General features: G+C 48.8%; 2 protein-coding genes across 2 annotated transcripts; both read left to right on the forward strand.

Moving 5' to 3' along the window:
- Positions 1 to 11,708: 11,708 nt before the first annotated feature.
- MCHR1 (melanin-concentrating hormone receptor 1) lies at positions 11,709 to 16,268 on the forward strand. Its single transcript, XM_010579317.1, has 2 exons — positions 11,709 to 11,766; positions 15,220 to 16,268. The coding sequence occupies exons 1-2, from the start codon at positions 11,709 to 11,711 to the stop codon at positions 16,266 to 16,268; spliced, it is 1,107 nt and encodes a 368-aa protein (XP_010577619.1).
- A 33,034-nt stretch (positions 16,269 to 49,302) lies between these two features.
- TSEN54 (TSEN54 tRNA splicing endonuclease subunit) lies at positions 49,303 to 59,927 on the forward strand. Its single transcript, XM_010579475.1, has 11 exons — positions 49,303 to 49,331; positions 49,457 to 49,615; positions 50,947 to 51,010; positions 51,155 to 51,238; positions 53,742 to 53,840; positions 54,143 to 54,195; positions 54,548 to 54,646; positions 55,744 to 56,378; positions 56,945 to 57,005; positions 57,743 to 57,859; positions 58,944 to 59,927. The coding sequence occupies exons 1-11, from the start codon at positions 49,303 to 49,305 to the stop codon at positions 59,092 to 59,094; spliced, it is 1,551 nt and encodes a 516-aa protein (XP_010577777.1). The 3' UTR covers positions 59,095 to 59,927.
- The last annotated feature ends 2,089 nt before the right edge of the window (positions 59,928 to 62,016 follow it).

The following is a 62,016-nucleotide window of genomic DNA, read 5'->3' on the forward strand; positions in this document are numbered from 1 at the left end:
CAGAGAGACCCCTTTAACATTTTGCTACCTCTCTGCACCGGGGCAAGATGTTTGCAGACTAGGGCGTTTTCGGGGTGCAGGCACCCTTGGGTGGCCGGACCTGTCCTCAGCCCCTGTAGAAAGGTGCCCAAGGCAGCACCAATTCGTGTTCCTCACTTTGGGTGCGGGACCTGGGGGCTCCCACCCAGGCCAGGCTGCTCGGGTTCGGCGGGGCCCCTGCTCCTGCTTTCAGCTCTTCAGGTCGATGTTGCCATCTAGAGGCCCCTGCTACAACAATCGTCTCCTTGCAAAGTATTGTGAAGGAGTTAGTTTGGGGTTTTAAATTCAATGCAACATTTCAAAGCGGCTTTTTTGGGTTAGAGGCTGAAGGGGAGGAACAGATTAGTTGCTCCTAGATGTGCTGTGGTTTTGACTTAAAATGTCACTCCACAACACTTTGCCAGCTCTCCCCAGCCCATGTCTTGGATGGCTGATCGATGGCCACAGCTCATCCGAGCTCGTTTTGCAGCCCCAGCAGCTGTGCATACCCCTCCTGTCTACTCTGAGACTATTTTGAGGACGGGGTAAAAACTCAAAGTGATGCACATGCTGCCAGGGAGGGAAGCATCCCCACTGGCAGAAGCAATGCACACAGCAACATCCACAGCAGCTCCACTGCCAGCACTAGCTCCAGGTGAGGCCGTGACAGACACGGCTTCAAGATTTGAGAGTGCAAGACTCCTACTCCCAAGCCTCACCCGTGAAAGCCAAACTTGGAAAGTCACGGCTGTCTCATCCCCAAGCGGGTAGGAGGTCTGCAAAGGCCCATACCAGATATCCAAAACATGTTAAGTATGTAATGAACCAGCTGGATAGAGGTATTTTTCTCTTCTCTCAGCTGTGGCTCAGGCTCCTCCTTTCACTGCTGTTTAAAACCGCAGGAAACACGCCCAGCTCAACGCAAAGACTTGCTGCTGCAACCCCAAGGCTGCCTCTTGCACCCAGGCAGGGGAGGTTCAGACTAACATGGGAGTGAAGGCAACTGTGCAGGCAGGGAAGGATTCCCATAGGCAGACAGGGTGCCTTTCCCTGGGTGGCTGTGCAGACACCGAGGCCCAGACAGTCCTAGTTCAGGGTCAGAGTGGGGCTGGAGACTGGTACCTGCACACCCACGAAGGCAACCCCACTACGGCACAGGCTGTGGCACCCCATGTTGGCACCACAGCATCTGTCCTGCAGGGAGGAAAGTGCAGGTTGAGGATGAAGCAGGGTGAGGAAGAGCCTCTCCTGAACTGAATCAGGTCACAGCAGAAAGCAGGTTATTGCCCACATTCAAAGCTCCTGACATTCATTCCCACAGCACCTGGGTTACTTAGCACCAGAAGGCAATGTATGCCCCACTGCTGGGCTTTGGTCCTGCCCATAAGCAGCCCAGCAAGTCTCAGTCTCATTCCCCATGGTCAGCAGTTACACCCCATCCCCAGGGACCCTTTCCTGTGCAGGCATCCATCCGCTCCCACGTTAAGTCCAGGACAGGCATTTCCCACCTGGCTCAGCACTCTACCTCACTGGCTGCAGTGTCAAGGGCAAAGCTGGAGAAGGATGGGGGATCCAGACACACAAGGTGTTTATGTATGCATTCACTCCATCGCCTTTTCTAAAGCTTCCTGGCAATAGCTTCTACTGGAAGAAGTCCAAGGAGAAAAATTAGGGTGTTTGATCAAGAGGGAGACGCACTGCCCACAAGGAGGAGGAGGATGCTGTGCTCCCAGGGACCAGGCTCTGGCAGAGAATTGTTTAGGCTGGTTTGGCCTCAGACACCTCCTGCCCCCACACACGTGCAGCACAGCTGCTGCCTGCAGCCTCTGGCTGGCCACCACCACCAGGAGGGCTTCAACACCAGGACACAGCCCAGCCCCAGGCCAGAACCTCGACACAGCTCCATGTGCACGTGCCCCACGAAGCCAAACATCAGCCGTAGTGTGAAAAGCAGCAGTGACTGCCCTTAGCAGAGCTGATGGTACCTGCTGCTGGCAGACAACAACATAAACCACACCTAGAGTAAGGTCTCCAGCAGGTAACAGAGCTTTGGGGGTGATTTAGGAATCTCTGCTCAGCTACAGTCTTCTACAGCAAAGAAATCCGCCCCCCACGTGCAACCTCAAGTAACCAGCCCTCTGTTACATCATTTCACTGGAGTCCAGCTCCGAGCTCCCTCAAAAAGCAACTCCACAGCCTCAGCTCATACAGGAGCTGGGAGTTACAGCCAGCACCTGCCGCTGCCCTGGCACCGCAAACCCTATGCACAATCCCTTCCCCTGCATCCAGTGGGAACTTGGGCAGGTGCCAGCATGGGCTCCCAGCAGGAGCAGCCTTCCCTCATGCCAGCGCTCAGCTCCTGCCAGACTCACCTCTCCAGGCACACGTGTGCTGCTGCTCACACTATCCTCCCCGTCCGCCCGCTTTCCTCCTCCTCCACAAGCCTCCCTGTGCTGACAGTCACTTCTTTCTGGTCCTGTGCCTTTTTTTTTCTCTCCGTCTCCCTTGCTTAGTCCCTCACTCAGGAAATTAAAGATAATCCTCCCTCTTTTTGCCGCCGGATTCCCTGTTTAACATTCGCTGCATGTGCTTCCACTGATTCAAAACAGGATTAGACTTTCTGTTGCTTTGATGTCAGTTGGGCTTTGCACTTAAGGCGGGGGGGGGAAAGAAAATGTCTGTTAACAAACCTCTTGTGTTCTGCTCATCCTCTTGCACCCATCCTGGAAATGAAGGTCATGCACATTTACCTGCAGAAACTGGGTCTCCTTCCAGGATCAACCTGGGGGGAATAGACCAACCTGCAACCCCAGCACTGCAGTCCCTGTGCTGGGCGTTATTCTCTGGAAACTCCCAGTTTTCATCCTGACTCCGTTATCATCCAAGAGCATGGAGGCTGAATGACTCCTGTGAGGAGGGAGGTGTCATTAATCATCGGAAAACCACAACTCGTTGGCTGTCAGTGAATATCGCAACCTCCAGCTGCTGTGCAGCAGGGAGCATGTGGGCCACCGGCATCGCTTCAATAGAGATCAGGGCTCAGGGCTCCCTGCCGGGAATACCCCGAGCTGCTCATTTCTAAGGGAGAAGCAGGTGCTACAGAATGGCTAAGATGGAAATCCATACCCTGCTCCCTGTGGTGTGACACTTGCACTACAGCACAGTCCATGAATCGGGCATTTCCCTCTGCTTCCTCAGGCCTGAGCTTCTCCCTTTGGAGGACAAGGACTTGGGGTTATTTTCACTGGCCGGTACCTCCAATGACAGTCCAAAGCAGACGAAGAGCATTTTTCTCATAGTATCTGCGACAGTCTTGCTTTGACTCTGAGACACTGCTCCTCAAGTCTACAATGTCCAAAGTAGCCCACAGCACAGTTTGGAGCTACCCTGCACTGATCTCACACCAAAAGAAAAGAACCTTTTACATGGGCTTCTACAGAGCCATGACCAGGGCTGGGATCTGACAGCGGGTCCTATTCCTGCTCATCCAGGACAGCCCTTTCCCGGAGTGTCTAGGGGCTCACAGGTGGTTTCTGCTACCTGGTGCTCCAGCTCCATTCCCATCTAAGCTTTCACCACACAGGCAGCCAGGTCTCCTCTGGGTAACAAGCAGACCTTGGGACTCCAGAACTGGAGATGTTCAGATGGACCTGGAACCATCCCAGCAACTTCTGCAGGTTATTTGGGAAAGTGGTTTCGCGACTGAGCTCAGTCCAGCCGTGGCCAGGACCCACCTCCCAGCCTGGTCCCCAGAGAAAGGCACAGCCAGCACCTGCAGAGCAGAAGAGGGGACACAGGGAAGCGCTCCCCAGGATCTAGCAGCTGTAATCCCTCTGTCACCCATGCCATGACACTGCACTGCAGCCCCGGCTGGCACCGGTACTACATCAGGCATCCTCCAGGATTGCCCAGGGACTGGGGGAGCACCTCTGCCAACAGCATAGCATCTAATCCATTTTGCCCGGTGCACGCACACAGACTTGATTAATGCCTGCAATGAGCTCCATCCATCATCGGGGAGTAAAGGAGATTAACTCCGCAGCACGCCTGCCTCACGCTGATCCCATTCTCCAGGCCTCCTGATTAATGGCGAGGCCGCCTTATCTGTCAGGCCAGGAAACATGAATATCCGGGTTGACTGGGGATGAAAGGAAGCTGTGGGTGCTTGGGCTGCAGACAGGGTGCTGCTGGCCTGGCCACAGCACGATCCGCCATCGGGGCCGTGGCAATGCACCCCTGTCCCCAACGCTGCCAGCCCTGCTCCCCGTTCCTGTTGCTCCCTGCCTTTCTGCCCGCTCCGCTCCTTCCTTTCAGTCCTTCCCTGCCACGGTCGCAGGGCTGGCTGGAGGGAAAGCAGCAACTGGAGCAGTGATGCATCCCTGCAGGAATGCAGTGCCAAAACCTAAAGTCTGCGACTCCATTCCCCCTTGACGCTCAGCAAGGAAGATGTCACTCCCTATCCATGGAGGGAATTTGGATGAGCCAATTTGGACGCCTGGAGTAACCCAGCCAAATCCCCTCTCGGGGCTGCGGATGAGGCTGTGACTGACCAGCGCTGCGGAGGGCGGCCGCTCGGCTGGGCTCTTCCCTGAGAGGACACGCGTGTAAAGTGAACGCAAGGAATTAGCAGTGCCATCTGGACAGGCTCCAGCTCCTGCCTCTGGCTTGCTGCTGATGCTTCATTAACAGCTCCCTCCTTTCAGCGCCCGTCTCCTTGGCTTCTGCCACCATCAGCTGGGCTGGAGTTTTGTTGTCTTGGGCTTTTTCCAAGTGGAAATTATTTCTCATTTCTTTTAACAATCAGGACACAGAGAAAGAGACAGGAGAGGAAGGAATTTTCAGGAGATGAAAGGGCAGGATTAAGGACACGGCTTTCGCTTTGTTATCCCCCTAGTGTGGCTAAGAAATTCCTTTCAGGAGGTGGCTTTAATTAACTATGTTTTTCTGATGGGAAAGAAACCTGGACCTAGAGATAGGTCTGGTTTTCTAGGTCTGCTGACAACCCCAGCTGCAACCTCAACAGCCCAGATTCATACACGCATACATACAAAACTTAGCACAGTGCGTTTCAATTTGCTTTACAAAGGCACTGACTGTCACCCCAGTCTCGAAAATAAGGCATAAAGGAAAAAAAAAAGCAGGCATGAGCAAGACTACTGTGCGCAGTGCCAGTGGGAAGAGGATCTGACTGCACTGAACCACAGGGCTACAGTGGCTCAAGATGTGGGAAGGGGCCTTTGCGTAAAGGAATAACCCAGGGCAGGAGGCAGTAGAAATATCTCCATTGCCTTCTAGACCAACAGCCCCTCTCACACAGCAGGAAAAATCAGGGAGGGAAGAGAGAAAGAGGCCCAGTGGCAAACAGGGACATTTAGAAAGCATCGCACTGATGTATCTGGATCCTGTACTGCCACAAAACCCTCCAGGAACTGAGTCAATCAAAAATAACATTTGGGGCTGATTTTTATCCAGATGAACTCTCTCCAAATATTTTAAGGCAACCAGCAAAATGGCTAACTTCTGGCTTGTTTAACCCTTCTCCTGAAACCCGCATCGAGTCTGAAAACAAGCACCATCTCAGAAAACATCTTGTTCTGTGAGCTTGACCTGCAAAACTGGATGTGGTACTGGGTCTGCCCATCCCCAGCACCACCCCAGTCACCTCCCTGCACCCCAACTCTTCCATGACCTGCTTTGTCTTTCTGCAGCTCAACTTTCTATGTAGACCTGGACACGAAAGACCAAAAATCCACACAGGTTTTCAGAGGAAGCCTCACCCCTGCCTTATGCGATAACAGTAACTCCTGCCAGGGAAACAGCTCACCTGGTCCCTCTGAGAATCACATTTGCCTTTTTTTGAGCCATGTTAAACAAGGAGCTCACACCAAACCCACGTCTTGCTCCTCTCCCGTCTTTCCAACTAATGAAGTCCCAGCTGATAACAAATGCTGATTGCTGTTGCCGAAACGTCTGTCTCTGCTTTTGGCATTTAACAGCCCAAGGGGCTAAGTGGTTTACCAATTATTATTTTCATAAGTGAGCATCATTTTACTCCTTTATCATTTTAAAAGGTTCCCACCTCTTCCAGTGCCCTCAGCCACTGCCTTCAACCCCAGCAGACATCTCCGTGCCCAGCAGTGGCACAGGGCACATATGGCTCATTTGCAGGGAGGAAACAGAGAGGAAAGAAACATCTGACTGCTCCAGCAACCTGACTGCCAAAGTGAGCAGAACTTTTCCTGGGGCCTGCAGGTCCACATCAGCAGGGTTTCCCATTCCATGTTACCACCGCTAACAGCCCCGGTCTCAACACAAGAGTTCAGTCTCACTTGTGATTTACTTATTTATTTTACAGATTTTGTGCTTCTCCACATCTTCTGCAACCTAAGAATTTCCTGGGAGTTGCTCTATCAAACGCTTTACTGGGCTTTGGGCAGAATCAATGTACCGCAGCTCAAAATTCAAGTATTTCTACTTTCCTCCCTGCTGCCCCTGCTCAGAATCAGGCAGCAGGATTGCCGTCTCTCGTTATAAAACACTTTTTTTTTTTTAAATTTTTTTTTTTATTAGCTCTGTCATAAATCCTCGCACTTGGATTTGCAATTTCATGTGACAGCTCTTTCCAGGCACTGACTGGAGTTTATCTTGTCTCCCTGACTTGAGCCTCTCAGGATTTTTAGTTTTGCTTCATCTCGGATGTGTAATTTCCATTTCCAAGTTCAACACCATCATTCTCACTGAAAAGGGTGGCAGAGCGCTCATTTTGGGTTGGGCAGGCATCTGTTCTTGGTCATCATCCCCCCTGCATCAATCCTCCTGCTCTGCCTCATCTTGAGCCCTATGCACAGTTATGCACGAGCTACAGATCTGAGCCAAAACTTTCCCTCCCCCTGTTCAGACTCAGGAGGAATTCAGGTTACAGCTGCTGCCTCCTTGTGCTAATGCCTGTTCTTGTAAAAGAGAAGCACAGTAACTAACACCTTATACCCTACAGCAGGATTTGCCTCCCTTGGGGCTCCTGGCTGTTTCTGTCCAACAGAGAGCTACCAGCAGCTTCTTATCTCTGATGACGGGATCTGCCCATTTCACCGAGTGCACATCCGCATCCCTGACCTCAGCTCATCGGTCGCAGACAGCCATGGAGCCCTCCAGCCTCTCGGCTTCCCTGTCACAGGGCAAGATCTACTTGGCCCCTTCTTGTTATTTTTGGCTGCGCTTTTGTCTCCGGGATCCTCTAACCTTTAGCAGTGAAAAAAAAAACCACAGAAGGCTGCTGCCCTGGCCTTTGGCTTGCTGCGAGCAACCAGGATGGGCAGAGGCTGAAAGCTAAAACCTCAGATTAACAGCGTGAGACTGGAATGAGCCAGGACTGATCAGGCAGCTCGGACCTGTCATTTCAAGGGCAGGAGGCCTGCAGGGAGAGAAGAGGTGGTCATCTGGTTTCAGATAAATGCCCACTTTGTGTTAATTAATTAGAAATCCAGTGTGGATAACAAGAGTGTTTAGATGATTGTTTAGCTAAGTATTCCTCTAAAGCCATGTATGACTATTGAGCAGCTGAGAAAGGGGATTGACTCTGCTCTATTCCTTATACACACACACACATAAGAGAAAGCAGAGTCTGGGAGTTGGGAAATGGGGGGTTTGCTCAGAGCTTAGTCTCAGGCCATGGCTCCATGTTCATTAATACCAGCCCAGGGCAGTACCAGATCGCACAGTAGCACTGATCTGAATCGAATCAGGCATCAGGACATGACAACAACTTCTTGCCAATCAGCCAGACCATATACGCAGTGCACATCTAGATCGATGACAGCAACACCTGAGTCACCATCAAGTTGCCTTGACGAAGCTACTCCTTCAAACCTTTGGGTTTTCTGTTTGGTTTTTTTATTTGGTCAAATGATTACATTCAGCACACATGCTTCTGTGGGGATACAAACAGTTGTGCTGGGATAATCATTGCAGGAAGATGGATAAGATGCTGCCTAAGCCAGTGCTGTTGTAGAGAGAATTGCTGTCAATTTTTGACCTCAAGCTCAGCATGTAGCTTTAGGGAAATTATTTAACTTTGCCACGTGACATTTTCCTTCTCCGTAGATGAGAAGTAATAGCAAAGACTCACTTTCCAAAAATCAAGGGAGGCAAAATGGATCAGTAGTTAGAAACTACTTTACCAATCTTGCCTGAAAAGGGGTGGGACTGATGTGCAGCTATCGGACAGAGACAGTAATATTCAAGTACTCAGCCAGTATGGAGGGTTGATGCACCACGTCTAACACATCCTGAATGAAATTGTCCCTAGCCCTAAGACCACTGCAAGGGCAAAACTTCACCCATTAGGCTATTTGATCAATATAAACAAAGACAAAGAGCTAAGCAATAAAAATGCAGAGGCCCATTCTATAAGTCTGGAGTTGTGAATAAGGAGACCAGTGAGTTAGAGGGGAGAATTTGCAACTTGGCTCTTAAGTGAAGGCTCCTCTCTCCACAGTGCAAACCAGAGTAGTAGCTAGGTGCTAAATAAATATTTAGCAAATGAGAAAGTCTCCATTTAATGAGAAATTATTTGGTGAAACAAGCTGGGGAAATGCTTTCAGTAGCACAGTAACAGAAGCCGGCGCTGCATTCTGCCCCACGGGATGCTGTGGTTCTACTTGTGTTGCGTAAGACAGGATCTCCAGCTGGGACAGACGCAGGAAATATAACTCATTACTGAAATGCAAGAGCCTTTCAGCATTAAACCACTGTTAGACCAGCCAGATTCACTCCCTAGTCACAGAATTTGCCTAGAAGCAGCTTTGGAAGATTCCTATCTTTCTTCATAACAGTGATGTTGCAGACAGGATGGTCTAAGGGTAGTGGTGATGCCAAGTTTGTAGGAAGAAGTAACTTTTTTTCTTTTATGTTCAAGGGCTGAGCTCCATTTCCACACCTTTATCTACATCATTAGGCTGTCAAGATGGCAGTTCCCTGCTTAAATGTTAATTACTATATCTCTCTTTTAAGATGTGTTTTCAAGGGGTTAGTGCCTCAATCTTCCTTGTAATTACATAGAGTGGTTAGTACCATTCCTCGGCTATATCCCAAGGTCCCTTGAGAGCTCATCCCTCCTGCAATTTCCAGTAGATGAGCACTCACAGAACTAGTCCTTCAGAGAGCTGCTGTCTTCAAGTGTTCAGCCAGATAATGAGCCGATTACTGTGCCTGCTCCTTCTGGCAATGGCGAACTCTATGCACAGACAGGCTATGCATCACCAATTGCTGCAGTTAATATTCCTCTCCTTCTCTCCAGCCTTTCAGCTTGGTGGGGCTGGTTCTACAGAGACCAGCCTGTCTTTGGGGCAAGAACTTCCATAAATTATTGACATAGCAAAAAGGGAGAACCAAACCTTGTCAAAGTCTGAATATAAAAGCCCAATAATAAAACAGTCACATCACCATTCTGGTGAAGTGAATATCATATGCTGAGCACAGTTTTGTCATTGCAGCTGTGACACACATGCATCAGGGATGGAGCGGCTGTGGTTTATTATGCCCCTACGGCTGAGAAGAAGGAATTACAACTTCCTCAAACACAAGGTGGTTTCTAAGTGAACAGCAATATTTGAGCTTGCAAATTAAAAATAATGCTGTGCTTTGGAAACTGCTAAATTTAAATGTCAGGTTCTTTCTTTGAAAGCTATAAGATAGCTCATTCCTCTCCAGGGAAAGTGAGTAGGAGCTTGTCTTTGCAGGGAAAATGTTTGGAATAGCAACTGCCCACCGGTTTCCCATGCAAACACTCATACTCTGTACTTCAAGACTGGATTAAGCAAAATTACATGAAGGCACTCACTGCAGAGGACAGCACCCTGTTCACAATAGCTCTCTTGCCTTAGTTCTGTCATCCCAGTACACAAACTGTAGCTTGCTTTGCAGTAGTAACCCCATAGAGAGGAACATTAACGTTTGCCCAAGATGTGAGGAAAAAAGTTTTTTTTTAAAGAAAATATTAAGTGACTGAGAAACAGCACTTTTCTGCAAGCTCTGCAGGTTCAAAACTGTCTTATATACCATGGATATCTGCCAGGCAAAAACCTCCTGGGCAAATCACCAACTGAGGCAGCTCCAGAGACTCAGCAAAAACCTCACAGCATAGCAGACAAATTGGCCCCAGCCTGTCTCTAATTCCTAAGAGCTACAATGCCTGGGTGAAGCATGCTCCAGATTTTTGTCTGCTGCTGGTCCACTAGAGGACAACCTAATAATGATGAACTCCTTTGGCTTACATAGTAAAAGGCCCATACTGAAAATGCTGCTGCCAAGTCTGGCTTACAACCCATGCTGGCATTGTTGCTGGTATGTGCGTTGGACCTCATTTTTAATGGTACAGATTACTTCTAGTCCTGACTGATACAGCCTTATGAAGCTCCAAAAAATGGCCCCTACAGCTGATGGCAGCCTTTGCAACTACAGAGAAAGAGACAGAAGCAAGGCAGATTTCCAGACAGACAGATGTAGTTTTTATAAAGCAAACCCAATCCCCTACACTGCACTCTACCACAGAGGAAAAGCTGCCTGTTGCTGCTGGATTTCTTGCAGACTTCTGACAAGATATCATGCTTTTTCTGTGCAGGAAATGCTCAGAGGTACAGATGGTACAGAATGATCCTTTCACCCTGGTAACATGTGATTTATCAAACCATAATGGAGGAACCAAATTCATGTATAAACAGTGAGCAGGAAGCACAACAAAATCATCAGCTGAAAGCCACAGAAAAGAGCAAGCTACTGCTCTGGCAAGGCACAGAAAAAGAGCAAAGCAGTTTCTCAAAGCCTAAGGGAGCTCTTGCCTAGTATTTTTAAGGCCAAAATAATAGAATACAAATAAAACCTGAGCTAGCAATAAAGCTAATTTCTGGAGCTAGGAAGCAAATGAGCTGTGGCAAGAAGTGGAACAGTAGAAAACAGCAGAGAATTAATTACAAGTGAAGTGTCTCAGGTCGGAATTGGAGTTAGAGGGGTCAGAGGGTCAAAGCAACGGAGTTTTCAGTGAGTAATTTGGTGCCTTGACATCCCCCAACCCCACTAGTGGTGATGTGCCTGTGACTCAGGGATGAGAAGTGCCTATGTCTCTGCAAGAGAGAAAGATACACACTGACGGCAGGAGATCAGAGCTACTTAAAATACAAAATCTGCTATTCCTCTCCCACTGACGATAGCAAGAGCTGGCTGGCTGTAACTGGGAGGACGCAGATCCTAGCCATCCCTTCGGGGGCGGCGTGTGATGCAAAGGGGCTCTCGCCGCAGCCCTACCGAGGCACTGCCCAACCTCCGGCCGGGAGTCGGCCCCCTCCCACTCGAGGAGGGAGGCTCCCCCCGAGCCCAGCTCGGCACCGGCATTCCCTCCCACCCGACGGCGGTGGAGGGATGCTCTCAGACGACGTGGCTGGCGGAGTCAGCTGCTCTTTGATGTCAGTACCTGCTCCGGGTTCGGCGGGGCGGGAGTGGGCGGGCGGAGCGCAGCGTAGCCGAGCCGCAGACCCTGCTCGCCAGCTGCAGGAGGGCTTCTGCCTCCCACACTCCGCCCGGCCCCGGTCCGCCCCGACGGGGAAAGGGCGGGGGCGGGGGGGCACCCCATCGCCGCCGCGGATCCACTGAGGAAACTTGCCCAACTTTCTCCATCCCTGGCACCGGTACTCGCTGCCATGGCCCCCGCCAACTCCTCCCGCAACTTCTCCGCGCCGGAGGCTCGAAACGGCTCAGGTGAGCAGGGGCTGCGCGGGGCGGAGGCGCACCTCCCCGGCGAGGCGGCCGCGCTGGGGCCGGCGCGGGGGCGCGAAGAGCTTTGCAGGGGAAAGTCCTCCTGCACATCCCTCTTGTGCTGCTCTGCAGCGTTGACCCCGGCGCTGCTCGTGCTCAGCGGGGCCGGCCGGCACCCCATAAAGTGGGAGAGGCTGAACGCAGGGATACGGTCGTAGTCGACCCACCTCCCCGCCAGCACCCCACCGCCGGGGCTGCCGGCAGGGGCGAGCCGCCTTCAGCACCCGAGGGCGGACAGCTCCGGGCCCCGAGGGGGGGGCACACGGCGGGCGGGACGGGGCTGACCCCCTCCCTGGGGCTGGAGAGCGGCCCGGGTCCCAGCCCTCCCTCCCGGGACACCACAGCACCAAAATAAAGCTCGACCACCACCGTTGGCCCTAGTGGCTTGAAGCAATTCACTACCTTTTGGCTGTGAGACAGTAATAACTCCAGCAGCCCGTTGGTCTTAGTTGCGGAGATGAACCAGCGCAGCTAGACAGGGAGGGGAACAAGGCCTAGAGAACATGAGACATCTCTGGAGAGGGAAGCAGAGATCCTCATCAGTCTCCTGTTTTCTCTGTGCTACCACTGTTCCCAAATCAATAGTTTAGGGTTGTTCATGACAATTCTCAGTGGTGCAAGTTGGTGAAACTCTTCAACAGAAGGGGTTTTATGTGTGGTCTTTGACTCCCTGTGCACCAGCTTGTCCTTTATAAACTGAAAGTGTGCCTTAGGTGCTTCCTTCTGAAATGCAGTAAAGATGTAGTTTCTTATGTATCTGGGCATGGCTGAGGACAACAATCACCTTAGAGAAAAAAAATTTAGGCCAGTCCTCATTCAGTTCACATAGTGCCATCCCCTTTGGGACTTTTTAAAAGAGTAACAGGGCAGCCACAGATCTACAAGCAAGGAGAAATCAATGCCTGAAGTAGCTGTTTCAGTAAACAAAGTACAGCCAAGCCACTTGTATGTGCACAGCAGCAGCCCTGAAAATTCAGGTTCAGTGATATCTCAAGATGAAAGAGGCTTTAGAAAAAAAAGATAACTTTTGAGTATTTGATAGTCATGCACTTCTGACTCCAGCCCATAATACAGACAGGAGCTATAGCTTCACACTAGCTTTCAGCTAAAACCACTTGAAAGTCCTGCTTGTACAAATACCAATAGCAGGAAAGATGCTACAGCTCTACAGACTACCTTTCACACAAAGCCTTCAGGCTTGCACACATTCTGCTTTAAGATCAGCTGAGCTTGTTCCAAACATTACAGGATCAGCATGAGCACTGTATTGATTATACTGCAGGAAAAGGACATTTTGTCCCAATTTCCAGCTAACCAAGTGGCCTTATGTTTCACTCATACAATCCATGCCTACCACATTCATAACAAAGTTTGCGACTAAAAGAGAGGAGAGCAGAACTCATAACAGCTATGTGCAGAACAGCAGGACCAGAGTAATCTTCCAATTTCTAGTCTGCCATGTTCAAGTATTAAGGAGCTGTTTGGATGTTCAGGGGATGCACAGGCTGGATGCTGAAGAGCAAGTATCAGGTCTCAATAGGGTGCTGATGACAGTATGTTACCTGTCAGAAGCCATGTAACATGGGGCATTTTTTTGCATTGAGCAGCCAGGAAGAACAGGGACCATTCAAACCCCCACAAGTGGCCCAGACCAGGCTTTTTTGTCTTGCCAACCAAGCCTGGCTTTCACCTTCAGGCCCCTGCCAGTTCTCCTGTGCCTCACTGGCTGCTTTCCGTCATCTGCATAGAAGCTTTCTGCTAAAATGGTGCAGCAACCACTCTACTGGATTCTGACCTTGGCCTTGCTTATGCCTAAGCTGGCTGCTTTCTAGTGCTAGAACTGAGGCAGTGGCTGCTCATCATGTCCCACTTCTGAGAGCACTGAAATATTACATACCGTTGATACGGCACACACTTTTCCAGCCACAGGCCACCAGTGTAGCTTCAGTTATCTTGCCAATTCAAGCTTCTCTGTCGCACCAAAGTAAATCTGGAGAAGTTAGTACTCAAGAATTCTAGAGGTCAAAATCAGCAAATATGACCTCAGCAAACAGACACCGCTTCGGCAGAGACAACACCTTATGAGAATCTGTTATTTCACTTAATCTCATTTTCAAGATTTCCCTAGGTTCTGTTGGAGGAGACTTCCCCACTTCTCCTACAGGTGTAGGCTGCTAAGGAGATGGAATAGTACAGTGACTGAAAGCATTTCCAATTAACACCACACTGATTCATCTGTAATTCAATGAAAGACACATGCAGTCTAAGCTTAGGGGCTGTCATGCATGTCCTTGTAAAAGCCACACAAATAACTCACACAAAGCGTTCCCCTAGAAAAAAACCTCAACAGGTCCCATAGGAGAGGAGTAATGAGATTTGCCTCAGCTGAGGGTGATTTCAGGCTCCATCACACACTGCACATGGCAGTCCTGCAGAACAGAGAGCACCACGATCAATGCCTTACACACCACCTTCTGTGCCCAAGAGCAGAAATCCCTGTTAATTGGGACTGAGGGCTTGTGGCTTCACAATGTGATTTTAAACCTGGGTTAGGGACAAGGCAAATGTGAATTAGATTATGTTTGGGCCTCCTAGCCCAAAGAGCAACAGTCAAGCATCAGTGCTGATAAGCTAAATGTTATCAGGCAAGAATTTTGCCTTGGAAATCCACCTGCATCCAGAACTCAGAGACAGCAGCTTTAAGCCATGTTTTTCTCCTTGTAGAGCTAGGGCACTCCCTGTTGAAGGGCCACTCTGAAACATACTCCCCAAATCCCTGTCTGGCCACACACCTGGAATTCTTTCAAGAAAAGAAACTAGAGAAAGGGAGAGGGGCAGGGAAGGAAGATGGAATGGAGTGCATGCTCTGGCCCAACCCTGACAACAGAGCTATCTCATACTGTACAACAGATAAACCGCCCAACAGACAAGCTAAAGCTTTCTGACAACAGCTTGAGCATTGGCTATATCCAGATTTTGGCACTCATACAGAGGCTTTACTTCTCCAGTGTGCAAAGCACCAGCTGCCTCACCCACTCCCCTCAGAAATGGCTGGACACTCAGCACTCCCTGGAAGAGTGAAGTGCAGAGGCACACCAGCTTGATGTTAGTCTCCCAAAAAAGAGCCAGGGAATTTCAGAGCAGGACAGAAGTACATCAGGAGAGCTAAGGAAAGATGCCTACACATGGCCAGATTTGGGTGTTCTGCTGCATGTACTGAGTGGCAGAGAAGGAAGTGTCAAATCCCCAGCTAAGACCCTCCATACTGCAGAGGATCTTAAGCGCTGTTCCAAGCTATATCTTTGAGGGAGATCTAGCTGCAGGACTGGGCAAGCATACAGAGATGTAAAGAGGTTGCCTCTGGGTTGTGCTCACTGCTTTGGTTTGTCTTGACAGTAGCAGAGAAGCCAGCACCATACACCAATGTGATAATGCCCAGTCTCTTCAGCATCATCTGTTTCCTGGGCATTGTGGGGAACCTCATTGTCATCTACACTATTGTTAAGAAGAAGAAGCTGAGATGCAAACAGACTGTGCCTGACATTTTCATCTTCAACCTCTCCATTGTGGACCTCCTCTTCCTCTTGGGCATGCCATTCCTCATCCATCAGCTCCTAGGCAATGGCTCATGGTACTTTGGAGCTCCCCTGTGCACCATTATCACTGCCCTGGACACAAACAGCCAGATCACCAGCACCAACATCCTTACAGTGATGACATTGGACCGTTACCTAGCAACTGTCTACCCTCTAAAATCTACCTATGTCCGGACCCCATGTGTTGCAGCTCTAGTTATCTGCTTGGTGTGGCTCCTCTCCTTCCTGACCATCATTCCCGTATGGATGTATGCAGGTCTTATGCCTCTGGAAGATGGGACCGTCCGCTGTGCTCTCTTGCTTCCCAACCCAGAGACTGATATCTACTGGTTCACCCTCTATCAGTTCATGCTAGCATTTGCTGTGCCATTGATTGTGATCTGCGTGGTCTATTTTAAGATCCTCCAGCACATGGCCACCACTGTGGTCCCATTGCCCCAAAGGAGCCTCCGGGTACGTACCAAGAAAGTCACCCGTATGGCAGTTGCCATCTGCTCTGCCTTTTTTATTTGTTGGGCTCCCTTCTACATCCTCCAGCTGGTTCACCTCGGCATTGACACACCATCCATGGCCTTCTTTTATGCCTACAACTTTGCCATTAGCTTGGGCTATGCCAACAGCTGCCTCAACCCCTTCCTCTACATTGCTCTCAGCGAGACCTTCAAGCGCCAGTTCTTAGTGGCCATCCGCCCTGCAAAAGAGCCATGTCGCAACAGCAGCTCTGTCAACAACAACAGCATGACAGAGGCTAGTGTATGTCTGAAACTGGCACCAGAATCCACCCAGCAGACTCAGTTTCTGGAGGACTTTTCCCCACGTTCACTGCCTGTGACTGTGGCTGTTCACTAGGGTGCTCGGAAGTGACCACAGCAGAAAGCCTTCAGATCTATAAGTTGGTAGAGAAGCAGCAGGTTCAAGCAATTCCTGGTGAAGCATATGAACTACAAGCTTCCACCTCCAAGAGTCCAGGCGCCTCCCTTTTTCATTGCAGGGCTCTGCTCCTACACAGCCCTTGGCCTATGAGATGCTGCATACTGCTGCTTCTTTCCACTCCTGCATGGGAGGACTATATCACACAAGACACTGGGCCCCCAAAGAGGACGAATGGAAAAGAGAGGCAGGACAGAAAGAGGATTTCAAGGGGGAATGTTCACCTTGGAAGAGTAAAACCTTTATCAACAACACTGCCCAATGATTCCTCGTCTCTCGGCCTGACCGGGGTTCCTAAGCAGCATGTCAATATAGAGCTTCTTCATTCAAAACTTGAACCTTTGAAACACAAGGTCATATATTTATTCTTGATAAGAAATCTGACCTGGAAACTTTGACATCTGTGCTCATATCCTAGAAGCAAACAGCAGAGAGAGATCTTGGGGCCAGAAGTCTCACCTAGGTCTGTCACTTGGCCTTTTGGTCCAGCCCCGTCTGCCTCCAGTGGGCTGTATTGTTTGGCAACAAAGACATTTTCAAGAACTGGCTAATTTTGATGCTAATCCTAAATATTTCAAGCAAAATCAGGCAGATAACAATTGCACTGCTTCAAGGGACTGCAAACAATTCTCAGAACTACCGCTGCTAACACCAGCTTTGTGGCTTTTCATGCCAATGAGCAGATTTTCACACTGCTCGTTCCTCATGCTGTCTTGTGCCTCACAGTCTGCATGGCCATCGGGGAACCCCAGGCAGAGGGTTTTAAACATGACTGAAAAACACAATGTGCAGAGATCTGTGGAGCAAAAAGCTGTAAAAAGGCAGCTCAGAGGAAGCAGAGTTGCTTATGCAGCTTCCTCAAAATAACAAATGCTTTACAGAGTTAAAAGAGGAAAAATTAAATGTCTGTGTTTTGTGTATGTGTCTTTAACAGTCAGAGGCTAGCAAATAACTTTGCTTATTACAAAGACTAGAGAAAAGACAGCACACATCAGCTAAATGTGGGGGATTACACTGATAGCCTGCACAGGGTTCCCAGGGGACCGTGCAGGCATTGTTCAACACTTTGTCAAACATGGAAGAACTGGTTACTGTAGATGAATTTAGTAAAAAGAAGAATTAAAAACATCATACAGCACAAAAGAATTTGTTACCATGCTTACGGTTTCATGCCACCAGCCACCCACAATATACCCAGAACAGAAATTCACCCCTACATACCAAAACTGTGTCACCTGCACAAGACTTTCTAAGCCACACGCACACTTATGGGTCCGCCTAATGCACACATGCCACACGTACAGGTGTTTAAGTACAGCCAATAATTCAGTCTACACCCTGTAGAGAACACAGCCATTCACTTGCATCTGGTGATCAAAGCAGGCTGGTGTGCAACACCAGCACTTTTGACATCATCAGGTGCATCATGTTGCTTTTTAAGCCATTGAACAAACCTCTTAACAGGGCCTCTCTGTATTTTCATTCCATGCTCTGTCAACCTGCACCCACCGCAGCAGCACATCCACACAACTGTATGGTGTCTTGCAAGTTTTTCACCCCCGCTTCCCTGAGCAATAAACCCAGCCAGACACATAGAGAGCTTTCAAGCTTTATGACTTTAAAATCTTTGCCCCATTTTAACTGCCAGGAATTTTCACCTGCTGGTTTTCATGGATCTGCTTTGCTCTTTGGTCAGTACTCTCCCCAGAGGGCGCAGGAGCGAAGGTCAAGGAAGATGCGTGCTGTGCCAAGCCAGACTCGCTCTCAGGACAAGGGAAGCTATTGTGTTACCTTTCTCCCATAAGGAAGTTAAGGTGAGAACTGGCACACTTATCTGTGAAAGGAGGTGGTAGTGGTTGGGTGGGTTTTTTTCCTCCTTTAATAATAGCAATGAGGAAAGTATGAGAGAAGCGAAAACAGACTGAATTGTCAAGGCTCTCAGAAAGCAGCACGCTGAAGATACTATCTTGCTTACGCAGTAAAGGGGTGTTTATGGTTGAACTAGTCTGTTCCTGCCTGAAGTGAGTCAGTCTGACCCAGTGTGGCCAAGCCACGTGCTAAAAACCATGGCGGCACTGTGGGCTAACCAAGAGAGACCAGCACCACCTAGTGCAACACTTGAAAGGGTCTTTGTGGAGTAGACCTTCTCCAGATCTCATCACACTGAAGTCAAGGCACAGTACACAGGCACCTTCCCAGGCTGAAGTCCTTTTAGACCTCATCTATGTGAAGTGAAAGCCATGCTAGAGAGACCTGGTCCCAACACCAAGGAGAAGGCTTCCCATTTAGCCGGTGTCCCAGCAGAGGCACCTGCCCCTTCCCACTACCCTGACAAAGGCTCATAGTTGTCATTCCCTCATGCCTGTCCCCAAGGGGTTTCCTAGTCCAGATGCCTAAATACTGGCTGTGGGGTCCCTTCCTTTCCACGTACATCCATAAAAGCTGTGGCAAATGCACCTTAGGAAGACAAGGATGTAGATACCTGTGGATGCACTGGGAGGCTGGGAAGAGAGGTACAGACAAGCAAGCAAAGCAGCAAAGAACACAGACAGCACATAGCTTTTTGCCATCTTCCCTAAATCACCCCAAAGCACAGGGGAAGATGAACAAGAACCTCTCCTTTGAAGACAAACCCTTCGATCAAAGGCCTTCAGAGGTGTCCCCCTACCTAGGGGGTAAGGCAAGGCCTTCCAGTATCTGAACAGTCTCTGTGCACCTTGGTGTGACCTACTCCAAACACCCTACCCCTTTTGCCTATTTTTCAGAGCTGGCTTTGTTAAGTCAGAGAGTCTGTTGACGTTCCAGTTTGCATTCAGCTTTACCACTTTGTCTGTTCTGCTCTTTGTATTTATTATGTGATCCCCCCATCTCAGTGCCTCGGTTACTAATGGCAGAGCTTGAATAAAAGGCATCACTAAGTAGAAAAGGACACAGCTACTTGTGCAGAGATAGGCAGCCTGAAGTGCTGTGAGGTCCATCTGAAAGGCATGGTGAGAAGGGCACAGAGATATTGCAGCATGTTTCCCTGCAGTCCTGCCTCCCATACACAGCCAAGAGAGTGTCTCTCTCGCTTGAGAGAAACTAAGGGAAATCCAGCTAAATAACTAGGGCGAAAAGCACCCCCTAAACCAAAGGGTGATAGAAAGAAACTATTCAATCTAGTTGTTCAGATCAACAGCCTGCTACACTGGATGAGACAAATTTCCTCAGCTCTTTTTGCCAGCACTTCTGTGTGTTTGCGAGCTGCATCGTCAGACAGCAGGAAGACAGATGGGTTCACTTTCCACTCCCTCTTCTTCCTTCTCCTTGTCCTTAGAGGTGCAACTGAAGCCACATGTCACAGCTCTGCTCTTGAGAAACTCCCACAAGAGGCAGATGGCCCAGTTACTTCTACTCCTACTTTCCCAGCTAGTGACAGAGCCCTCCTTGGCTGGTTGCTGCAGGATTCAGTCCCCAGCTCACCCTTCTCAGTTACCTCTTTTCCACTGTATATCCCTGTGTCCACACCAGCCGGTGCCATATACTCCTGCCTTCCCCACAGCCACAGCTCTGCCAAGTCAGCACTAAGGACAAGCTGGAGCTGAGGTCCCCAAAGCCCTGCTAGGCAGCAGGCTGGTGACATCCTTCTCCAGACACCTTTCTCCACCTGAAGTCTCTGCACAGTTAAACCTGCTCAGGAGCAAACTGCAGCCGTGATGGAGAGCGAGCGCAATGCTGGCGGCTGCTGGGTGAGGAGGAGGGAAAGGTGGGGTGACTCACTGGCCCCTGGGACACAGCCAGAACCTGACAAATCATGTTTCATCAATCCTCCTGGGCTGCTAATTGGATGCATTTCATTCAACAGACTCACTGGTGGGAGAGGAGCCACGTGGCAGGTACGGATACATTCCCAGCCCACTCGCATTAGTCCTCCTGCCAGACACAGGGACCATACAGCAATGCCCTTTCTCGCTCACCTTCCATTAGCAAAGCAACACAGCTAAACCCTCGCATTCCCCTGCAGCTCTTCCACTTGCTCAATCACTGCTGTGGGCCTGGGGAGGGGACAGCACACAGGAAAGTCTCACCAGCAGTAGAGAAATAAAGGGGGAGAGATTTCTCATCTACAGCCCCCATCCATCTCCCACTGGAGGGCTCCTCCAGCTGACGGGGGCCCTTCAGTGCCTCCAAGCAACAGAAGACGTATTTTGAAGCTGTATTTACAGGACAGCATTTGAACAGGGAACTAACTCACTGCACCACTGGAGGGAAAACCTTTGTTAAGAGACATAGACCCCAAGTGCAGGAGGGCACAAGAGATGATCCCTGCTTTTAGAGCCTTCGTGCCCTACCCATATCCCATTTGGGAAACAGCTCCCACAATCGTATCGGACCCAATAGTTGTTTCTCTCACAGCACCTTTCTACCAGTTCGGTTGTGTTAGCTATGGAAATAGTCACTCCTGATCTCCCAGTCTGGCTCATGGGAGAACAGTGGCACTGGCTTCTTCTGAAAGGTAGAGCTGGGCTTCAACAACTGCAAAGTTACACTTGAGAATTGGCTTATTTCAGTATGAGATGTGATGGTGCACAGAGTGGTGCTTTCATAAGCACTTCTGGATGTGTTGAGGACAAGCACATTAGAAAAGCCTCCAGGATTGTCAGCTCAGTACCTTTCACCACCTCTAAATGCTGCAGCCTGATGCTGGAGTAATGTCAATGCTCCCTGGGGTCAAACCTTTGTATGAAGGATTCCTTCTCCAAAGCAAAGGCAGACTACATACACCAGCATTGCCCTCCTCAAGCACAGAAGCTGAGCAACACAAGCACCACTGAAGGCTCAAGGCCCAGTCTTGCACGTCCATACAGGGTTAGTCCCCTGGAAATGAGAGCCAAGTTCTGCTGCCTGTCACACCAGGGTGAGTTTGAGTTTACACCACAGCAGTCGGTGGGTTTTTAACACAACAGGGAACAGACTCTACCCCAGGTACTGAGTGCATCATCATCTGGCACCACATGAGGAAAGGAGATCTGCAGGGTCTGGCTCCATAGAAACACCTTCAGGGCAGTGACTTCTCCAAGCTCCAGTTACAGTGACACACACAGGTTTTGGCTTAGGCCTTAAACCTTATTTCTTCCACTTAAAACTAAGTTAACAGATGAATCAGCCCTTCCCACCAACCTGCACTTTTCTGTTCCCTGCAGGTTTCCACTCGCAGGGTAGGCAGGCTGAGAGTCAGTGACATAATTTTAATTATTCTGGTGTTTGGTTATTATTAAATTGCCTTTGCTAAGTCTGAAGGAGCTCTTGCAATTATCTTCCTACACATGCTGCTGGAAGCACAGCAGTTTGGTGACACCAGGCTGCCATGCCCTGCTCCACCAGACACTTCAGAGGAGAAAGCAGAGCTCTCCTTAAGCAGCCACAGCAAGGAGAAAACTCCTATCTCATCCAGGAGCAGTGCTGCTTCTCACACCCACATCCCGCTGCAGACTCAGGGATGCAGTTGGGTACCTTTTCTCCCATGGGGCCTGACCTCAGAAAGCCAAACACTAACATTTTGGCATAGAGGACTCGATAAAGATAAACATGGTGGTGGAAATGGTGGGTGAAGTCGGCACTGGTAAGAGCTGCATAAAGCTCTCATTGAGTTATTCCATTAGGAGGTTGGTTCTTGGAGGTACACCTTCTCCAGCAGCCAGGTCCCTCCCACCAAGAAATGGAAGCAGGTTTTGAAAGGAACAGACTGTTCATGTCAGGACTCCCTGTCCTCCTTCCTGCCTGCTCATAAATTAAGACTTTGGATTTCAACTTGCCAAAGCATTTTAGGGATTTAATTTTTGCCTCCTTCCCCCCCTCTTTTTTTTTAAAGGTCGAGTCATTATAACCTCCTAGATCATAATCCCCACCTTAGACCTCCAAGTGCTCTGGAAACATAAATTTGTTGTGTTATCAATGGGGAAACCCCCTTCAGAATGGGAAAAAGAGTAAAATGTCACCTCTCAGAGTGAGAGCAAGTTGCCTGTCCTTTGCTTTTATTCAAGTCCAGATACTTTTCCCCAGCCAACCGCAGCCACTGAAGAAAGCACATAAACATTTGCTCCTGGGCTGAGATGCACTGTACCAAGCCACAGCCAGCCCCCAGCCAGTACTGACCCGATCTCTAGGTTTAAGAACACAAACACTAGCAGCTCAATGAGAAGGGACCCATTTGCTGGAATTAATATTCAGTCTTTCTGCAGCATGGGAAACATCAATTGTTCAGTGTGAAATAAATTATGTGTCTTTCCTGGGGGGATTTTAATGAGACCTCCCCCCTTTTTTCCTGACAGTCTGAGACTCAGTGTAAAAGAAAAAAGCAAAATAACATTCCAGCATCTCTCTATCAACCTTGCATCATAATGGCCCAATCAGGGTAATTAGGATGTCTCCTGTGTGCTCTGGGAGGCTTTACCAAGCAAATCCAGCCCACTGTTCATTATATTGCCACAGCATAGCTAATTACACCTTGTTTTAGAGAGAAGGGGAGCAGAGCAGCTTTGCATGCAGTTGGGAAAAGGGTTACACTGAGCACAGTCAGGTTTTGGCTTGACCTCTGGTCCTATTAGAAGATCTCCTAGTACGCCAAAGGCTACAGGATGCAAGAAGCTGGTCTGGGTGGTTAGCTCTTAAATGGACCAGCATAAGGACTTATGTGCCCCAGACACTTCTTTATCTTCACAATCCTTTGGAGCAGAAGGGCAGCCAGGCATCTTCCCTGCGGCACCAGTGCCAATGTGAGAGCAAAGAAACATGCATGCAGAAGACTGAGATGACCCCCCTGCAGAGACGCCGGGCAACCCTTTGGGGCAGGAAAGCATCACACACTGCCATGGTATGCAAATGAGAGCCTTTCCCAAGGCTTCTGGGAGCTGGATGCGCACTTCATCTCCCTCGCCTTTCTACACTATATCCCATGGCGCAGCCATGATCCCCCAGGTATGCAGCCATGTTCAGGCTGGCAGACCCTATGGGTCAGGTTATGGGGCCCAATGGGGATCCCATCACTTGGAAAAGTGCTCTGGGAGCATCTGTAGCCCACCTCCTGGCCACTGGCTAACTCATAAGCCACTCACAGCCCACATCTCCACACCAGTGGCCTGATTTATCATCTTCCCTGTCCACATGGCATCATGTCCAAGCTCAGGCTTGCTAGGAGTGGATTAGAGCTCCACCGTTAATATTCTGCTATTTTCTCATCTCCAGATTTGGCTAAAGCACATAGATGAAGTGTTGGTGTACAGATGTGAGATGAGGGAGGACACCACTGTGGTCTCAATCAAGGCTGCACTGAGCTGGCCACATAGCTGCATATTGAGACTTGGCTCAGTTTACATCAGTGTCTGCTTATTTCTTTACAACAGTTTCCAGCCAGGTCTGGCAGGTAGACTCAGGCCCATGTTTCATGGCTGTCTGCCCTTTTCCTTCCTGGTGCCTTAGTTTCCTCAAGTCTAAAGAAGTTTCTTCAGCAGCAATAATTCCCAACTCACACATTAGTGAAACTTCACGAGTTATCATCTGTGCTTGGAGAAGAAAAGCTTGAAAGAGTGAATGGGGAGGAGGTTATAAACCAAGATCTAAATGCAGAAGCTGTGACATACACCGCTGGGGGGGGGGGTGGGGACGGGGGCAGACATGGGATGGCTGTGGACCAGGCACCAAGCGCTCTGCTGTGCTTCCATATCATAGCTCCCTTCCACACATCCATATTCTAACTCACTCCTAGAACAACAGTTAACCAGGGAACCTGCCCTGAACAGCCAAACATGCCCTGGGACCAAACTGACCCTCCAAGGGGTGTGAGTACCATCCAGCCTCAGCAGCTGCATTCAGAGAGGTATTTAATCCTTTCCAAGATGGGACAGCACCCTACACATCACACACACACATCCAAGAGGTTAATGCTCATTGGGCAATCGCAGGCACTGAACAGTCCATGATCGCACAAGGAAACAGGCCAGTTGCACAGGCAGTCTCAGACCCCCTTTACTGCTCGACCACAGGAGGAAATCCAGAGTCTGCTCTCACTCACACCACTGCCTCCACTGAAATTAATGACATGGGATTAGAGAAAAGCCAAGCAAAACAAGGTCTGAGTCACGCCAAAAGCTTCTTCTGTGGCTGCCCAAGAGTGGAGTTTGACATCTCGGGGCTCTGATTTCACCACCAAAATGAGCTGCCAAGAAGGAAAGCTAACATGTTACTGTGGTCTAGTTCCTCAAGTCTAATAATTTCAAATGCTTTACAAGTATTAATGACCAAACCTCAGATGATGGCTGGAAACAGGAGAATAATGATGACCATTTTATCCTTGGAAAATGTAGGCTGTCATCTCAGATAAAATCTACAGGACTGCTGAGAAAAGCAACTGCTTATCTTGACTCTGTCCTTTAGCACACAAAAGGAAACCAGAAAAGAGTAGTGGGTGATTCAAGACAAAGTTACCAGAAACACTTGTCTGCAGCATTACAAGTGTCAGATAAAAGCTGCAGCACTGACAAGCCTGCCAGCTTCAGGGATCAGGCAGATCAGCTGAGCCTTGATGTATTAAAGACAGGACATAACCTCTGTTTCTTTAATCTCCCCAAATCACCTCATTGTACTAATTCTTTAAAATGTGCTTATTCCAATAGCTGCAAAGATATCAGATACATCTCATGGGCTGTGAGAGATGACCCAGCAGTGAGGGTATTGCTTTAGATGAGTATGAGATTGACTAAGTGACATGCAGCTGGCTTACATAATTACTAGCAGAAAACAAGCTTCTGCAACCAGTAACAAGCTGCAATACATTAGATCTGTCAGGAGCATTTTTCAGGAATGTTTAATCTCTTCTTTAAAGAGGAAACATCAATACTAATGAACTGCAATTGTGACAGCTTAGTGCAGAAGCCCAAATTTTAAATTCTGTATTTGACTGTTCATGTGGTAAAGGGACTCAAATAATGCTGCAGGAGCACCAGATCTTTGTAGAAATTCTTTGACTCTTTTGCTGCTGTGTTAGATGTTACAAGTGTGATGGAAGGCCTCAAAGACAATACAGGCAGTTCACAAAGTTACTATCTAAGCAGCAGTTCATATTTTGGAACGTATTTTCCATAAAAAACTCTGCAGAAACTAATTTATCTGCACACACATTCCCCAGAACACAGCCACCTCAGAACAGAAAGCAGCAGGATACAATCCAGCTACTGCAGGCTCTGGAAAAATGGGATTTTTCAATAGAAACCCTTCACTGCAGCTCCCAAGGAAAGAGCTATAGCATTAATCATATCAGGATACCTCACCAACATTCAGAGCCACAAGCAGAAAATCCACATCACATTTCTCCCCTTGCAAGAAGTTGTTGGGTGATGTCCATCAACTCATTTGCAAAGGAAGCTTTGAAGACGTGTCTCATTTTGGAAGAAGTAACAATCCCAGATGGCAGCTGGAGAAAAGCTGCTCTATCTTACCCTCCCATCAACTAGAATGGGATAACTCCTGAGGATATCAATCAAGTTTTAAGCAAATTCTGCAGTTCCTTTACTCTGCTCCTTCCTCACCTTGATGATGAGCTAGAAAAGGGCAGTATTATCCAGACTGGGTTTGACTTGTAAAGCACCACACAGAGGGAAGAATTGGGATGGCAGTGGTGGTGGTGAAGGGACAAGAGCTGGCTCCTGCAGAACAGGGCATCAGGAAACAAAATTCAGCTTACCATTAGTCTTTCAATCAAACATGCCTGACTCCTGAAAGCTGATATATCTCAGGGTAAAGGAAGCTTTGAGAAATATGGAGTATAAAGGACAATGGGAAGACTACAGAAATTTTAAGCAAATGAAAGAATAAAGAAACAGAAAAAAAGGAAAGGCTAAAACAAGATTTGGTCCTTGTGAAATCCAAATAGGAACTTTTATGACTCGATGCTTTTATTAACTCCCAAAATAAAAACTGCTGTCTAAAAGCAAGAGTCATTCAGTGACCTGCGAGACATCTGCCTGCACTTGGACAGTGTCACACATAACGAGGACACAGCTGGCAGCAGTGGCTCTGCAAGTGGCTTATATTACCCTATTTTGCTGCTTCACATCACATCTGATATTTTTGTGTCAGTGGCTGTATTTCAGGATGCATTAGTGTGAACAGCAAACACCTCGAGGGGGAAAAAAAATTAGCCTTGAGTTGTAGCTGGTTGGGAGAAGAGGGAGTGGGAATGAGTATTGATTAGCAGATGCTATACTATTTTTGAAGCTTGCAAAATTGTCTTAGGTGACATTTCTGCAACATGGACTAGAGTGTGTTATGACCATTAATAACTCCATGCCCATAACTTGCAGAAGGAGCAGAAATTAATTTATCCCCATTTCTACAGTTGGAGAAACTGGTGCTTACAGTGGTGGTGATATATTCCAGTAAGACACATCAGATCCTGACTGTTGCCCTGTGATTTGCTCACCCTGGAGCATTTACATCTTTGCTCCACAGACTGCAAGAGGAAGCAGCAACCTCTCCAGCAGTCTGTCTAACACACTCTGGCTTAAAATGAGATGAGCTGATGGCACTTCAGAGGCTTTGCCCTGGGAGATAACACAAGGTAAAAACATCCCAATAGTTTGGCATAAATTTCTTTCCTCTTTTTGACCCCTGACCTGACTTTTTCCCCTTGGGCTTCTACTTAAAGGTTTCCCTTTAGGTTCCCAGGAAAGGTTTTCACCAGCCTCCAAGGTCAGGACACCACAATGACGTGTGTGTCAACTGGACAAAGTTGGACAGTTTTCATCAAATACGTAGAAGCAAGACATCTTTAATCAAAAAGATCCATGGCCAAGGGTGATGATACAGGCACTGGCCAGGGACAGAGATGCAAGGAAGCTCTAAGGTCTTGGGAAAGAGACCAGTCAGTACCATTTGTGCCACTCTGGAAGAGGAAACAGTCAAGAGAAACCAGTAGTACCCCTGGGGGGCTTGTTTTAAGCTCCAGAAGGAGCAATGGGCACTGGAGACTCAGAGAGCCAGACAATTTCAGCACTGAGGGAAGAGTAGCCAAAGGGAAACAATCTTCTTGTTGTTTTATGAAAGAAAAAAATTGTGGGTTTGGTCCTTTTTAAATAGACCACCTCCAGAAGTTAGTTTCTGCTACTCTCTCCTAGGGAGGAAAACAAAGAAAAAAGAAAAATCAAAGTCAATTCTGAGTCTTTCAAGCAGACTTTGAAAATAGAATTATTGAGCTAATTAAAACCAGAGGTGAGTTTTACCAAAATCTATTACAGACTTATTTGCCTTGTTAGTAGCTCTGTCCAGACAGTTGATTTTGGCTTCTTGTGAGACTGCTGCTTATAATACTGCTGTTTAGCTGGCGTAGGGACTTCAGGATCTCTGTTCAGCACCTGTTCAGGCTCCCCTCCCGGGGCGTGCCCTGGCCATGCTGTTTGCTGAAACACTCCATACGGCAAACTAAATAAAACCACCAAAGCACAAAGCAGCATTCAGTGTCAGCAAGGGGATGCTGGCGACATAACCATCTAACATAACAATGAAAGGTCCTTCCTGAGCCCAAAAGAGCTTCTGGTCTGCACATTTCCATCTTAATTTGCTCCCCGATAGACAAAAATATTTTAACTGGTCAGAACAAACCTGGTGCTCAGAACACCTCTGTTGAGATATTCCAGAAGTTGGGCGATTGAACTGAGCTAAGACTTAATTCTCAATCCTGGATTTAGGAAAGGTCACTGCCCTCATACCCATCTACCTGAAAGCAACTGCCAAACTTTGTTGGGCTGAGCCTGAGCCCATCCCAGCAGCCTGCTGAGCAGATCTGCATCTGAGAAAGGGGCAGCAGCACCCCCTGAGCTTTCATCACAGGCACAGCCACCAGGGCTGGCCCACACCCAGCTGTGCCTCCAGGTTCCCACAGCTTTGTTTCCATAACCATCTTCCAGGGTCAAACAGGGACACTTTTTCAGCAAAACTTCCCCTTCTTCTGGGAATTTTTTTATTGATGTTACTATGGTTCCCATCCTCAGCTCAGGCCTTAGAAGTAAGGACTATTGCTGTGTGCAAATTGAGGGAATTTTCCAATCACAAACTCGTAGCGCAAAGGGACACCGGCTCTTTTTGTATCTTGTTTTTATTTATTACATTTGTGCAGAGGGACAAGCTCTCATTGTGCTACACAGCCCTCAAATCAGCAGCACTTAAAGCACAGCTAGTCAATAGACCTTTTTTAATTTAAAAGCTGAATGAATTTCAGCTGATTGAATGACTTGCACAGCTTTTCTTCCTTATTGTACAATTAGTTTTAAAAGTCAAGCCCCACATTTGATTTTCTGTGAAGTCAGAAACAGCCTTCAGTCTGTACTGTTGTACAGTAACAGATCCAGAATCTAGTGAATCAATACCTTCTGAATGGATTTCCCTGCAGCTGTGCTCACACCTTTATTTACTTCCTGCAAAATTCTGGGTGAATTTACTTTACTTGGATAAGCCAAAGCCTGAGCTTATTCTTCTAGGTGTGTGTGTAAGAACTATCCCTGCTGTTCATGCACAGTTGAGTCAATATAACAGAAGGATTAAACATCATGTTTTATTATGAGCACAACTGTGCACACACGGGCCTGTTGCATACTGGCATACAGTATTTAACAAACCAGAAATGCACGCTAAACTGCTATAAATGCAGTGATTATTCAGATAGTCACAGATAGGGCGTCCACACAGGGGAGGCAGATCTGAATAGCTACAGCACAATTATAACCCTGCCATTACACTGGATAATTTCCTAGCAGACACGCCAGACTCCCCCAGCACACAACACAGCCTTTGAGCCAAAGATCCATAAGCCAATTTACATGGAAAATTAGGAGGTGTCAGAAGAGGCAGAACTAGACAGGTCTCAAGGATATTAATTCCTGCTCCCTTAGCCTTGAGCTTTCAACATATCATTAATTTAAGATCATTGATGTTAGGCTTTCGTCAATGCCGTGAAAAGAGGGAATACTTCACTTATGTTGTACTTGTGCTGGGTGAAGATAAACCAGCCAAAGAACCAGCCTGCACGTGCAGGTTAAAACACTTCAAGCCCAGCCACACCAAGACCCTTGCTCCAACAGCGGACAGACCACAGCTCACTCTCAGCTCTGCCCTGCCTACAGGGCTCACCCCAACCTGCAGCATCTCTCTGCATCACAGACCCCAGCTGCCACAGAAGACAAATGACACTAAGCTACTTCCATAAAGAGCTGTTAACTTTAAAGGTTACCCAGCACCATCCTCTTCCTATTTTCACCCCCTCCCAAGCTCCCTAACCAAGGCTGTAGGCACCCAGGGCCGTGATGACTTTGCTCTGGAGCACACCTCCCTCCCTCCAAACGCTACAAGCTGTTAATCAGTTTGATACTGAGGGGTGTAGAGGACACCCAGCATCCTGCCAGTCTAGTCTACCATCTATGAATTTATGATACATCTGCAAGCAATTTGCTCTGGGCCAACAAAGCAGCAGCCAATTAATTTGCGGCTGGGTGCAGTTACATCAATAACAAAATGGACAAGGGATGCAAACTAGTAGTGCTCGCTACAAGCAAATTAACTGTCCATTTAGGCAGAGCAGCACACAGTAATGAGCTGATAGCTATATCAGTGAGTCATTAGAGAAGAGACTAGAGCTCCTGTTGGATGCTGTTACCAAGTTTTAGCTCTCCCCAGAAGCTATGGCTTTGCAGAAAGGCAGGGCAGAAAAGGCCATTTCCATCAGGTTTAACAAATACAGCCATGAGATGCTGAGGTTTGGCCACACTGCTTCTGACGGGGCCTCCAGCCTGCAAGCTGAGGTGCTCCCCAGTCTGGCTCTGCATCCCCTGCCAGTGACGTCCCACATGCATCCACACAGTGAGCGAGGGCTTGTCTTTGCTGACCCTGGGAGGCAGCTCAGCTCACCGAGGGCTGTGCTGGCAGGGCTCAGCAGTACAAGCTCACCTCACAGTGCTGAGTGCCTCCTGCCCTGCCCGTCAGCACACAGCAGCCTCTGCCCATTTGTTAGTTTGAGTACAGACACCTGGGGTTTGTTTTTTCCTCCTCCTTTCCCTAGGCAGCAAAAGGCTGGAAGCCCAGAGGATCATTATATCTTACTGTGTATCTGACATGGCAACTCCCATCCTGGATCTCCAGTTCTGGCCTTTTGGGCACGATTGCAATATAAATGCCTGACTTGCTCCAGTTAATGCCTGCAGTGCTGCAGCCCCCAAGAACTGAGTAGTGTCAGACAGACTTGACACTATCTATGACCCAATAACACAGGCAGCATCCTTCCTCCTCTGAAGCTCTCCCCCCACAGTGCAGGAAACCAGCCTTTCAAGGGCTACAAGCATAGATGGCAGCAAGTTCTCAGCCCTCCAAACACCTGGAGGGTGCCTGTGAGATGTGCTTGTGAGGTCTCTCCCACTTGCCACCCTGTTACCAGGAGTCATTTTGGGTTCTTATCCTTGACTATTAGTGCTGGCTGTGACAGAACTCTAACCCTCTGGCATTTTGATTCTGCCATAGCAGGGTCAGCGTCAGTGGAGTACATGCTGGGTGTGACAAATCTTTCCCTGGGATCACATATAATTTCCTCCACCCTGAGAGGGAAGCTGCCTCTGAAGGCAGCAGTAGTCAAAAATAAAACCAGACAGCTAGACCAGGACTATGACCGCATCACCATGCACATTGCTGCTGTAGGCAGTGCTGCTCCTAGTGCCTTCACACTGAATTCACACCCTACCTTGTTAATAAGGCCTTTCGAGACAGGCCATGAAATTACATTAAATACCAAGACCAACTACCACATTGGAGGCACTCCTCTTCCTCCCAGGAGCCTAAATGCATTTTAACTCAAAACTAAGAGGACTGGTGAGGGGAAAGTGTTGTATTTTCCCATTAGCATTTCCCCACTTACTTCTCAAAAGAAACACCAAGCAACAGCTCCAGGAACTCATTTCTCTTATGAGTTAAAGTGGTGGAGGAGAAGCAACCAGGCAGCACTGTTACAGACCAACTGAGGAGGGAAATGACCTCCACAGCCATTTCAGTCTTCCAGCTGAAAGAAAGACTCTGCCCAGCAGCAGCTGCAGCTCCTCATCCAATTTTAACCCTGCAAGAAGGCAGCCAAGCTCTGGCCTCTCCGTAGACACCCCAAACCCCAGACTCCAGCCTGCCAAACCAGCTGTCCCTGCAGCAAGGCACTTTCTCATCCCAAATCTCTACTTCAACCTGCAGCTTTTTCAAGAGATTTAAATTCATTTAAAGCCACAATTAAAGCTCAACCTTTCATGTTCTTTATCCTTAAAGAGCTGCAAAACCAGAAAATCCTTTATATCCGAGCAGGGCCAGGTCATCCTACATTAAAGATGGGGCAACAGAGCTGCATTTGTGCAGTGGTTAACAGCTAAGGATTAATTAGCACACATTGAACCCAACTCAGGCCAGTTGCTAGTTTGCTGAGCAGCCAGCCACACAAGAATGAAGCTGGACATCTTTCAGCAGCAAGCACCTCCTGAGACCTTTGTGGAAGGACACCCTTGACCTCACATGGTTTGAAGTTTAGAGCTCAATTCCATCCTCTCCCCTTGCTCCAACTGGGGGGCAACACTTCCCTCCAGCCAAAGCACCCGTGACTCAGCTATGAATCACTAACCAGCCTCTTAATCTCATCCACCCAGCACCAAACCTTGCATATGGACAATTAGAGAGATGTATTGTCATGCTAAACAGCCTGCTGAGGCCCTGCAGCCCCCGCCAACTCCTCCATTCACTGTCTGGGTTGCAGGGGCAGAGGTATTTTTAGTGCAGCCAGTGTTTTTAAACAAGAAATGAAAACAGCTCTTTTCTGGCTGATTTACTGGTGGTGGTTGCAGAGCGCAAGGCTCCACAGTTGCCATGCTGCCTCTAACCAGAGGCGAGAAGCTGGAGCGCCGAGACGCAAAGCCCGAGCGGATGAATCGCACAGAGCAGCAAGGCTTTGGGGAGTTTTAGCCTCCGAGTTGTCAAAGCAATGCACAACTTCAGAGATGCCCTTTGCAGCTGAGGTCAGCCCGGGTCTGTGTGCTGCATCCTCCAGAAAGGATCCCGCTCCCAGCTGCAAGCTGAGCGACAGCTGCTCACAATGGCTTGGTTTAATCATTCAGCTCAAGCTGGAGACTCATGCTTTTACCCATGGAGAATTAGGGTGGTAAAAAGTGAAAGTGAGAGATTTCAGAGAAGGAAAAAAGTCAGCAGTGCTTTTCCCAGTAGCTGTGCAGGCAGACAGCAGCTCAACATGCTGCAGACACTCTTTTGGGGGGATCACAGTGGCTCTGTCCCCATGGGGTGGTGAGTCTCCAGCACAAGCACACCATTAGGCAGCAATGTAGGACAGGTTTCTGGATGTCTTTACTCTCCAGCACTGTAGACAAATTTTTCCCAAACTGATAGGCAAAATTATCTAGTGTTCCAAGCACAGTGGGGGATGAAGGTGATGGCAGAGAGGCAGTGAAGGACTACCAGCACTGGGTAACAGTCACCTTTATCCTATAAGGCAAGCTACATCCTACAGAAGTGACCGCACTACTTCACTTGGATGGATGGAGGCAAAAGGCGCTGTCCAAAGCAAAGACTCCTAAGCCCACTTTGCAAGAATTAATTCACTATATTGCCCTCCAGAAAGTGATACTAACTAAATCCCATCACACATTAAAAATTTCTGCTTTGCAGGTTGTTCAAGAGCAGTTCTGTGAGCAGATGACATTTGAGATGTAGTATGTTTTAGTTCTTTTTGCCAAGTGCAAGATATCATTTGGTTGCCAGGACAAAAACATTTTTATTTCAAAAGACAGATAAGCAGTTTCCAGGGTTCATTACTCTCACAAGCTTTTCTGACAGTAAATGTAGCTGATGACTGTTCAAACTGGAAAACAAGTCCCTTGTATGAGACAGGGACAAGACATTCAAGGATCTGCTCAGCTTTAGAAACACTTCAGAATGCAGCAGCCACTTCCAAGAGCACCTCAAACACCTGAGCAGCTCAACACCTCTGCAAATTGGGAAACTTACATTTTAAGGATCACTTAATGGGCTGCAGTAGCTAAATAGCTTGTTCAAATCCATCCTGGGAGAATTTATTCCATTCTGCTTTTGCAGGGGAACAGGATCATTCTCCACTCACCCACAGGCAACAACGCAAGTTCCCCAAACCTTCTTCCACCACCCATGCCAACAGCCTGGCTCAGGCTCTGCAGGAGGTCCCTTGCCCCCAGGTAGCCACCACAGACCAGGAGCTTGGGCTCACTGGTCACTGCAGATTGCCCGACTGAGGACAGCCCTGATCCCCGCACATGCATGCTCTGCCCCCAGCTCTGGTGGGAAGCTGGACAAGGTAAGCTCCAGTGTCTTTTTTTTGTCTCGAATTAAAACTGTTCATCCAGCAAAGTTGCAGGCATAGCTTATGATTTCCCAGCATAAGACAAGCTTAAAAGAAGGGCTCAGCTGGAATGAGGCAGGAGACAGAGAGATGCCACTGCCATCTTCTCCTCCCAGAGGTCCAAGAAGCCAAGGGCCCCATGCTTTCCCATGCCTGCAGGAGGGGAGCAGGCTCTTGGGTCTGGACTCTGTCCCCTCCTGAACTGCCGGGGTTCTCTGTGCACACACAGCCAGGAAAAAGTTCAACATACCGGCAGACAAATTTGCAATCACATGGACCCACAGCCTGGCACCCTCCCTGAGCACAGGCTGATATAAACATTGCAGCAGTGGCCATGCTGCCCAGCAGGAGCCACATAGTAACTTTGCAGTCTTCAAAATAAAAAAAAAAAAAAAAAAAAAAGCAAATCTCTTTGCTTTAATCATGTTTACTGGAGGCCAGAAGAGCACAGAAGTACATCATTAGAACTGATCCATCTGCCCTGGAAAATTCATCTGATCCTCTTGGGGGCTGGGGGAGGCACAGGGAGAGAGTGTGATACAAAAGGAAGAGGGATGGGTTCCCTCCTATTGTCCCTGCTCAGCACCAAGGCTTCAACTCTATTATAGAAGACCTCCATCTCATCTGCACACAGGCAAATCTCAAAGAGAACAAACAATTTAAATGGACCGGCTTTTATTTCCAAAGAGAAGATGAATTCCTATTTGTTCTCAGGATTGCAATTTTCTCCCCATGCTGCAAAGGATACGAACAAATGAGCAGGGAATGAAAGGGATTAATGAATGAATGAATGAGTGGGACCTGGGCTCCCAGCTGCAGGAGGAAGGGGGGAAGCCAGCCACAATGTGAGGGGCTGCCAGAGTGAGATAACCCATATAGCTAGTGTTTAGCATTACAGACACCAAGGGCTCCCAAGAACCCCCCCAACCTCGTTCAAGTTCAAATGGAGATGAATTAACAAGCATCTCTGAAAGGATTCACTTAAGGGGAAATCAAACAAAGAGAAAGGTAGGAAGGGTTTAAAGTTTAGACCAACCACACATTGCATAGAAAGGGCTGTTTTTGCAGAAGTGCTGAACTTCTGACTGCTGACACCACTCAGTTCTCAGCAGCTTTTGTCCTTCTTGAGAGAAGAACCCATATGATTCTAGCGTCCTCCCAAAGTCTTAAAAGCTGCAGAAAACCAAAAAGGCATTTGGTATTTACTGAGGTATTTATACCAAGCATTGCTCATTTTAGACCTATTGACTCTCCTGGCTGGATCAGGGAGATGTAGCCCTGTCGAAGCTGCAAAACAAGCAAAAATTAAATCTTCTTTTTCCCTTATTCTCAAGCTATGTTAAGTCAAGTCCAACATCAGGGGATTAGAGGCAAAGTTTGGGATTAGAATTAGTTTTCAGCCTGGTGAGTGAGGTGGTCTGATTCACATGGCAGTCAGTTCCTGGTACCGATGGCTTCCAATGAATGGCATCACCACACCCTTTGCTTTCGATGCCCCAAGATTGATCTTTGCTTTGGGTCCCCAGTGCTTGGGAAAATGGGACACATGAAAGCCTCATTAAAGGCACTACAGTTTGTCTGGGTGGGAGAAGCAAGTGACACCACCCTCTAAATCTGGAGAGCTAGCAGTTACCCATCATGCTACTATAATGCATGGCTTAATTTAAAAGCAAGCTTAATTTACAGATTAATTATTATAGTCTCTGGCTGGATGAGCTTGCAATAAATCACCTGGGTGTGAAATCGCACAGCAATTACCTGATTGTATATTGAGCACGTAAATGTTGGTAAAGAGGTGTCACCTAATGGAGACTGATGTTGGGGAACTGCAGGCTACAGCCAGCAGAAGAAAGTCACAGTGCAAAGCAGGTCAGGGGAGTAGGCAGCAAACAAGAGCAGAGATCAAAATGTTTAGCACCATTCAAATCAGCCTTCAGAAGCAACATGCAAAACCAATGCAGGATTTTCAGGGACCAGCAAATTATGATGGAAGTTGCTGGAATTTCTCACAGGCAGTGCTGGGACAGCAGATTTGAGAGATGAGCCACTGGTCAGGACAGTCCCAGCCTCATTAGCTTAGCTAGAAGCAAAATGGAGAGATCTCAAGGGAATTAACCTTCAACCAACAATAAGGTTGCAGCAGACAGTGGCTTTCTGGGTGCCCAAGCTTGGATTTCAGAAGCATCACATCTCACCATGGACAGCCCAGTTCTGCAAAGCTATTCTCTTACAGCATCCTTTGAATGTAGCAGATCTCATTGACCTGCTGATCCTGGGCCTGCGGCAGAATACACATGCCCCTGGGACCTTGGAACACACAAGCAAGAGACTCCCCAGCCAAGTCCCACCCCTGGCTAGGGGACAGCTAGGTTTTCTCGTGAATGCTAACATTCAAGGTACCTGTCACCCTCACCAGGGAAGGTCTGAACCAGCCTATTTCCACCACCATGGCTGCCCCAGGTGGCACCTTTCTGATCGCAGAGACAGAGCAGTAACAGCCAAGTGTCTGTCCTCAGTGTGACTCACACAAACCCATGCAGAAACTTCTCCTTGCCTGCTTTTGACTGGCTGCAGCCTCACTGCTCAGCAGTGGCAGGCTTTGGCTCTCGTTCTGTTTGAGACTCCCTTTCCGAGGAACCAGCTTTTCAGCTTAATTTTTAAAGAGTCTCAACCCAAGGCCATGGGGCACCCAAGACCAGAAACAGCTTTAGAATAGTAGGCCCAAGTGTGTTACCTTCTCTAAGCCAGGATGAACTAGAAACAAGGCAAGTTTAGAAGTTATTTTTTCACTGTAGCAGGGCTTAAGCCTTGGAGAGCAGTTTGTCACCCTCAGGACCCACCTGCAGGATGTCCAGGTGACCTCTCCCCCTCCACAGCACCAGCACTCTCACCCCACAGTGTGCTGCTTTGGCAGCCCAAGCACTTGCTGCCAGTACAGCACCAGCGCTGCTGGGTCAGGCAGTCCAAGAGACAGAGGAAAAACTTCTCACCTCCCTGGACATGATCCCAAAATGGGCAAGTGGCATTGCCGAGAAAAGGTGGCACAGTCCTGCAGAGCTGGAGGAAGCCAGGAGATAGCAGAACACCTCAGTCCATCAATGCTAACAACACTCATAGCCTCCTAGGTAAGATTCAATTTGCCAGAGGAGCTGGGATTTATTACCACGATCAAAGCACTAGGAACAAATGCAAACACTGTTGGATGGAAGCTGTGAACACTACAGCATTATAAACATTCATCCAGGGCTCAAGTTAAGAGAAGCAGCCAAACCAGGCTGCAATCTGCATCCAGGGCCAGGACCTTGATTAGAGCCAGCAGGAGACATGGATCCTTCTCGAATTCACAGCCACCTCCTTCACCACAGGCTGCCCACAGGGTTGCTCAGCAACACAATGGCTAATACTGCTAATTTATCCAGAGCGAGCCCTCGGGTTCCCAAGAGGAGATGCTCTTACCTGACAATGTGTGCAAGTTGCATTTGCACTCAGCCAGGGAAAACCAGGAGTCCCCAGCACCCCCAAGGTAAGGAGGACATCGCTCACAGGGCTGTGACCCTGCCTGCATTGGATGCACCAAGCAAAAAGCAGCACATTTGCATGGCACAGCTGCCTGCAACTCCCCATCAACACTTCCCATCCCAGCAAACAGGATCCTGGCACCAGCTCCAGTTGTCCAAACAAAGATGCAATAGGTTTAGATCCATCCCACATTGATGCTCTCTGCTGTTTTCCAGTAAGCTCTTGACACGAGGCTGTGACAGACTAACAGAGTTAATGTCTCAAACATTGTGGTGGGGCAAGTTCTGCTTAAAGACAAACCCTGCACAGCAAGGAGCCAAGGTGAAAAGCCCATCAGCTCAGACATCAGCAACAGGAGGGGGAGGGCATGCTGGAGGGTGCGCAGCTCCCTGTTCTGATAAGCTCTTCTGATAGGAAGATCAAACAATGGGAGCGTCTGCAGGGAAGGAGAAGTTACTCCACAAACGACCCCCAAGCCCAAAGGCTCACAAACTGTTCATTAACCTGACGAGTTCGGGTGCCCACCCGAAGGAGGGGCAAGGACGATAAAAGGACACCAGCTGAAGCCCCAGAGGCACAAGCCCACAGGGGGTGGACCCCTCTGCTGACTGGGCACCTCGGCTGACTGAACCAATGCTGGACCCAGGACCGGTGAAATCTTTCTCTCTTCCTTTTTCTCTGTCTTCTTCTCTTTTTCCTTTTCCACAGTCCCTACACCTCATCCGTTTCAAGATATAAACTGTTGACCAAGTCTGAGACTAAGAGTAGATCCAGCTGCCCCTAGACCCTTCTCTGAGGAGTCTGGAAAGCAAGGGGGTCTGCTCTGAACCTCGTGACTCAACGGGAGGGATCTCCTTATTCCCTGAATTGATGTATATGCTTACACAGTTTACAGAAGTAGTTTTATGCCAATTCCTGTTGTGAGAAACCCTGCCACCTACTACCACACCTCCCCAGTTCAGTTTGCTTCTGTCATGAATAAAATCTTTAACTGATCATTTGGTGTCCTTTCACCTTAATTTAGCCCGAGGGAATTTCAAATTAAACACGACTCCCTGGTCTGTCCAGTCTGGGTTGTGACAGAGGCAGACCTTGCAGTCAAGCAGAGGAAACACAGACCTGCAGCTGCCTCTGACAGTGTGTTCACAGGCACAGAAACATAGCAGGATCCTTCTTCAGGATGAAAACAGGTCACTATTGAAGTCCTTCAGCCATTGCAGCCCACAACTTCAAGATTTCCATCATGCTCCTTCCGTTTTAACTCCCAAATGCAGCTTTTTGGCAGCAGCAGGCTCCCTGATGTACAGGATGCTCCTGGAACAGGGTTTGTTATGTGCATGGCCCCTCCACCAGAGCATCAGGATTTGTCTAAAGCCCCACAGCAGCACCTGACAGCATCGAGAGATCTTGACTTCTCCTTAACCCAAAGGGCCCTTGCCCAGCAAACCAGCAAGAGCCCCAGCTGCAGCCCTATCTACTTCCCAACACTAAAAACAAACAAACAAAAAACCCCAACCAAACAAAAAACCCAAAACCCAAACAAAAAGGAAATATGGAAAGCCCAAGTTAATATTATGACTCCTGTTTATCTGCATTTTCAGGAAGTTAGCAATGCTGTCAGGGGGACCCGAGACAAACTGTTCCTCCAGCCCCCAGAGAGCCCCATGAGCCATGCCTGGAAGGACCAAAGGCAGCAGGAAAAAAATTCATTCTTCACCAGGAAGGAGAAGTTTCATGAGGAATGAAAAGATGACAAAAGCTGCTTTGCTGTTGCAGAGCTCCCAGGGAAATGGGGCCAATTACAAAACCTGCTTGGGATTTAGCAGACAGCTGCTGGGAAACATGTTGATTTGAATGGAGAAAGAGAAATTAGGTTGGAGAATTATTAGCAATAAAGAGCAGAGCTTTCCATGCTCTACACCCGAAGTCAATGCAAGTGTCTGTAGCACTTAATCCTTATTGACATCTGGTTGTACAGCTGGAGCTACAGGCCCATCACCCTGGGGATCACAGTGACTGCCCAGGGCTCAAGCCCAGCTCTGCATCCTGTTGTGGGTAGTTTCAGCCTCATCTGGCAACAGTGGAGCCTTCGCCTCTTCCACCTGTGACTCTGTCCAAGCTCCCTTGCTCTTTAGCACTACATGCAGTGTATAAGTATGTTTTGGTTTTCAGTTGTATGCAAGTTTTGACACGTAGGATTGAGACAATCGGTCACACATCTTGTTCCGTGCAACAGCAAAGGTGCAGCTCCGCTGCACTACTACCCAGCAATATTCAGTGCTGAACACATGAAGTCCCAGTCCTGCAATCCTGCACCTGGGCCCCCAACACCTCTCAGAGCTGTCTCCATTTGGCCCTAGAAATTATTTAGCCTTTGGGCTGACACATCCAGTCTATTTACTTGCTTGTCTGGGAGCTGGTTATCTTGCTGCTAGATAGCTAGTTCTCCACAAAAAACAACTGCATCTTTGGTGTCCATAAGAAGCAAGGGCATCTCTGGAAGGTCTGGGTCTTCATTAGTCTCCAGACAGTTTTCAATCCACAGCAGAAGGGAGAGGTTTCATTAAGAACAAGGCGAGCCATTCCTCAAGCAAGACAGCAGCTAACAAAGGAAATCACTCAAAGTCACCTCCCAACGCATACAACTTAATTAAACAAGGATTCTTCCTCAAAGGCACCATCAGACTTCTGGAGCTATGGGACAGCCAAGAGAAGAACCGAGCTGCCTGCAGCCCCCAGGGCTGTGTTAGCAGATCACATTTCCAGTGCCAGAGAAAGCCACTCCATTTTCTTGCAAATAGAGCTCATCAAGAGCAATGCTTCCCTGAAGGTTTCCCATCCCTGAGTGGTGCCATAGCCCAATGCTGCAGCATCCCATTTGCAACCCTACATACAGGGTTCAGACCCGATGTCCTTTCAGCATTCGGGCAGCTACAGAAGGAACAGCATTTTAAGTGGACATTTCCATGCTCCTGTATCCTCCTTCGAAGACCCATTGTCTGCTTGCAGCTTGCAACAGGAGATCTGCTTGACCCACACACTTTTCATCTCCAGTTCATAAAAGAGAAGACAAAAACTTATTTTATCAGGTGCTCTAAGCACCAGTGCTCCATTTCTCTCTACACCACCAGACAGATCCACTGGCAGCTTTTCCATCTGCAGATATGTCATTTAAATGGAATTATGCCAGTAGCAGGGATCATGCTGTTCCTGTTCTGTAGCCATGCTTTGGAAATGGATGCAAACTTATTTAATATCAAATTCTGACTTTCCTTAGATCTGTCAGTACAGCTCCCTTGGCTTCAGCACAACTGAAGTGCTGGGTGCAACTAAGAGCAAGATCTAGCATACAGCACTCCAGAGTTATTAGCAGTGCATGAATAATCTGGATACAATACCCTTTTAATGCCAACAGCAGTGATAAAAGTGCAAGGAGCCAGCAGAAGTAATTTTTCTGCTCACACGAGTGCAGCCTGCTTTCCACCCGTCACCTCCAGCGAGCACAACACTAGGGAAGACCATGTCTGCTGCTGGCTCATCCAACACGCTCTGGACCCCAGTTTGCAGATGTTGAGGCCAAGGCAGGACCATCAGCCCACTTAGCCACACAGCTGTCTTGTCACAGCCAGTATGAAGAGGTTGGCCAGATGTCTGAGGGTGACCAGGAGCCCCAGAACTTGGACCCTGCACCCTCACAGTGCCGACAAGGGAGCCCATTCCCCACATCCCAGGGTAGGAAACACCTCTTCCCATCTGACCACTCTAATGACTATCAGCTTGTCAGCCAAATGAGGTGCTTAGTTTAGTCAAGATGCAAGACAAGTCTGGCCAATTCTCCCCATCCTGTCAGGGGACAAAATTTCCCCCTTAGGGTGGAAGTCATTAGCAGACTGCACAGTATTTCTAGCTTCAATTGGTCTGATTTTATCCTTCAGACACAGGCTCTCATTTTGCCTTTTTTTGCAAGATTAAAGTGCTCTTTGTTATCTGGGAAAGTACTTACAGTGTAATTAAGTCACCCAGTCCTTCATTTGATAAGGACTAAGCAGATTGAGTTCTCCCATTCCCTCCCTTCAAGGCATTTCCTTCTACATGCCTTCCAAGCTTTCAATATCCCTTTAAAAACTCCCAATATCAAAGCTGTACAGGCGATTTTAGCATCTCTGGCCTTGCTGCTGCCCAAAGGGGGAAGAGATCACCTCCCTGCCCTTGCCCCCCACCCTGTAACCATTCTTCCTTCCCACCCAGCAGCCAGAGGCAGGGAGACAACCTTCCCTATCCTCCACCCCCTTGCAGGCTCCTATATTTCACCCATTTGATAGCAGTGCAGCACACTGGTAATATCAGCCTGCTGCAGGCATCCTGTTACAACATTGCAGGCTGATAACAGAAGGGTTTCTGTATCCAGGGTTACCTTCGGATGTGTAGGTATAATCAAAGGGCTTAACCTTGCCTGTTCCCACCCCAGATCCCACTAGGCTGGCAGTATTATTGCTAACCCATATTGCAGATGGTTTCCAACAAAACTTGTTCCCTCCTAATGCTGTCTCCTGTATGCAGGGCAGCTTGCTAGCAGGTATTTCAGAGTCAGCTCAGGAAGAAGCGTAAATTCAATCTCATTTTAGGAGTGCACGAAGGAAAAAAAAGTAATCTCTCTAGATGCAGTAGGATAAAGTTACATCTGGCTCAAGCTGACACTGCAAAGCCATTTCTGCTGGAACAGCTTCTTGCTTAAATTTAACCATCCCTACAGCTATTGACAGCTCTCAGCAACAGCTGGAACTCCTGAAAGAAGGAAAATGAGGCTTTCAGGAGAAAGAAACATTTCTGTTCACTTCAGGCGCATTGCCCTTACTTTTCCAAGTACCTTGTTCAGAGCACTATGTCCAAAGATTACATCTCAGCCTGTCCCCCAAGTTCAGCCCAAGCACACCTTTTAGCTTTTAAAGCATCATAGATGGACAGGGAAAGATTCATAATGCCAGTCCTCCTCGGGTGCTCCCAACTGAAATAAATGAAATAAAAGATGTTGATTTAACAGCACACTAATGGGAACTACTCAAGCCACACCTGAGGCAGAGCACAGCCCAGGTGTCCGGAGATTCACATCGAGGGGCACAACCCACACACTATATTGTGTTTCCTGGTGCACAGCAGCACACAAGCAAGGGAGCAGCTGGCATAGGAGCCAAGAAGCCACTCCAGGATCAAAGGAGGCTGCAGAGGGTCCATTTCCATTATGTCCTCTATTGCCCACCACAGATACACACTGAACTCTTCACTCTGATTAAAGACAAATACTTAGGTACCTTTTCCTCCTGTAAGACATCTTATAGCTACATCTTTCATGCTGAAGTCTTAGTTCTGGAGTTTGAGGGAAGCTGAAAAACCTCTTACCAGAGGTTTGGTGGGCTGCAATAACCACTGGGGAACAAGCACTGCTCTTGCAGCTCTAAATCAGAGGCAACCACCAACTGCTATTGTGAAGCTCAGTGCCCCCAGGATGACCAACAGCAGCAGCTATCAGGACATAAACTACTCCCTCAAAGCAGCCAGGAGCTCCCCCAGCTTCCCCTGCTCCCAGGCAAGCACAGGCAGCAGGGCCTAGCACGGGGGCGGGCAATCAACTTATTTCAATTTTTAGCAACAACTTTATGAGGGGAAAGGGGAAAAGCAGTTTGGTTATTTGGAAAAGATTTATGGGACAATCCCTGCATGCATGGCATGATCTGCTGCATGCAATACTTATCTGGATGCCCCAGGGCTACTGCACATGCATAGGTGGACTCCACACCTCCCCCAAGTGCTCCATCTAAAACACGTTGGCCACAGATATGTTTAGATGACTAAAAAACCACCTTTGTTGGGTAAGGTTAAAATTACTCTATCTTTCAGCACTAAGCCTTGCTGAAGAGTAAAGAGCAGGTAACTGGCTTTACAAGCTGGACCCAGACCCATATGTGACTGCCAAAGAGAGACACAGCCCGTAGGCATTGAGTGCTTTTCCACTTACACAACCCTTTCAGTGCAGAAACATACCACTTCTACAAACCTGCCTTTTTAGTCCATATGGAATCCAATCACATATAATACCATGTACCCATTTGAGAGAAAGTTCTCAGGCTATAAGTTTGAAACAAAAGGGAGTTACAGCCACAAAATGGCCTTGATGTAGGCTTTGAAAGTTGCATACAACTTTGAATGCAAGAACCACCACTTGGTTGGGAAATGGCCTTAAGTCAAGGTCAGTCCTGTGCAAGTGACAAGAAGTCAGCCAGAGTCTTTAATATCTATTTAAGGTTCCCAAGGTACAGGGCTCACCCTGCAGGATCCCACAAGTAGTGGGACATTTGGGATCAAAGACCCTCTGGGCATCCCATCAACCCTGCCAGGCTCCCAACTTGGCTTCTGAAGCCACACATCCAGGAGGGAGGGAGCCCAAAGGGGATATTGGGGGGGGGGCGCAACTGTCATATTGTTGCAAATCTCCCAGCATCAGAGAGACACTCAGGAGTGAGAGCTGGGTACCCAGCAGCAAGCAGCAGTGCAGAAACACAGGGGCTGACAGGAAGAGATGCATCAGTCAACAATGCGAAGGGGATGCTATTCATTTGAAGATGATAATGTGAAGCCTCCTAGCACCTTCCTCCTCAGAGCAGAGCATGCCAGCCTCTCCAACCCACCCCACAAGTGCCTTGCCAGCTGTCATAGGCCAGCTTTCAAGCAGCAGCCCAGTTTTCAAATAGCCCAAAGCATAATCACAACCAATCTTACTTCCCATTCCACTCCTCAGTGTCTGCTTCATGCCAGCTGCCGACTGGACACTCATCCCTTCCCACCCCATCCAGTAACCATGTTGGCAATTTGCTTCCCACAAGCAAAGAAGAAAGCAAGCAACATCCTTTTTTGCTTCGCATACAGAGAACAATTCAACATACTGTAGTGCTGTAATTGAAGTTGTCTTGACCTGTCACCATCATGGTGCTGTAGATGGGGCTTAGTGTTCACAAGGCTGGTTTGTTTGTTGGAGCTGTTAAAAATATCTTCATTATTCTAACCTCTTGCTGTAGCACTTGAATTAAACTTAAGAGCCCAGCAGAGCACACATCAGTGCTCCAACTAATCAATGCAAAGACCATTGAAATGCAGACAGCAATATAGAAGAAAGTTTAGTGGTCTTAGGGGCTGCTGGTGCAGACACTGAGCACCTCGTCACTCTTCCTTAGCATCTTAATCATCCACTGCTCCCAGCCTTATGATGGTTATGGACTCAGCCTTACAAGCAGCACAGTGCAAATTTATCCCATTGGTTTAAAGCCTGGGATACCCAGAAGAGGTAAGGCACAGCCTGGAGCTTCACAAGATAATGAGACACTGCAGAGCAGATCCTTGATCTCCCAGTTCCTTGCCTTAAACAATATCTCCTCCTTCTCAGTCCCCAGCACAAGCCAAAGACACCCTGGGAATCCTGACTCAGTCACTTGTCTCCGACCCAAAGGCATGTCCCTTCTAGGCATCTCCTTTCATGGAAAGCCCAGCAACAAGCAGCAGGTTTTTGAGCATTTCTCCAGACCAAAGCCCAGGGAAGACATTTCAAAGTACCTGGTGAGTGCAAACACATTGTGGGAGAAGTTATGAAACTTGAGCAAGCAGCATAACCTATAGCCTTGAACTCTAAACAGTGAGGGTCCTTCAGCCCAAGGCAAGCATCCCAGTGTAAATCTTCAATCTGTTCAAGTGAACCACAAGCAGGATGCCAAAGCAAATTGGGGAAATGAGAAAAGCTTCAGCTGTTCTCTCCAGACAGAAATAACTCAGCATTTCTCCCACCCTAGCGCAGTGCATCATTGAGGTAAGAAAGACTCCTGATTATTTTAATCAATCTTGCTGGATTTGGTCCATGATTCCTTGGCTTTTCACATGTAATTAACAATGTGCAGGTTCCAGTAAATGATTTCAAATAAATCCTTAGACAACTAACAGACAGCAGCTCTAGAAATTCACGTGGTGGCAATTGAAAGCCTAGATTCAGATCATTCCTTGGGGCCTTAGCTAGCTCACTGTACACCACAAGCCTGCGTAATGATACTATACCAGTTTTCCTGCTGCAGAGCAGAGCCCCAAGAATTGTGCTGTAGTTTATGGACGGTCACACCAAGATGATTTTTAAAACAAACTTATCAGAAGAGGGAAGGCAAAATTTAACCTCCTCCATTTCTCAGCCATCAGAAGGCAGCAGTAGATACCAGTGAACCACAGCACACACACTGGTTATGTAGACGTATTAACCGCTTAATGCCCAAAGTCCTGTACTCAAAGACAGGTTTTGTTGTTTGTTTTTTCTTAAAAACCTTCTCCTTACACCTCCCAAGCCCAGCCCTGACAGGTGACAACAGATGTTTAGCCCAGAAACCTTCCTCAGTAATCTTTTTGGGCAAAAGTCTTTCTATTGCCCTGCCCAAACTCCCAGCTGCAACACACTGCAGGAACGATCACAAGCATCCTAAAGCAGCAAGGAATTTGCCAAAAACTCCTAGGTGAGGCTAGAAAACAGACTGATCCCACACCTCCCAGACAAGCTGTAACACCTGACACAGTTATCTGCTTTTCCTCCAAAACCAAGCACTTCAGTGTATGTTTAAGGTCTGCCAAATCCTGTTGAAATTGATTGCCAAACTCTCCCTTCTTATGTTCTACTGTAAGAAGTTTAAGCTGCCTATATGATGTTCTAGAATCTTGGAATTGAGATATTTTCCACTAGAATATAATTAAGTATAATAATAATAATAATAATTAGACAATTGTATGCAGAACTACAGATAACCTGTGATAACAGGTTTGTTGAATAGTGATGACATGAGCATAGCTTAGAGCTAAACAATTGTGATAACACCACACATATTGCAACACACACAAGAATTGAAGCACTTGCCAGTTTTAGGGAGTTTGAAACATCCTTTTCTGTCCCAAATCACATAGAGCATCCACACACAAAACCTTCTGGTACGAGGACATGCTCCACAGGTTGCAATGAAGTCAAAATGTATAGGACATGTTATCCATCTCAGACACTGTTTTTCAAGTGTTACCATTTGTTGGCAAATAGATAAAGTCTGAGCCACAAACAGCTGAGACACAGCTGGTTTCTGCAGTTACTAAAATATTTCCCAACACCATGCCAGGAACTGCAGGAGTTGTTAACACTAGGATTAAAGCAGGTAGCCCTACCTGGCAGAGCTGCTTAGCTCAAGCACAGAGCACACGATTCCCACCTGGCTGTGCTTTGCTTGCTACATGAAACTAGAAAAACAATCTCAAGGCCACACTATCTCCCCTTTTCTCAAAAAATACTCTATTTACACCAAGTTCATCCAGGAGTTAACCACAAGGAACCTGTGATTACAGGGACGACTTGGACACAACAGAAAAGGACTGAAAGGGTTCAAACCCATCCCCTCACACTGCAGTTCTGCTCCACTTCCCCCTCAGAAGAGGCAGCCAACCCACATTTTCAATCCTGAGAATCTTTTTACACTTTATCAACATTCTTTCCATCCCCAATAGAGAGAGGGGGTAAAAAAAAAAAAAAGATAAGTGAGCAAAACCACCACACTTACCTGCTCTGAGAGCCCATGGTCCTGGTATGCAGCACTGGTGCATTCAGTATTGTGTCTCTCCAGTCAAATCAAGCCTGTTTCCCCTTGGGGCAAAAGCAATGTCCCACAGGGGAGCAAGGAGCAGCCTTGGCCTCCACCATCAACTTCCTCCATGGCTGCTCGATAGCTGCACATGTCACCTAGATGACAAGGGCTAGATCCTGCTCTGCTACCTGGTACCACACACCCATTACTCTTCCTCCCTGGCAGCCGCTGGGCTCACAGTGCCACATCCATCCTTATTTCAGCTCACAGGATCCCCTGAGCAGACCACTCACTCACAAAGCCAAGTTTTGCCACCACTCAGCTCAATAACCATTATTTTAGCTCCAAGAGGAGCATCTTGCAGCTGTCCACCTTCTCACAACCCTGCCACAAAGAGCTACTGCAGAAAGTCCAGGATAGTCTCCATCAGCACCACAGTCACAATTTCAAGGTAGTTGCACAGAAATTTTACATTAAAAATCCCAACTCAAATCCAGAAAAAGATCTAAAGAAAGGGAAAAAAAAAATCCCACCTCACCCTCCATTTGTAAGTGAGGAAAAGAAATTGCAGCCCCTAGAACCACACACACCCAGCTGATGACACTTAGTCAATTAGGGCTGATAAGAGGCTTCAGCTGGGGAGATGAGTCCCACCACGGATAAGGCTCTGCTGGTGCCTCTGTGAGAAGCAGGATACCCCCCCTCCCCCCATGACAGCTAAAATTCCAGTATTGAAAAGTGAACTGAAATTAGTCTTGACATTTCTGGGTCTTGTAATCACAGTGGGTGACAAAAGCAAATGCTGGATCAGAGCCTTTCCCTGAGCAATTTAAACACATCTATTTTAAGGAAAGACCGAGTTAAACAAAGGGGTGACAGCCCGTAAGTTGAAAGCCGCAAGATGTGATGTCCTGGGATTATGTTATAATCAGGCAGTCCAAGTAGCCTCCAAAACACATGTTTTTTGGAAATCAGGGGGGAAAAGTGCTGCTACCACACAGCGTGCTGCCCCGCACACCATCCGTGAGTCGTTGTCTCCCCGCACGCCGCGGAGAGGCACTGGTGACTAAAATTGTTTGCCGCCCTTTGCAGGATGAAGGCTCAATTCAGAAGGAGGAAATTATCAGGCAGGAAGTGAAAATTAAACCATTCAGTGGAAAATGGAGGGGAATGGTTTTTGCATTCATCTGTCTATGCTGGCATCTTGTCAAAGGACTATTATTGGGAAACCGCGTTGGGAACCAGGGAATCCGGTGGGGGGAAAGCTGTATTTTTGCTACTTGAGGCTCAGTGACTTCTGTGAGGTATCCTGCAGCAACAGGAGATGGGCTGGAGGTGAAACCTGAACTTTTGGTGCGTTTCCCTGTCAGGTCTGTTCATGCCTCCCCAAGCAGCAAATCCAGCTGCGTCAGCAGAGGCGCGAGGCCATGGTGTGGGGAGGTTTCTTATTTTCCAGCCCGGCTGGGCTGCTGCATGCTCCGCACAGCCTGGTGGCACCGGCACCGGCCCCAGCACCATGCTGGCCACTGCTGGAGCCTGAGTCACAAGAAATAGTGACACCCGCTGAAGGGAGAAACCTCCTTCCCCAGCACTGCTGCTTCTGTTCTGGGGGCTGCCCGAGGGTACACAGCACCAGCTGTGGGGAGCTCTGTGAGGACAGGATGGGGCTGCCCCGTGCCAGATGCAGCCGCTTCCAGATGCTTCTGGCTGGTTCCAGATGGTTCCAATGGCCCCATCACAGGGCACGGCTGAGCCCATCCGTGAGGCTGGTGATGCCTCTTGGGAAATGTATCTAAGAAAGGGCAAAATGCAGTGAAAGGAGAGTGGAAAAAGTGTGAGAGGTGGCCCTGAGAGCAGCATGGTCAGGGAGGGAGGAGGAGGGCAAGAAGAGATCTTCGAGGCGCTGGAGCAGGCGTTCCCCAAAAGCCCCCAGAGGAGCCCCCGCCAGAGCAGATATCCATGCCTGTGACTAATATTAATTGGCAATCAATTAATTTCCCTCAAGCCGAGCCTGTTTTACCTGTGACGGTAATTGGTGAGTGATCTCCCTGCCTCTAGCTCAACCCACGAGCTCTTTCGCCACACTTTCTCCCTAGTCCTGCTGAGGAGGAGGAATGAGAGCGGCTGGGTGGGCGGCTGGCAGCAACCAAGGTCCGCTCACCCCAGGGACACAGCCCTGCCACACGCTGTGACCCCGGTGCTCCACGGCCTCTCCCGGCGCCCCGGGCCGCTCCCGTCCCCTCCCCGGTGTCGGTCCCCCGCCGTTCGTAGTCCTCCGAGCCCCCAGGGGGCGCGCTAGCGCCCGCCTCGCTCTGCCGGCGCTCGTGCCCGGCAGCGGAAGGAAGCGGTTTCCCTCGCCGTGCCCATGGAGCCCGGCGGTTCGCGCCGCCCGAGGTAGGGCCCGCCCGGGCGGGCAGCGCCGGGGCCCCGGCCCCGGGGACCGGGGTGGGCGGCTGCGGCCGCAGGGTGGGTTGTCGGGAGGGTTCCCCCCTGACCGTGCCTCCCTTCTCGCCCCGCAGCGCGGCGGAGCTGCTGGCGGCCCGCGGCCGCAAGGCCCCTCAGCGTCCCCGCGGCCAGAAGGATTTCATCCCCGACGGCTCGGCCGAGCAGGCGGAGAAGCTGCGCCTGTGCCGGGAGGAGCAGTGGCAGCTCCTCTCCGAGGAACGCGTGGAGCGGCTGTAAGTCCCCGGGGCTGGAGCGGCCGGGGGCCGCAGAGCTGCGCTGAGCCACGGACCACGGGGCTGTAAATTCCTTTTTCCCTGGGAGGGATCGTGTCGGGGGGGGGGGGCGGTCAGAGCACAGCTGCTGTCCGTTCAGGTGTTATGGGTAGAATCGAGCTGTTAATAGCAGGTAGGTGTTAGCACAGTAAGTTCCCTTGCCCGTCCCCGCAGTTCACCTGCTCACAGCTCCCTGGTTGGAGCAACTGCAGGGGGGACACCCCGGCCGCTCCCTCGGGAGCAGAGGGTCATACTGGTACACCAGCAGCTTCAATGTGGGTGTTCAGAAAGTCCCTCAAACAGCCCTTAGTTTTCCCAGGTGCGTGCGTAATCCTGTAGCCTTTGCAAATAGCAGCCACTGTCTTCTTGGGCACGGTCTGAGTTACACAGCCCCTTGATGATGCTCACGTGTGGCATTGTGCAGATTCAGCTGACTCTTGGTGTCCCTGGTTTATCAGTTTTGGTGGTTTCAACAGCGCTACCAGTTTCCAGAGCCTATCATTTCTTGGGAGACTTTCATGCACTACCTCTCAGCACACACTTTCCCTGTTTGGCCTGCTCTTTTCTGGTAACAGTTTCTCTGTCTGCACTGATCAGTAGCAGTTCACATAAAATCACACCACTGGGGACTTTAGAGAGAGAATGGCGACCTCCAGCAGACAGGCAGGTCAGACAGGGTATACCATTATCTTCCCCTGTTTTCACAGTCAGGTTTGTTCAAATACATCTGTAAATGTGTGTCTGGGGCAGCAGTGGAGACCCACAGGCTGGGAGGGTGACTGGGTAGGTTTAGGTTTCCTTTCAGATGGAGAAATTGTGGTACTGACTAAAGATGCAGAGCAAGTCCATGGTGGACCCTACAGGTCTTTCCTTCTGTTTCCATGAGCCAGCTGCTAAAAATGTATGTTTACATTCTTGCAAAGTCACCCTCCACTTTTCAGCTATTAATTTTTTTTCCTATGAGTCCCTGTGGGTGGGATACAGCAATCTGAGAGTGTCTTGGCAGCATCTGAACAATCGTATGATACATCGTGGCTTAGGCCATGCGTCTCCAGCAGGCTGCTGTAGCCTACAGACAGATGACTGCGGTGCTGACTGAAGACACTCTTAACTAATTGGTGGTGATAAAATCTTCAGCTGGTACTGCTAGATCCAGTGGATGGTGTCTTTCCAAGGCCTTACTGTGTAAAAATACCACCTGGAAGTTTGTTGCCTTTTGATACCTTCCTGAGCTTGTTGTAGTTGATTGTAGGACATGCTAGTAATAACAAACTAATCTTTAACCTTCTTAGGGGGAATTTGGTGAAAGCTGAGTGGAAGCCAGGACAGGGCATCGTAGAGCTGCAGTCCCCTGCGGTGAGTCTGCTGCAGAGTGTACTCGGTGCCATCACCTCCTGCTGGCCATTGCAGATTCCTTAATTTGCTGCTTCAAATGGGAGAGAGCCTGGTTGTCAGCAGGGAGCAGCCCGAGCCCATCATGGATTTGTGCTTCTGTTCCAGGGGAAGTTTTGGCACACCATGGGGTTCACAGAGCGTGGCAAACAGTGCCTGCTGCCTGAGGAAGCTCTGTACTTGCTGGAGTGTGTAAGTAGGATACCTGTGCGTGGATGGGGGCATTGGGTCTTTCCTGAATGATTGGAGGAGCTGCAGCAGCTTTAGACTGAAATCTGAAATCACTTGACTTGTGTTGGTCACTGCGGCAGTTTGAGCAGCTGATAAATACCTGGTTCTCAAGAAATTGTCTTTTTTAGCCTGTTGCTGATGGAGCTTTTGTTTCCAGGCCATGGGTTCATATGTTGTACTCTAAAGCAGCCTCTGTGTCATTGACAGTGAGTGTTAGTTGGATTGGTGGCCAGTTTATTCAGCTGGTATCGTGTTTAACGCACTCCTATGTCAAATACGATAATAGAGACCAGGAGAGTTTTAGCTGATCCAAATTTCTGTTAGAACGTCAGTGTGCTGGTTTTGGCTGGGATAGAGTTAATTTTCTTCACGGTAGCTAGTATGGGGCTGTTTTGGATTTGTGCTGAAAACTCTGTTGATAATGCTGAGATGTTTTCATTACTGCTGAGCAGTGCTTACACAGAGTCAAGGCCTTTTCTGCTTCTCACACCACCCCACCAGTGAGCAGGCTGGGGATGCACAAGAAATTGGGAGGAGACACAGCTGGGACAGCTGACCCCAACTGATCAAAGGGATATTCCAGACCATATGATGTCATGCTCAGTATATAAAACTGGGGGAAGAAGGAGGAAGGGGGGGACGTTCGGAGTTATGGTGTTTGTCTGCCCATGTAACCATTACGTGTGATGGAGCCCTGCTTTCCTGGAGATGTCTGAGCATCTGCCTGCCCATGGGAAGTGGTGAATGAATTCCTTGTTTTGCTTTGCTTGTGTGCGTGGCTTTCGCTTTACCTGTTAAACTGCCTTTATCTCAGCCTATGAGTTTTCTCACTTTTACCCTTCTGATTTTCTCCCCCATCCCCCTGTGAGTGGCTGTGTGGTGCTTAGTTGCCGGCTGGGGTTAAACCACAACAAGCAGTAGTAAGTCAGCTGTCTTACCAGAGTGAAAGAAGCATGAGGAGCATGTTACAAAGTTTTCTATCAAGATCTCTACTTTCTTGCTCTGGGGCTGATGAAACACACATTTATATATCAGTTACTTCTTTACCAAAATCTGTGTATGGGGACTTGAACTTCTACAATCCAGGAAAGCTCACTGTTCTGGGAATTTCTGGAAATGAGATCAAACCATTATCTTCTGTTCCTTCTGAGAGTTAATTGGGATAAAAGGTTTGACACTGAGAAATTCTTTTCCTCAGAACTGGTGTACAGTTAATTAGGAAATCTGAGACTGGTCAGTGTCTTTTCAGTCATAAGTTGACTTCCTCCCTTATCCCCAGCGTATCTTGCATATTTTGCAATGGCAGGGTTCATAAGTTCATTAGCACAGTTTTTCTGTGCTTCTCTAAGAAGCTGATGGGAATTAGTGAAATGCTATCCAGCTTGGTAGGGCCACATTTAGGCACTAAATCAGATCTTTCTGTGTGAAGGGTGTTTGGCATGGGAGGCAGTTATATAGCAGCCAGTACTGTATGTGCTTTACACTTAAGCAGAGAACTTTGGGGTTGCTACTTGGCATCTCTTCCCAGTACGTATGGCAGAAAGAAATGTAAACGTGGCAAGCAGGGGAGTGAGACCGGGTTGCTTTCAGTGCTCCTCTGCTTGCAGAAATGCTGGTTAAGGCTCAGTTGGATTTCTTTGCTGTAGAGGTTTTTTTTGTCTTTCCACTGAAGCCTGTTAGTGGAATAGGTGCACTGATCTAAAGGGGAACTTTTTTCTCTTAGCAAAACTTAATTAGGTTATGGGTATCTGATGCCATCCCTTAAATCCTAACTGCAAAGGTAGGGCTTTTTTACCTCTGGCATTTTGACAAATAGATCATAAACAAATTGATGAAAATAAAATTGTTTTGTTAGTTGCTGAGTACAAAATGTCTCCCCAAAAGCAGAAAAGACTAGTTAGATGTCTTCAGCCCATCCCATGGGAGAGGTGTCCTTCCTAGTGTTTTGTTTTCTTTGTTTATGAGTAAACACATTCTAAAACAAAAAAGGGAGGAAAAAGAGGCGTGGCCTATAAAACTGCCTCCTGCAGGTTAGTTGCTATTGCCTGGGGAATCTGCCTATGGGATCATTGGGGTTGCAGTAAATGCTTCTGAGGATGCTATCAATTCCTCTGCTCCAGCTTTCTCAGTTGTGCAGGTCCTAAGTGTTTTTGTAGTTGCGCCGTGTCCTGAATCACTGTGATCATCAAAGTTAAAGAAAATTATCTCCCAAGCAGATGCAGTGCTGGAGCAGGAGCCGACAGCTGTGGGTGGGAACTTCTTAACTGGCTGCTAAAACCAGAGCATGGGGGAACTGGGCATAGGAGAGGAACTGTAAGTCATCCAGGTGGCACATGGGGAGACATGGATGTCGTGTCAAGGAGGGTGCTGGGACCAGCTGTGAGGACCAGTGGGAAGAGAGTGGTGTGAGCATGCACAGATTTATTCCCTGTGATTCTTTCAACACCAAGCTTTTGTCCTGCAGGGCTCTGTTCAGCTCTTTTACAGGGATCTGCCGTTGTCAATTCAGGAAGCCTACGAGATCCTGCTGTCCCAGGAGGCGATGAGCCTGCCACATTACCAGGTGTGTTGGGACCTCCAGCTATTGCAGGGAGGATGAAGGCAGAGAGCCCAGCCTCTGCCACACAGCTTCTTTCAGTGGCTGAGAGCAGAGTACGACAGTTAGGGAGGGGAGTCATTCTCAGTTTTTTCCCATTCACCTTCTCCCAGATGATCAGTTCTTGTTTCCCTACCTTTGCTTTGGGTCCTAACCCTGGCATTTTCTCCTCTGCCAGTGCCAACCTGTGTTCACTCAGTTGTGGAGCTGAAGTAAATTGTTTGGTTTTAGGGTAGTCATTTAACCCTCTTGCTTTCCTTTGCTCTAAGGTGTTCAGCCACTTGAAGCAACTGGGTTATGTTGTACTGAGATTCGACCCCAGGTAACCAGCTTTTTCTTTCCATGCTGCTTTCTCCTTTCTGAAGACCCTGAGCAGCTCTGTGCCCACTGCATGGCCCTAGTGGAATGGCAGAGAAGAGGACTTTGACCCTGCATTCCGTCTCTCGGGAGGATTAAAGGCTAAAAGTGGCACTCTACCCTTCCTTGCTCCTCCCTCTTGAGGGGGTGATTGGGAACATGAAATGGGGCGTGAACCGAGGACCATCCTGGTCCTGCTTGTGGATTTTCTGTGCCTGGAAGAAAAGGTTTTTGTTGCTGTATTCTGGGGGCTGAGCAGAAGGGTAGTTTCGCTGCCCCGCCCTGCTGTCAGCCTCCGTGTTGGTGTCTCCTTACAGCACTGTCCTGTCTCCTTATGAGAGGCAACTAAACCTGGAAAGTCACTGCCAGAGCTCTGGGAAACACCATCGCAAAAGGAGGAGGAGTTCCAGCCCCCGGTAAGGATGTGGCCCAAAGCCTTCTTCCATCTTCTCCCAGGCTCTGCAGCTTGGGAACAGCATCCTCAACCCTTTGTGCTGTGGGTGACCTGTCCGGTACAGCTGCTCTTGGCTGTCCTCAGGCAGTGCAGTGCTTTTCCTGAACTCTTTGCAGTGTGCCTTTTTGTCACTTCTGTACTTCATGCAGGGCTAATAGAAGCAAACTGCCCCTGAGCCTCCCAACTGCAGTGGTGAGATGCCAGAATAGGAGGGTAGAGAGGTCAGTGCAGAAGAAACACGTGGCAGTTGTCTCCTCTTGCTCTTTTTTAGAGAGAGCACAGACACCACAGTGCACATCTTGCACTTATCTACCCCCTCAATGCAGCTTACATGCTAGGACTGTACAGCAGAGATGTTGCCAAAATGCAAACAGAAGCTGACATAATTAGTAATTTTGCTAATTATGACAGCTTCCAGTAGGTGGCATCATCTTTTTAAGAAACAGGGAGGACAAGGCTGGTCTGCAAGTCCTTTCCTGATAACAAGTAACTCAGTGCCTGAGGACTTAAGCCATTTTAGGAACTAGGAGATAAAACTGCTGGTTTGAGAATTGCCCCATCTTCGCTGGGACCAGGGACTGAATCTTCTACCAGTAAGAGGTGCTGGCAGGAGGGTTTTGGCCTAGCCTGTGCTGGTTTGGCTGAAGTCCATCATGTTTGTGTGGAGGTGTTTGGCTCCGTATATGGGGTGTGTGGAGGCTGCATGGCAGGTTGGGAACGTGTGTCTACACAGATCAAGGCAGGGATTCTCCTGTGCATTGAAGTCAAACCTCATGCAGGACTGCCGAGAAGTTTATTCTGCCTTTGGCATTCACTGCTTGTTTTGGCCTGCTTTTTTCCCTTCTCATTTTGTCACACAAGCAAACGCCCTCCTTCCAGCCAAGAGATTGTTGTCAAGGGTTTGCAGATCTGTCTGGGGGTTCCTGCCACCTTTGCCGTCCTTTTTTCAGGCTTGGCAGACTGCATTCTTCCTGTTAGCAGGGAGGAGGCAGGACTCAAAGGGAATAAAGTTCCATTACGCACTGTCCCTGTCTTTTATGCTGCTGCTTCTGTCTTTAGGTCACATGAGAAGAAACATAAGATATCTGAGGACCTTCCAGAAGCTGAAGGGACCTCCAAAAAAGCTGGAGATGACTGCGGAGACTCCAGTTGCCTTCTAATGGATGAAAAGCCCTTGTCAGAGCAACCAAAGGAATCTGTTGCTGGAAGTGGAGAAGGGGAGTCAAACCCAGTTCCTCTTGATACAGGACAAAAGGACTCCCTGAACCCCTCCAGGAGCTGGGCTGGAGACCACAAGAAGAGCAGCACTGGCACCCATGCACCCCGCTGGGATTTTACCACCATCATCTTGCCAAACATGGCCCCAGACCAGCCGTGCACACATCTGCCCTCACCTGACAACGGGCTCCTGCCAGAGAATGTGCCAGGGAGGGAGGTTGATGCAGCTTGCTGGTGTGCACGCATCAATCGGAAACAGGAGAAGCTGTCACGGAAGGAAAGGGAGCAGCGAGAGAGGGAGAGCAGGTACAAGAGCAGTGTCAATGCTGACCGGGAGGTGAGGCGCTGCTCCAACTGGAAGGAATACAAAGCCCTTTTGGAGCAGAGGAGCCAGCAGAGGGTTTGGAGACGACCACCACATCTCTGGGACCAAGCTGTCACACCACTTTTGAGGCCAGATGAAGCTACCTCATCAGGTAGAGGCTCTAGGAACTTGACAGGGACCCCCTTCCCGCCCCCCCCCCTCCCAACTCTGTGAAACATTGCCTGTTATGCAGCAGCAAAAGGGGTGACATGGAGAAGCTGAACGTCAGCTTAGGGGACAGTACCTTGAGACGGAGAATCTCATTAGGAGGCCCAGGCAGAGCAGGCACAGAGGAACCCAGCTATGAACATGGGGAGAGACAAGAAAGCTTGTACTCTGCCTTTCCGTCTCTTTCTATAGCCTACTCAAGTGCCAGTTTAAACAGGGCCTTGGGAGGTCTTCTAATCCATTCCCCATGTCCTACTGTATTGCAATCCTTCCTGCTAGGCTGTTAGGCATGTGAAATCACAGCCAGCAAGATGCAAAGCAACTGCAGGGTGTTCTGGGCTGTGTGCTGGGGGGAGATGAGGAAGCTGAGGTCTTTGAAGTAGCCAGTGGTGACTGTGGTGCTGCCAGCCATTGTTGGAGGAGGAAGGCTCATGGGTGGTGGTGGAGTGCTTGGAGTGCTGTGGGAGAGAAATAGCTAGTCTGATCCTTTCCTGTTCCTTCTCCCTCCAGCTGCACTCCTCCAGCAGATCAGCGTGCTGCAGCCCTCCCACATCCTGGATGGAGCCTCCCGGTTAGTATCCATCCATCCAGCTTGTAGCTGTTAGGGAGTAGGGGTGTCTTGTGACTGTCCCTGCTTGTGAGGTCTGTGAGATGCTCACAGCAGCAGTTTGGGAGCTGCCTGGCATGTGGGGTGCCAAGAGAATACAGCGCTCTGCTCCGTGACCCGGTTGCATCTGTAGTGAGGGGCTGACATTTCCATGAAGTACCAGGTCCTGCAGCAACAGAGCTAGGGCATTCCAGGCCAATTAAAACATTGGGGTTTCTCTCTTTTCCTACCGTTCTCTCTCTGCACTGCAGCCAGGTAATCTCCCCTAGAGGTTTGGTTGGGTTTCACCTGTGCCTCATCCCTGGAACGTGCTGCCATCCCTGCTGCAGTGATTATAAAACCGTGCCTTTGGACTTTTGGTTCTGCTCCTGCCTTAAAGAGTCTGTGTGGTGTTAGTGTGCAGTCCCTGTAGGGCAGAGCAGTGCTTTGCTTCTCTGTCTGTTAATGGCCCTTCTTGCAAGGGGGTCTGCAGAGAAGGGAGTGTGGCAGATGTGGGGTGGGAGCTTGCTGTGGTCTGACTACAGGAAAGATCTCGAAATTAATTAGAACAGTTGCAGGATCAGTCCTTTGAGGACTGAAGCCTTTCAAAGGCCCCAAACTAGCCAGGCTTCAAGAGCTTTTGCTCCCTCTTTCCTCTGCTGTGTCTATACCCTACAATGTTTCAATCCTATACATATGTGAATGTGTTCTGTCTTCTGTAGGCTGCAGGAGGACCCAGAGGGCATGAAGATAGACTTCAATGTGTATCAGGCTGATGCTGTGGCCAAGTTTAAGAAGACAAACCCTGGGAAGCCATCTGTCAGGATGTGTGTTAGGAGGTATCCATGGGTCTTATGCTGTGTTCTGAAACATAGCAGTTGCTGTTGTGGAAACAAAGTACTAATGATCTGTAAATGACCCAGCATCTTGTGAGCTTTACAGATCATCAGAGTGTCTCCCTTGAGGGTGGTCCTGCCCAGAATTTTTTTTTCCTTCCATTTCCTCCTTTGTTGGAGGCTGTGGCTGACAATTCCCCCAGCCCTTGTGCTCAGCCCACACTATTTGGTCATCTGGTTGCTGCTCATGTCTGAGTATTACTGGAGTCAGGAATAAGAAGCCACAGCTGTATTTATGCAATGCTTGTGAAACATGTAGAGCTCAGTTTTGCAGGGAGCTGTAGGGTACCTGAATCCTCAGCCAGTGCAGATCGCGATGGATTTCTGCAGAGATGTACCTCCCCAGAACTCACTACAGGCTCAGGGGCATGGGTTTAGTATTTGATCTTTGCCAAATGTAACTTTAAGATCAGTATGAACAGAGAATAGGTGTCCCCTTTCTTGCTGGATCCAGAATCTGATACCTAAACTCCATAGGCAGGTACAAAGTTCTTGCCTTTTCTAATTCTGATATATACTAAAACTGTCCCTCCTCCGCTCTCTGCAGCTGTAGTAGCCAGAGCATGGAAGGTGGTAATGCAGTTTTACAAAGGTCTGTCATGAGCGGGTAGGATGATCCTTGCTTTATAAATATTTTCATTTATGAGCAAACAGACTCTGCAGAGTTAAAAGGAGGAAAAGCAGGTCAGATGTTGATCCCAGCAACCTAAAGATCTTCCTAGCACAAAGGTATTAAGATGGCACTGGATTGGCAATTTGCCAGTAGCCCTGTGAGCCGCATCTAATAGGCACAGCATGGAGCAGTGTGCAGTTGCCCTTGTTTTTGGCAAAGGATTTGACAGCTCCCAGTTCCCAGCGTGCAGTGTACTCTCTCAGGGCTGGCAGCCTCCTGCTTTGACTGAAAGGGGTGGGAAGGGTCACTACCAGCTCCTAAGACCCAAGTGAGCTGCTGTGATCGTTGGCCAAGACAGCTTTGTCTCTGTATTCTTATTGCTTTGAGAACAATGGGATATTTTTCTCTCTGCAGCTTTGACGAGCAGATTCCATCCCTTCGGGCTTTGAAGCAGGTTACATATCAGAGTGGGGACGTCCCGGTGGTCTTTGCGCTGGTGGATCATGGAGAAATTGCCTTTTATTCACTAAAGGAATTCAAGCTGCCAGTTGATGTTAATCACTGAAGTTGCTGTCACTTGCAGAAATGGTACAGGATGAAGGGAAGAGCTTTACTCAGGTTTTGTTTTATTGATTAATGAAATACTACAGAAAATAGAGCCTGTGATAACTGGAACCTTGCGTAGTTGACCACTATTTGCTGTTACAGACTTCACCCAACCAGATGGCTCAGGCATAATAGCAAAATTTACAGCAAAAAGTGCGTATGGCTTAGCTGGGCATTTCTGGACTGGAATACACACTGATTTGTTCTTGAAGCTGGTTCTCCAGCTTTCTCATCTTGTGGACCGCTAGTCTGCCTTTTCCGTGTCATCTTTGGCTGACCTGTGGACCATTAGAAAACACCTTCTTGGTGATCCTCTTGTCACATGTTAAGAGCCACTGTGCTACACCAGTGGAATGGTTGGAGAGTCATTGAGGTCAATCAGGAACAGAATAAGCTGATCAGATCAGTGGTGGTGTCCTGAGCCTCTGTCATTCAGCTACGCCAACAACCATCAGATCAGATTCTGATCTGGAAAAAGCACAGCCATAAAATTCAGCCACCTGGAGTAAAGTTTCCAGGCACTCAAGAGCAGGAAACTGCCTTGAACACAATTTCATCAGCGTGAGCTCACAGAAAGCCCCAGAGCATAGCAGATGGCACCCCAGCCTCACGCTGTAGCAGCTGTGCTGAGATGCATTTTTGCCATGCAGCACTGTGCCATGTTAAAATTTGGCCACCAATACCAGCACACTGTATCTGATAGTCTCACCAAGGCTGTACTGCAGCCTCCTCTGCTTCAGCCTGACATCCTCTTTCCTGGCTGTAGATCTTTGTCTTTTGTAAGTGAGAGATCCCTGAGTAAAGAAAGAAGCTACAAATTCCTCATGAGCCTGCCAGTCTTGTGGCTGTTGTGCTCCAAACTGAGGACATCATTGCTTTCCAGGCCCTACTGGGGGAGCTTTCCACCAGGATATCCAGGTACCAAAGTTGCTTTAGCCTCTATGCAAAAGTGCCAGTGACAAGTGCCAGAAAGTCTGCTCAGTGAATAGAAGTATGCTGAGCATGGCTGTGTTTGGTATTGAGCTTCTTCAGAACTGTTATAGCAACTGGTTTAGATGCATTTTATTTGATAATTTTTTAGTTCCTTTTGGAGATGGGGAGGAGGCTAAGCAATAAAAAAGCCTTTTCCAGCAGTCCAAGCACCTCAGTGTGGTTCTTAATTCCTGCAGAAATGTTAATAAGTTATGCAGAGGGAGACATTCTTGGGGAGGCTACTGGGACCCCAATAGCACCAGCTGGTGAATGCCTGCTCATGGTCATACAACCCTGTGGCTGCGTAACCCTGCTCCCATGCCCATCTGTGTTTGGATCCAGCTGCTGCCCCATTCTGTGGGAGGGCAGTGTGACTCAGAGCCTGGAGGAGTCCCAATGTCCTGCACACAGTTCTGTCCGCACATGACACCGTGCCATCCTCATCTTCCTCCTGTGTGGTCAGAGGTATCATAGCTCAAGGTGGCAGGGATCTGCTGCAAGCACTGTGCCTGGTCCTGTTTCATGCACACACCCCTTGTTATCAGATGCTGGAAGTCAGCAGGGCTCTGCTGAGGTGAGGGTCTGACAACTCCTCCCACACACCCTCCCCTTCCTCTTCCTCCCTCCTTCAAGCAGTGCTTATGCTCTGATAGACCTTTTCAAACGCCAGGGTTGTTGGCAGCTCCAGTCTGTGCCCTCAGCATTCTCCCAGACTGTTTTGCAGATTAAAGGCAGTGGGAAGAGAGTTTCTAAGAACAGGTGCAGCCAGAAGAACTCCGGTCTGACCCACAGGGCTCACGTTTGTCCTGGAATTAGGTCAAACTCCTGTTGATTTCAGTCAGTCTCATCTGCTTATGCCAAGGTGGAATTGTATCGATGAACTCTACAAGAGCCACCCAGTGAGTTTCGCTGGGGCAGAGACTCCCTGATTCAGCACAAAACAATTACAATGTAATAACCACTGCAGGGAGGATTGAGAAACTGTGGCTGCCTTGCTCAGCACCACAACATCTGACAGTGCCTTTACCAGGATGGGATTATGATGCAGACTGATACCACTGCTTGATTTCAGCCTGTGATGTGGATTGGCTGGATGTTGCAAGAAGATGACAGAAATGAGTATTTTATTTGAAAAACATCACTTTTGGAAGCTTGGCTGAAATATTGACTGTTACTGGCCCCTTGTCAGAGGTAATTTCAAGCTTTTGCATGGATGCAGAGAGGTTGGCAGACCTTGGACTGCCATTGTGCTCCACATGACTACTGATTCCTCGCCCAGCTGTTGTTCCCTGCAGTAGGACGCAGGCTGTTTGCAGCCGAGCAGTTTAGCAAGATAGCGGCAGTTGTGTAGCTCTTTCCAACTAAGGCTTCAACTTTCTGTTAAGCCTTTCCATCTCTTTTGCGGGAAGGTTGGCACCTTCCCTCCGCTTCGTGCTAGGTCCCTGTCCCTCGCGGGGCTGGGGGATGAACGGAGCCGGGAGGAGGGGGCCTGACACGGCATGGGAGCCGGCTCTCCCGGCCCGCTGCCCCCGGCCTCGGCCGGTGCTCGGTGCCCGGGACTCCCGGGGTGGGGGGACGCGGCGGCGCGCTTTCCCCGAGCCAGGCAGCGCGGCCGCCCATATGGCGGTGGCCGCTTTCTGATTGGCTCCGAGCGAGCGGAGCGTTGAATTATTCATGACCGCGCCGGATGAAAGGGAGCAGAGGCAGCGGCTGAACTTAATTTGCATGCGAGGCCCCGCCCCAGGAGGGCGGTTTGCAAATGTGGGGCTCCGCCCGTGGGGGCGGTTTGCGCGCGAGGCTCCGCCCCAGGAGGGCGGTTTGCAGCTGTGGGGCTCCGCCCATGGGGCGGTTTGCATGCGAGGCCCCGCCCCGCCGCACCCCTCCCGGAGGTGCCCAGGGAGGGAGGCCG

Source organism: Haliaeetus leucocephalus, unplaced genomic scaffold (assembly GCF_000737465.1).
Source record: "Haliaeetus leucocephalus isolate CR32 unplaced genomic scaffold, Haliaeetus_leucocephalus-4.0 Scaffold657, whole genome shotgun sequence".
Classification (NCBI taxonomy): Eukaryota; Metazoa; Chordata; class Aves; order Accipitriformes; family Accipitridae; genus Haliaeetus; species Haliaeetus leucocephalus.

Excerpts from the sequence above, each read along its gene's own strand:
- TSEN54 (XM_010579475.1), top strand. The coding sequence starts at position 49,303 with ATGGAGCCCGGCGGTTCGCGCCGCCCGAG. Across the intron at positions 49,616-50,946 it reads GAGGAACGCGTGGAGCGGCT|GGGGAATTTGGTGAAAGCTG; the intron begins GTAAGTCCCCGG and ends TAACCTTCTTAG. Across the intron at positions 51,011-51,154 it reads TAGAGCTGCAGTCCCCTGCG|GGGAAGTTTTGGCACACCAT; the intron begins GTGAGTCTGCTG and ends CTTCTGTTCCAG.
- MCHR1 (XM_010579317.1), top strand. The coding sequence starts at position 11,709 with ATGGCCCCCGCCAACTCCTCCCGCAACTTCTCCGCGCCGGAGGCTCGA. Across the intron at positions 11,767-15,219 it reads GGAGGCTCGAAACGGCTCAG|TAGCAGAGAAGCCAGCACCA; the intron begins GTGAGCAGGGGC and ends TTGTCTTGACAG.